The 72,089-nt window shown below is 42.0% G+C and overlaps 2 protein-coding genes across 2 annotated transcripts; both read left to right on the forward strand.

The window, feature by feature from the left end:
- Positions 1-1,764: 1,764 nt before the first annotated feature.
- MEDAG (mesenteric estrogen dependent adipogenesis) lies at positions 1,765-19,053 on the forward strand (the record flags this gene model as incomplete). The annotated part of the gene is made up of 5 exons (XM_055317229.1): positions 1,765-2,027; positions 12,099-12,208; positions 15,268-15,380; positions 15,778-16,063; positions 17,869-19,053. Coding segments are annotated over 5 exons (897 nt in total), but the record flags the coding sequence as incomplete, so codon positions are not given.
- Positions 19,054-27,527: 8,474 nt separating this feature from the next.
- Positions 27,528-59,837, forward strand: TEX26 (testis expressed 26). The gene is made up of 8 exons (XM_055317230.1): positions 27,528-27,920; positions 33,014-33,098; positions 34,023-34,104; positions 39,013-39,178; positions 45,284-45,440; positions 52,284-52,460; positions 54,377-54,538; positions 59,761-59,837. Exons 1-8 carry the CDS (start codon positions 27,528-27,530, stop codon positions 59,835-59,837), a joined length of 1,299 nt encoding a protein of 432 aa, XP_055173205.1.
- The last annotated feature ends 12,252 nt before the right edge of the window (positions 59,838-72,089 follow it).

A 72,089-nucleotide genomic window follows, 5' to 3' on the forward strand; every position in this document is an offset into this window, starting at 1 on the left:
TGTCCCCTCTTCTGAAAACCCTTCCTGGGGCCTTCCAACCACTCCCTTGACCCTGCTCTCGCAGTACTTAGTCGATATATCTATTACAGCACTCATCTTGATCTCTTTGGGGGCAAGGATGAATGCCTCACTGGAGTGTGATAGGTCTACACCTGGTGCCATATCTGTCCCTGTGAACACAACCCCAGCCTCTGAGTATTGCCTAGAGCCTCAGCCACTCCACACCTCTCCTCTGGGCAGTGCTCCTCAGATTTCACGTTGTGAGAGAACCCCCCCTGAGTGCTTATTTCATGGGCACATTCTCCCTTCCTTCCCGCAAAATATTGGTTCAGTAGTAGTCAATGCATCTTGGGTGATTGTTCAGAGACAGTCAGCAATGGGAATTGATCGTGGGGCAAATGAACCTGGGTCTGGAGAAGGGAGCGAATGGAGTTCATTTATATTCTGGGATTGCCAAAAGATATGACAGAAAGGCTCTTCATTCAACTTGATTAAACCTATGCGGGGGTCCATGCCAGGTGTGCATGAAGACGAATTAAAAATATTTTCTAAGTTCTAGTCAACTTTCAGGATCTAGTTCAGTGTCCTAAATTACAATACTTCAGGAAGCCACCCCAGCTTCCCAAAACTGGGCTGACTTGTACCCCCATAAGTTCAAGGTTGTCCTCAGCAGGGCTTTGTATTCAGTGCATGGCAACTGCCGAAATGTTGTGTACCATCTGTAACCACAGTGTAAGTTAGGTGGAGACAGGGCTTGTGCTTATTCACCCTAGCATGCTCAGAATTTACCTATTGTGGGGCTCCTAGTGGGTGTTTCGGAAACAGGTGTTTAATTGAGTGAAGCAGTCCTTTCGTACCTCGGGCGACCCAGCACATTGTCAGTATGTTCACAGAACGAGCACGTAGCCAGCACGCCAACATCTACAGACTGACTCAACCAACAGATTCCGGGCCTCTGCGGAGGCCGAGGTGGAGGCGGTGGAGGCGGCGGGAGTGCCCACGACTCTGCGCCCCGGGGCCTGTGGTCCACGTGCAGGGGAAGCTCGCCCAAGCAGAGAGACAAAACCCACGGTGGACTCAGGGAGGCTTTACGGAAAAGTGACGTGAAGATCAGTGGACTTGCCACACGAAAAGGGATCCAGGGGGAGGAAATCAGCGAGCGGAGCAAAAATGCAGGGTATGGTGTGGAGGAAAAAAGAAGAAGGTTAAGAACAAGCTGGGAGACAGTGGTGGGTAAGGGGCTCCTCCTCGCGCCGCCTGGGAGCGGAGGTCAGAGGTGGGCACCGCCCGCGCACCCCTGGGCGCCCTCGGGGGGAGCGCGGGGAGGGGCGCACGTCCCTGCCCTCGGTCCACGGGGGTGCGGGTCCTGCTCCCGTCTGCCCCGAGGCCGGCCCGGCTCCCCCGGCGGCCGTCCCCACCCCAGGCCCCGGTGGTGTCGGCCAGGCGGGGGCGGGCCGGCCCGGGGCGTGGAGCGGCGGGCCCGAGGGGGATGAGTAACCCTCGGCGGCGAGCAGGCGCGGCGCCCCGGAGCGTGCCAAGTTCCAGCCCGGGGCGCGCGGGGCCCGGAGCGTCCGGGGTCGCGCCCGAGGCCGGGGAGGGGCGGGCGGCCGCACCCGCGGCGGATAAAAGGGCGGCGCGGCGCGGGACCCGCTTTCTCCGCGCCGGGCCGGGCGTGCGGCGCTGCTCGCGGGCGGGCCTGACGCGGGAGCGGGCGGCGGGCGGGGCATGGCGGGGGCGGCGGCGGCGGCGGGGGCGGGGGGGGCGTGCGCGCCGGCCGCGCGGCCCAGCCTGACCTCCATCTCGTCGGGGGAGCTGCGCAGCCTGTGGACGTGCGACTGCGAGCTGGCCCTGCTGCCGCTGGCACAGCTGCTGCGCCTGCAGCCCGGCGCCTTCCAGCTGCGCGGCGACCAGCTCGTGGTGCCCGGCCCCGGGGGCCCCGCGGCGGCGCGCGGCGGCTTCAACGTCTTCGGCGACGGCCGCCTGCGCCTCGACGGGCAGCTCTACCGCCTCAGCAGCTACATCAAGAGGTGGGTGGCCTCGCCGGGTCCCCGCGGAGGCCTCCACCAGGCTGTCGTCCCCGGGGCCCGGGCTGGCCCGGCTTCCCGCCACCCCTCCCCTGGGGGACCCCCCTCTTTCGTGCCGCTTCTAGGTTCGCCTCATTGCAAAGGTCGCCTGAGTGTGCATGGCTCCTCCAGCCCTGGCCTTTTTCGCCCTCTGCGTGACATCTTGCAGCTGCCGCTTGAAGCCGCCGGGAGGGCATCAGGGCAGGCGCGTGGCGTAGGGCTGGGTGGTGAGCTTAACTGGGGGGTGATTTTCCCTTTCTGGCTCCTTAACTGGGTCAGATGAGCTCAAATCGGGACACACCCTTCAGGGGATGTTTGCAGAGGAGAGATTCATGCCCTGGCTTTGGATTTGTGGGGAGGGGAGAGGATGCTCAATTCTGGGTATTACTGGCCTGATCCAGTGAGGAGACTCAGTGGAAAAGCGTGCAAAGGTTCAAAGTTCCCCATCTTCGGCCTGCCTTTGTTTTAAAAAAAAATAGAGAAATAAAAACCATGCCTGAGAAACAAACAAAGCCCCGTGAAATCCAACCCGGGGCCATGTGGGCTGTGATGTGGGCAGGTGAGTTCTGGGAAATAGGTGCAATGAGTGTAGCTTCCAGGATTCTTGCACAGAGCTGGGCCCAAACCTCATTTGATGGCGAGTGCCCAGGATATGCTTAGCTGTTGTGGCCAAAGTGTCTGAGGCACTTCGTAGCAAACTTGCAGCCAGCAGGCTGTAGTCCATCTGAAGCAGGCTTTGATCATCACGGGATGAAGGAAGAGGAAGCTTCATGCTTGATTTTACACGGCCTCATGCCTTCCAGAGGTCACCTTGTACTTGTGTGTGGAGGGGGGTGTCTTATACTTGTGCTGCCGAACAGTGTCGGGAAATGGACAGCGCAGTCTAGAGTTTGAATCAGAGATGAGTAAGCTGGCCAGCTAGGAGGATATAAAGCCTTTGCTACTGGGAAGGACAGCAGCACTGTGGTATCCTGTAAGTGGGATGGAGCCAAGGAGGGCAAGCAAACAAAATGAGATATTTAAAATGCCTTCTTCAAAGCTGCTTTTCCACACACAGAGAGTGAGGGCTTCCAATGCCTGAAAAACCATTCTGCAGCAAGAATCTCTTCCTTTTTCAGTGGATTGAATATTCTAACCTGCATCAGGGGACGATGGGAGGAATGGAGTTAGAAATCATTATTTGTGAAGATTTTTTTTTTTTAAAGAAAAGGTAACCATTGTATTTGAGAACAGAGTATGAAAAATTCAAATGTCCAGGATTTTTTTTAAATTTTTATTTATTTATGATAGTCAGAGAGAGAGAGAGAGAGAGAGAGAGAGAGAGAGGGGCAGAGACATAGGCAGAGGGAGAAGCAGGCTCCATGCACTGGGAGCCCGATGTGGGACTTGATCCCAGATCTCCAAGATCACACCCTGGGCCAAAGGCAGGCACCAAACCGCTGCGCCACCCAGGGATCCCTAAATATCCAGGATTAATTGAAGCCATAGGTTAGGCTTTTGACAGAGCCAGCTTCCTCAATCTTAGCAACCAGTGCAGCAGAATTTAGAATGATGTTGAAGTCTGGTCATTAAACTCTTGCTTTGAACACCTCCTACACAAAAGACTATTAAATAGCAGTGGTCCCCTGGCAGTGAAGAGTCCAAAATAAACAATGACCAGGTGACACACAGCAAAATGCAGTGAGGATGCAACCACAAGGTTCTCATTGTCAAAGCAATTGAGTGAGGGCCTTTGGACCCTGGGACATAGCGAGGAACATCTGAGAATAATTGGGGTGGTAGAAGGAATGATTTGTCTTTCTCTCAGGGGACGTGCTGTGGCATGTGGGAAGTAGGCTTTTATAGGTGTGTGTGCAGTCCTGAAGGATGAACCTGATCTAGATGGAGAGAGCATTCTAGAAAAGAAGGGAAGACTGGGTTGTGGGCAACAGCGAGAGGTTTTGTCTTCATGTATCAGAAAGTGGGCACGTAGTCAGAATGCAGACATCAGAGTTGCCTCTCAGATCTGCTAAATTTACCCAGCTGTCTTTGGCTTTGGGGATAACATCCAGCTTTCTCTCTCAGAACATTACTCCAAAGCAGTGATTCATTCGCTTGGATCAATGAGAGCCAGGGTGCATATTTATTTTCTGCATCTATGCCCAATTCAACATTACTGCCACTGTCCTGCTGGACAGCAGTTTTGGCCAACAGGGCATAGTACTCTATTTCAGACTTACTCGAGATTGGGCAGTTGTTGAGGATGACCAGTTCTGCTTTGCCTTGTAAAACATCACCATCAGCTTGAACTCCAGCACGTACTTCCCACTTTTCATGTCCAGTTAGGACCTAGAGTTGAGGGACTCCAGCAACTTTTTCATCTTTTCTGCGGCCACCGCTTTCCTACTTTAGGTGTGGGATGGCCTCCTACCAAGAACAGCTGTCAAAGTAGCCAGGGCATGAGAAAGGCAAGTAATGATTCTTAATCATTTTAGACTACAGAGCTTCTCAGAATTTATGTAGGCCATCTCTCCCAGAGGCGTATATATGTGCTGACGTTGCTAACTGTCCAGGTAGTTTATGAGTGAGCTATTTGGATCCAGCTTGAGGATCCTTGTTCAATTAATTAATTTAGTTCTTTTTTTTTTTTCATTCAACAATTATTTCTTGGTGTGGGTAAGCTTACAGTGTAAACAGGATTTCCTTTTTGCAGCCTCAAAAATGTGTGCTGTGTCTTTCATGAGGTCCTTTCCTCAGGAAAAGGCTTAGGGCTGTTGCCTCTGACATTCATATGATTCACTCATTCAGACAATAAGAGGATGATGGGAGAATGGCTTAAGTTATGCTGATATGTCTTCTGATGCTTGAACATTTTGGAAATTCATCTCTATTAAATAAACCTAAGGGAACCTGGGGTGGCCGGGAGGTTTAGGGATGGCCACCAGGGCTATAGAGCTCCTGGGAGCCTTCTTGAAAAGTTTGTCCTAACTTGGGGAGAGTGAATGGCAAGATCTTTATTGTTCCTTTTTTCTTTCAAGCTCATAATTTCCATCTGTGTCACAAACAAAACCTACATGGAACACCCGTGTAAATAATTAATAACGCACACACATTTTTCCCTGTGATGCGATACAGCCGCTTAGTGAGATGTAGTGGCACATGCTTGGCAAACCGGTGCACCAGCCTTCTTTTCAGGGGTCCCCTGAGCACGACGGAGACTGTTGGGGTGATAAACACAAGCACACCATAATAGTGGTGCCAGCTCCTGTTTACTCGAGTACCAAGAATGGCACAAAGTATTCCACAGCTGTTACTTCACAAGAGCTCACAAAGTTGGCACTCGTGGTATTTCCCTTCTTTTTATAGGTGAGGAAATTAGGACTCAGAGAGATTAAATAACTTACCTAAGCAAGATGCTGGTGAGTAGTAGTGGTAGAACCAGGTCTTCTGTGTGGCCTTGGCTAACTGTAGGCCTATGCTTGCAGCCAGCTGCCTCGAGGCTGAAAGGATTCTGGCTTAGTATAGACAGCGGCAGCTTTCTCACACTTCTCCCAAATCAACACCTAAATACCTGGAATTACAGCAGACAGAAGGCATTTTACGTATTCAGGTGAAAGGGGAGGATAAATCCAGTGGCCTTGAGGAAGCCACCAAAAGCAGAGGTGTGAGCTGCTCCTTCCCATATCTGACCCAGCTGTTAGCTGGTGACAGGGACACCTGCCTGGAGCTCAGTCACCCAGGGCAGGGGGTGCAGGGGGCCATGGGGAGACACAGGGGGCAGGTGAGGAGGAGTCAGGGCTGGAGCCTGGGGAGGCTTTGCTCCCACCCACCAGGGGAAGTGTTGGGCTATGTCTGCTGGCCCCTAGCTCACCTTTCTGAGGTGACCCTGATTGCTGATGGGAGGCAGAGAAGCAATTGCAGCCCCATTTGCAATGTGTAGTACTGGGTGGCTCCCATCCAGTCCTTGTGACTGGTCCTCTGCCTTGATCCTGGTATCTGAGCCTCAGATCTGGTGACCTGCCTGGGACAGCAGCCCCTTACTGGGACATGTAACAATAACGGTGAAGTAATCATCATTTACGTGTGGAGCTATGGTGTGCATGAGATGCAGCCTAGAGTTAGTGCGGAGCAGCATGGGGGCCGGGACCAGACTGCCTTGGTTTGAATTCTAGTCCTACCGCTTACTAGCTGAGGGCTTCGGGAGATTTCTTAATCTCCGTGACTCAGTATCCTCCGTGTATAATGGAAATAATAGCACCAACAACCTTACAGGGTTCTTGTTCAGAATTCAAATTTATAAGGTCCTTAAAGCAGTTCCTGGCACGAATGAATCACTTGACAAATGTTAGCCTATAATATTATTAAGCAGCCCCGTAAGCCAAGTGGCTCACACACATGATTTAATCTGTTAGCCAGCCACCTGATGAGGTACCTTTTGTTAGCCAGATTTTACAGGTGTGGAGATTAATCTCAGCAAAGCCAAAAAAAGCTCGCTGAGGTCACAGAGATAGAAACGTAACCCAGATCTGATGATTCAAAAGCTACGTGCCATTACTGCCTTCTTTCTTCAGGAGCCTTGCTCTGGACTTCCAGCCATTTCTTACCCTCAGCTCACCTGGTCCTTGCCAAATGCCCGCCTGCAGGCCCCAATGCAGCCACTTGACAGTCCCCAAGGCTTGGCTAACCCATGACGTGACTTCTGCTGGGGACGCCTCCCTCTGGCTTTGGCCCACTCAGTGATGGGACATTTGGCCCAACAGAACAATTCCTCTTGTCTGTCTCAGCTCAGTAAATGGTTCTAACTCCAGACCCCTCCTGTCTTGCTCTTTCTTATTTAAATAACTGGAGCTGGAACACACGAAGGCAGAGAGCTATGCATTTCTCTGGAATTTGCATGTTTGAATCATTAACTAGTTTGTAAGCCTCTTAATGGCAGGGAAGGACCATGTCTTAGATCAGTGCTTCTCAAACTTGAAATAAGCATGCAGGTCCCCTGGGGATCTTATTAAAACACAGTTTTTAAGTTGAATAAAACTGAGGAAAGCCCAGGACTCAGCAGTTTTACCAGTTCCTAGTTGATACCAATTCGGATAGTCCAGTGACCATGCTTTAAGCAACAAGGTTTTTGCCTATCATTTCATATCGAAGTGGTGCATTTTCTAGTGTCTTTCTAATAGAGTAGATGCTTCTTGAAAGCAAGACTATTTCTTTTTGCTTTTTTTATGTCCCTGGAGCTCAGCGCCTATGCTTAGTGCTTAAGAGTAAATGTATGCTTGAACGCATCGTTTCTGCCCCACGACCCAGGGTGGCAGTGGGGGTGGGGGCATGTACCCCCCCATCAATAATGAATGAGTGAATGAATGAGTAGATAAACATGTGTGTCCTTGATTCCAGTCACCAGACAGTAGAGTGAGAAATCAGAAAATTTTGTTTAATTTCCCTCAAGTAAGGGCAGAGGGAAGAGAGGAAGTGAAAGAAAAGGAACCATCTGACAGCTCAGGCTGAGGCCTCACATAAAGCTGTCAAGTTAACACTGGAAACACAGCAGGGCCATCCTGCTTGCTCCCAAGGGCAGAATACTTTTGCTTACTGTCACAGCAAAGGATTATGAGCTATAAGCAATTTCTGGACCTTCTATGCAAGGACAGTGTTCTATGTGTTCCTCTTTTTTTCTGTGCTCCACGCTCTGTATTTTTTTAAATCAACACACACACACAGAGACATGTATGCACACACACACCCTCAGATGGAAGCTATAGGTTTACATTCTTATTTGCCTCTGAGCATTAAATCACCAGAGCCAAGGGAAATTTGGGACAACTTTTCAAGAATTGTGCCAGAAATGATGTGAAACCTAAAGGAACCTCCAGAGAAAGGTAGGCATGTCAGAGGGGAATGATCTCTCAGCCACTCTAGATTTGCTAGAAGCAAAAATATAGTGTTCTTTCTTGGTCTCCTCTTCCAGGTATCACCTTCATTAAGCTTTGCTTTAGCCTTCCACACTGAAAAATGGAGGAAAGAAATTGGAGCAAGGACGGAGAAACTCTTGCTCGTGTATTTTTCAGATGCTCATGTTGTCTTTTTTCCTGGTCACTCACATGAACACAGTCCTGATTGTGTTTTGCAAGTTTATAGAACTTCACCGTATGGCCAGCAGAGTTGGCCAGGTTTGAATATACGAACCATGTTTGTTGAACATCTACTATGGGCTCAAGAACATATGTCTCTATTACTTGCACTGCATTGAGTCCTCTCACAGGAGATACTGTTATTATCCCTTCTACAGATGAGGGCACAGGTTCAGATGGGTTAAGTAACTCACTCAAGGTCACAGTGAGCTGTGGCTCTGCAGCTGAGTTCATACAGCCAGTCAATTAGGGAATGAATTATATCTTCTTATTTCGAATCACTATGCATTGTGTCACACTGTATCTACCTTTCAATCTTTGGTTTGAAGCCAAAGTTTCAGCCTAGAAGCATCTTGAGGCCAGGGTAAAAGCAATGAAGAAATGAGAGTTTAAAAGAGTTCTCTTAAACCCTTTGCTTTTCATCCTTAATAACTTCGGCAAATATAATAAACATCCAGCACACAAGAAGCAGTACTTGCATTAGTAATTCAGAAATATGCATGATTAAAGATGAAATAGTCTCTAATGTCATCTAGTAAGGTTCATCTTAAAACAAAGCCAGTGATTCAATGTCAGATATTTAAATACTTGTGAGACTTCACAACAGGTCCTCAGTCTTTTTGTATTTTAGTGACTTACATATACAAATTTTTTAACAGTGAATTCCAAAGAATGCTCATGTTTATTAATTTCACTGGAATTTCCAGGTGTTAAACAATTGTACTGGGAGGCTGGGAATGATGAATTAAGAAGGTATTTCTTATTTGTGACCTGGTTTAAATAGAGAGTTCATTAAGTAGGGATCTTGCCACAATCTCTTGTCTGTAAATTCTGTTACGGAGATCTTGTATAAATAGCATTTTCACATATCTGTGGCATCCTGATAACTGACATGCTCTGTGTCGATGTTTACAGCCCCGTTAAGATCCTAAAAGTGCCTCTAAATCATCAAAGAAAGATTAAATTATGTCGAGCATAGTTTTAATATTCAGGGCATCTTATTAAATTCAGACTCCGAAAAGGATGACTCATGTGTAGGCTATATATTAAACTAATTGTGTGACTATCTGGAAGCCCCTCGCCACCCCTGGCCTGATACCCCTACTCTGATCATGAGAAACAACAGCTCTTGGAGCCTCAAAGCATTCCACAAAACCTGCCACAGAATTCTGGGGAAAACTGATTATTTTCCCAACCAGTGGTCATTGTTAAATTGAGATTTTCATCTTTTCCTATAAGCTGTGGATTCATCAGAATCAAATCGATGGTCCCTCTGATTGGATGTTGATTGGGCTCACAGGCAGAGGCAAGTACTGCGCTGTCATTTGCAACATCAGAATAGTAATTGGAATGGCAGATTTTCCAGACAGGCTGTACACCAATGCTGTGTGTGCACCCTAGAGAATGACACTCAGACCATGGATATTGAGAGAGCAGAGGAGTCAGCCTGAGGAAAATGTGAAATGTTTAAGTGACTATAAATTAACTCCATGGTGAACAAGGCAGGAGAATATGAAAATCTGCCTTGGATGGGACACAGGTGGTACCTGACTCTGCCCCAGCATCATGCATCTATCTTGTTGGTGTTTACTGCATTCTGACTCATCCTTTTCTTCTTCCGTGGCCATAAGACTTTTCTTCCTTTTTTCTTCCTCTGTGCCTCTCCCCGTACTCCCTGCTACCACAGACCTCACTGGTTCTATGTGGCCTCTCCCGGGCCACTCTTGTCTGCCCGTGTGAGGTCCTGGACAGTTGAAGAGATGTGATGGCAGAGGGACTGTGGGGGACACAGGGAACCCCTGTGCTGCCACCTTCTACCCCAGCCCCATTTCACAGGCCCTGAGCCCCTCCACTGTGATAAAGCATGTTTGGTGCCTACCTGGTGCCCAGCCCATAATCAGGACCCAGCGAATGCTGTTGAATGAATGAATGGGAGCAAATAAACTCCAAACATGATGATCCTCTTTCTCCGCCCTTCTCTTTTGCTTCCTTTCTTCAGCGCCTTTTGGCAGGTGGCCAGTTAGGACAAAAAGGAACAGGAACGTTCTCTCCCTGCTGATGTGGAACATGAGGGCTAGTCCCCTTCAGGTGTCCCACCTCTCCCCATTCTCACTGGGCCCTGTGTTTAGGTGAGGATGAGGGCAGGAGCGGACGTCGGAAGAACCATACAGAATCCCTGGTCTGCATTGTCTTCCACAGTCCGTTTCCTTGTTATGTCTGCTGGTCCCCCCCAACCCTTCTTCCCAACACCTGCCCTCCTCACCTCACCCCTGAACATGAACAACCGCATCCCCTGCCCTCCTCTGGAGTACACGAGCCCTGTATCCCCTTCCCCACCCCAGGACGAGCCTCCTGACCACCCCCAGTGCCCCTGGCGTGGGAGGCAGAGGCTATATTAAAAGCCTGGTGAAAGACAAGGCAGGAAGTGTTTTTGAGGCCCCACCAGGGGTCAGGTTTTAAAAGCTCTCGAAATCAGGTCTGACAGTCCCCGAGAAAAGATAATGATACAGATTACTAAGAAACCAAGCTGGGAGACAGACAAGCCGAAGCTGTGGTTTTCTGCCTTGGAGGGGTACATAGTCTCCCACGTGCTCCCGCCCCACGCCGGGTCGGGTCTTGTTTGCTGGGCCCTCTGAGCGGGTTGTGGGAAGTGGGACGGGGCGGGTGAGAGGCCCGTGTGGTCACAGCTCCGTGCAGCAGGGCTCCCTCCAAGGCTGTGATTTTCATGTCAGGCACGGGGCAGATAACAAACCAGAAAGCGACTCTTGAGCTGTCTCTGCCCGTGACTAGATGTAAGAAGCAAACACACCACAGCACAGCAAAACAGCCCGTGCTGTCAGCCAGGGCAGCCATGCACTCTATACAGATGTGCACAGCTGTGCCTGTCCGTGGGGAACCAGTCCTGTGTTGAAGAGGGACGGTGGCGGACACATTCTCCAGCTTGCTGGGTGCCATTCAGCCTGCCTGCGTCCGTGTGGTGTCTGAGCTTGGGTGTGGATCAGAAATAAGCCATCTTCTCCAGGGAAGCCGGTTTGTACTCAGATCTCTCTTTTTATCAACAATGCAGGTAGAAAGACTACTTGGAATATTCATAAACTAGGAGGAGATAGCTGACATGCTGAATGACAGAGTCAAAATGCAAAAAAAAAAAGAACTTCCCAGGGTGGAATAATGAATGAAAACCAAAGAGGTGAAATTGAATAGGATCATGGGCAAAAGTCCAAAATTAGTCTCGTATTTTTCTTTTCTTTTCTTTTCTTTTCTTTTCTTTTCTTTTCTTTTCTTTTCTTTTCTTTTCTTTTCTTCTTTTCTTTTCTTTCGTTTCTTTTCTTTTTTTCTTTTCTTTCCTTTCCCTTCTTTTCTTTTCTTTCCTTTTCTTCTCTCTTTTCTTTTTTCTTCATCGCACAAATCTCAGGATCAGGGAGATATGAATTAGTTCATATGAATATTGGTTGATTGTGTAATTTATAGAGGGGCAGGGGTCTTATCTCAGGATTAGAGGACGGAAGAGGGGAGGAGAAAAAAAGGGAAATTTTCTTCGGAGAAGACCTAACTTATGCCACTTGTAGAGCGTAATTTATTCTCAATCTGGAGAGACACAGAGCTCTTATTGCTTCAAATAAACTCTTATAGCCCAAAAGATAGATGTACTGGCCATCATCTAATGAGGGCTGCCCCTGACAGCCAAGCATTGGTGCCAGGCTACCCTAAAGACCATGGCCACCTTCGGCTTGTATCCTGATCTCTGATCTGACCAGGGAGGGGATTTATTTATATGGTACAAAATATGACTGCCTCCATGGGACACATTTTAGGGAGCCTCCCTTGTGAGATCTGTGGATATGGCAGGCCCCTGTCCAGTACATCCCCTTCCTGACCTAGATGGGAGGGTGTATTACGTTTACAGTTATCTCTGCTTTTTTCATAGATATGTGGAACTGACCAACTACTGCGATTATAAAGACTACAGGGAAACTATACTGAGCAAACCAATGCTCTTCTTTGTTAACGTACAGACCAAAAAAGACACCTCGAGAGGTAGGTATATAAATATTTTTGGCTTGATTCTGCCTCTTGGGGCTGTGGACTATGGCATGCTAATGAGGTAGAAGTTGTGCATGGAGTGAGCAGGGTGGATGTCAGCTGTGAATAGGCTGGGAGCGAGAAGCCTGGAGCGTTAGACCATCTGAAGCACAGCACTAGCTTGCAGAACCTTTAAATGATTTGAGGGCAAAAGCCATCTGTCTCTGGGTTTTGTCTTATACTCCCCGTCTAGGCAGGAAGTGCTATCATGTTCCGAGTCTGCAGGGGTTGCCAAAATGACTGGAATGATGGTGATATATAATACTTTGCACCACGTAACAAACACTTTTGTTTGTGAGGTGTACTCTCATGTCGTTAATTGACACAGCAGCCCTGCAGGGCTTTCATCCAAGGGGGAACATTCTCGAGCATGAAACTACTTTCATTATTATCACATGATTTCATTATTATTATTTTTGTATATAATAGCTTCATTAATTATTACTATTAATAATTATGCTGGGACTGAGGTATAAAATGCCACTGGCCCAAGGGAACTATGATGCATAGTCATCCTACCTATGAGGTGCTTATACCCATTTTATAGATAAGGAAACTAAGGTAAAGAAATAAATAGGAGTTGTAGATGCTTTTATGTTTCATGCTGTGGTCTTCAAATTCTAATTTTAGGGGTACCTCTTCATTGTTTCTTCCAAGAAATCAGAATAACTGCTAACAACTCTAACTCCAGTTCCAATATGGAAATGCCTCCATTTTTCCTTCTTCCTGCTTAGTGTTATGTGGGGGAAGTCATGGGCATATTGCTCTGTGATAGAGACAGAATTTCATAATTCTACTTCTAAATAGCATTCTTAAAATGAGTCCAAGGTAATAAGAAACCATCTACAAATTCCAAATAGACTTTCTCAAACATTCATTCTCATTCAGATTCGGTGGAGTTGATTCTCTGTTCATTTCATTCAGAATCATTCAGATTCTCTGCTCACTTGGTAATTCAGTCACAATGCTCTCTCGGCAGGAGGGGCTGGGAACAGAACACAAGGTAACAAGCGCTGCTTGTTAGAGCATCTGAGCCCCTGATGTTATTTGGCTGATGATGACCAGAAAGCCAGAGAGTTCTCCAGCAATGTAATGCACAGACATATCAAGTACACCTCCTGCATGGATCTCTCAGGAGGAATCTTAGGAAAGAATAAGAGCCTCTCCATTTTAGCATTTTAATGAAAGTGCAGGGAATGGTATAGGAGGTATTTGTGGATTTGTGGGTGGCCTACAAAAGGTACACAGTTGTATGACAACTATCATGGAGGGAGGTACAGAGCCCTTGTGCTGTGCAATTGTGAACAAAGCCGTGAAACAAGAGCTTCTATGACACAGAAGCTTAAAATGGTCAAATTTAGATTATGAGAATTATAAGTGAGGTAACACATCCAACCTTGCTGCTAAACTGCCCTTTTGTGCAAATTAGAAAAAGCCACCAGTAACTTAACACAATCTACTAATCCTTCGCAGAGGTCTGTCATAGTAACTATGCAAATAGTTAAACTATGCATAGACAATGTCTATGAATGTCAGTGGTACCTCTAGAGTTGTGCAGTGCACAACCTGCCCAACCAGCGCAGTGTGGAGGGTGGTAGTCCTTGGTATCTAATGAACCTAAAGATCTTAGTTTGGTTTGTGTGAAAGTCAACTCAAGATACCATATAGCTTGCTTGCTTTGTTTATCTCTTATCTCAAAGAGGATATAAGAAATTTATATTTAAAATACCCCCTAGAAATGGTAATTTGAGAGAAGGGAAGCAAGGGTAGAAAAAATAAGATGAATAAGGCTAGTGGAAAAGTTAGCTCAAAATATAATCTTCAGGGATGTAAGATTCATTATTGGTGGACCACAGGTTTGGCTCTCAAAGCCAAAGCAAAATGTTCAGTTCTCAAAATCACATTATGGCAAGTCTGTAGCCTTTAAACAGAGAGTGCCCATCTATGTTATGTGTCTGTCTAGAAAAAAACACTTGACTAGTTAAGTCCATGGAGCTTGATTCTGGGGACTGGAAAAGGTAAGAAATTGTTGGCTTATAGTATTTCGAATTTCCTAATGAGCAAAGAATCTCCTCTTTGCCTAGATTGTATAGAATTAGATAGAATTGGACATAAGGAACTAAAAAAAAAAAGAGGGCAGCCCTGGTGGCTCAGCGGTTTGGTGCCTGCCTTCGGCCCGGGGTGTGATCCTGGAGACCCTGATAGAGTCCCACATCGGGCTCCCTGCATGGAGCCTGCTTCTCCCTCTGCCTGTGTTTCTGCCTCTCTCTCTATGTCTGTCTCAAATAAATAAATAAATAAATAAATAAATAAAATCTTAAAAAAAAAAGAAAAAGAAAGAAACCCCAAATCAAACCACCACCACCAACAAAATAACTGTTTGCTAGGGCAGAGGCAGTATTATTTAAACAATGCGAAGGACTGCTCCTCCGCTGGGGATTGTATTGGGGTGGGGTGTAAAGGAGACTCAGTCTCAAATTGCCTTGATCTTTAAAACACTAGACTAGCCTTTTGCAGAGTGCATGCCAGGTCTTTGGGGGAGGAAGGATGGGGGGAGATGGGTGATAGGAGGAGAAGGCATGGGGTAGCCTCCTTCCCTGGACTTGGCTGATTTTCTGCTTTGCAAATGAGGAAATGCTGGTGAGAACCAAGTTGCTGTTTAAATACCCAGTAAGACTGTTTTGGCTTTAGCCCCCGCCACCCCATACTGGGTGCATGCCATGGTACTCTGTGGTCATCTGTGACAATTAGAGTGACAGAGTGCACTTGGGGGAGCTGACTTTCTAACTGGCTGTTACAGTATCTCAGAGCTTCCTTCACATCTACAAAGTTCTCAGGAATATATCTAGAAATCTGGTTCAGCTGTGCAGTGAGAGTCTGAGGGGCCCATGAGGGAAGTTGTAAATGAATCAAATCTCTGAATAAGGTAGGAATCACTGCTTTATCAAATGCTGAGAAGTATATTTATGTCACACATGTACCCTTCTATCTGAATTCTGCTTCCTAATTTTTAGAAAGAACATATGCATTTCTTGTGAACACAAGGCACCCCAAAATAAGAAGACAGATAGAGCAAGGGATGGACATGATCATCTCCTCCGTGATTGGGGAAAGCTACCGGCTTCAGGTAAGCTTCCATCAATCTGAATCCAGGGATGGTTAACCACACAGAAAGGGGTCTGCGCATCTTGTGCAAGGCTGAGTCCCTAGAGCTTAATTGTTTTATTATTTCAAGAAAATGAACTTGGTTTCTAGCAACTAATCTAGAAACAATAAATGTCAATTTAACCAAGCAGTTCAAGGGCTTCAAATGGCTAGGATGCAAAAGCAAAGGTCTGTTTTAAGAAATGAGAGCCAACTGTTCAAAAATACCTGTCTGAATGAAAAAGAAATAAAGTGTGTGATATTTTGGATACTTGGGCCGTTGTTAATTCAATGATATAATTCTACAGTAATATATAATTCTGTAATATACCATTATAGTTATTTCCATGGCATTAATTAAATGCTTCTCTCTCTTTCAGTTTGATTTTCAAGAGGCAGTAAAAAACTTTTTCCCGCCAGGAAATGAGATGGTTAATGGAGAAAATTTGAGCTTTGCGTATGAATTCAAAGCTGATGCATTATTTGATTTCTTCTATTGGTTTGGGCTCAGCAATTCTACTGTAAAGGTGAAAGGAAAAGTTCTGAATTTGTCAAGTACAAGTCCAGAAAAGAAGGAGACAATTAAATTATTCCTGGAAAAAATGAGTGAGCCTTTAATCCGAAGGAGCAGTTTCTCTGACCGAAAATTCAGTGTAACTTCTAGAGGTATGTTAAAAATTCTCAAGTACTCGAGGAGGGCAGTTAAATGAAAGGGTAGAATAATATCACAGGAGTGGAGAGTCAATTAAATGAAAAAAAAAAAAAAAGGTCTCTTGATAAAGGGGGAATATAACATCACATAATTCAGAACGTAAGAAGCAAGAAGTGTATGCTACCAAGAAATACAGTGACTTTTCTTGTGAGGTTCCTTAAAGTTTTGTGACGGAGCACTTACAGCATGCAGCATACCCAGAATATAATTTCAAAATATATTATTAGTTCAAATACATATCACTACTCATTTAAATATTATGAAAGAATGATCCTTTCCTGATGTGCATATTCAAGGCAACAGAATGTTAACGGACAGCGTCAGCTGGGGGAGGGTTGTACATGGTCAAGGTATCTATCTTTAAGAATATTTGAAAGGGTTCTCCAGAGTTCGTAAGACCACAAAATAATAACTCTTGAGAATGCTTTACCTAACAGATTTTAATCTAGATGCTAATATTCAGGGCCTCCTCCCCAGCAGTGCGTGAGACTTTCCAGTCTGCTTTGTGGCCAAGGCAGATGACATCAATTAAGTCTTGTCTGGGTTTGTCTTCTGCTGAGCCCATTCTTCTGTCCCATGCTAGTCTCTGCCGAAAGCCACTTCCTTGAACCAGGACTCTTGAGGTTAATCACAAGAAGAAAAGAAACAAACAAAAACACACCAAACTCTATGAACCTGCAGTATAAAAAATGCTCAGATGTAAAAAAACAGAGTCTTCATTAGTTATATTTAATGAGAGTTGCTTCCTTCCAATATTTATAGCAAAAATGCTTACTCCTAAGAATTTCTTTTCCTGGAAGTAGCCCCTACTCCTGTGCATGCGCACATGCACTCCCTCACCCTCCTACTCCTTTTTCTTTCCCCTTTTCTCCCTGACTCCTCAGTCTCTTTCTCCCTCCTCCCTTGCTCCTCCACCTGCCACCCTTTCTGTCTTTCCCTCTTGTTCTCCCCCTTTCTAACACCCTCTCTCTTTCTCCCCCTTCCTGTCGCTTTAGCTTTCTCTGTCTGGGGTTGTTTCTTACAAAGATACTTTGTGCTTTGCTCCATTGGAGCGTGCGGGGGATTATACACTGATCCTTTTGGGGAAAGATTAACTTGCTGGGTTGCCTGGTCCCTCCAGCCCCACCCACTGGACTTGGCAGCCTGTGTGGGTGTGGGGTGGGGGTGGTGTGTGTGGGGGGTACAGTTGTACATCCGTCCTCCTCCCTGCTCAGTGTGTGGCTGCTTGAGATGTCCACTGCCATCCAGGGGAAACCAAGAAGGATGTGAAGTTGGGCAGTGCTTGCTTGCAAGTTTACTAGGAGCCATGCCCGGGGCCACTTGCACTCCACAACAAGACCTCCTGAGCCTTCATTATGCACCACAAGTGGAACAGCCAAGATGCATGAGCTGCCCTGGCAGGCAGGCCAGGCCTGGCCTCTACTGGCTCTGTCCTGGTGAATCATCTCAGCTCTATCTACTTTGCCTAAATTTACCTTTGTCCTAGGCCTCTGCTCCTCAACTGTGGGCCTTTTGCCACAAGTGAGAAAACTGTCTGCACGTCTGCTCTGGCCCATGGAAAAGCACCTGGTCCACGTCCTGCTAGTAGACAGACACACAAAAAACTGTTTAGCGTTTTGAGTTTTTCTGAGGAAGTCAGGATTCTCTACTAATTATTGAAATGGTTACATTGTATGTTGTGTGAGTTTAAGTCATTGTTGTTTTGTTTTTGTTTTTGTTTTTCCAGTGACGATAATAATGTGCCTGTTACTTTTCTCAGGTTCAATAGATGAAGTTTTCAACTGCAGTCTGTCACCCAGATCATCTCTGACGGAGGCTCTTTTGGCAGAATTGCCAGTTGCAAGTGTCCTGGAATCTGAAGAGACACCTAACCAATTTATGTGATGGGCTTGAACATTCTGTGGTCACTGCTACCTGCCAGGCATGTGAGGACAGGAGGCTGAGGGGACGTGAGACGCGGTGGGAGGCAGGCACTTCAACCTGTCGGTCAACCCCTCTACTCCCACAGAAGGTTCCTGTCTTCCATTTCCTGGGTGATGCCCCGGCAGGCCTGATGCAGCTGGCTTCAGGAAGGGAGGGCTTTGCTCCGATGGCCTGGAGGGGTAGCCTTTCTTTTTAACATTCCTCCAAAGAGGCAGAGGGAACAGCAGAGTCCTGCCTCCCTGAATGCTTTGCTTAGTATCCTGGCATCCAGGAAAGCTCCCTTTGAGGGACCAGTCTGACTTGGGTGTTGACTCTCAGTACCATGTCAATCACTGGCCCTCTGCTTGGGACCTCCTTGTCTGAACCCAAACCCGTAAAGCAGGTGGTTAGCAGTGCTATTTTCTTGTGAACATGGCTGGACAAAAAATCCTAGAACATCTTTCACTGAAAGATATGTTTCATTCTTAGGAGAAACATTCTAGGTAAGGAGAGTGGAGGATTGGCCAGGTTGAGAGGACAGTAACCTTGCCACCCACTGCCTGAAATTTGAGCTCTCTTGCTGTCTTTCTCTCATCAGAGTGGCCTGCAGAGTAAAAGGCCAGATGATGTGGTACCAGTGACAGAGGAAGGATAATGTACATGGCAGTGTCCTCTACTGGAAGCGCATTATGTCAGTTGGGTATTTTAAATAAGCTTTTAGCAATCTTAACACTAAAAGCAAAATATAAGAAAGCTATAACATTACCACAATACATTGTTACATCAATACATTTTTCATCTCATAGGTACAATGGAGTTCTTCAAAAAGGAAAAAAATCCTGTTTACATATAAAAACTTGCATGAACAAATCACTACATATCCTTATAATGAGGAAGATTTATGGGTCCGAGTATAATTTTCCTATCTTTTCTAAACAACTTCCTGTATTATACATTTTGATAGCACTACTGATTGTCCCTTCATTTATATTGATATGTTGGGTATTGTATTTGTGCAATTAAAACTTTTCTTAGCATTCAACATGGAATCAATTAAATTTGTGTATGTGTGATCTTTCCATTGTGCTTTGCAGGTGGTATATTTGCCTTATAACTTACTAAATTATAATAAGAATTGGGTTTTCACAGCTACTTTCTCCAGAAGAGCTTTTTGAAGAATGGGTCTAAGAAGCATTTGGAGAAAAGAAAAATAATTCAAAAAGATCATGATCTTTCACAAAAGGAAAAAAGTTCCTTAATAAAGAAGAGGCTAAGCATTTGTTATTCAACTTAGTGCAAAATGAAATAAGTTTTATAACAGTGCAAACAAACCTTAGGTGGATATCAAATATTAAATGCTTCCCCAAGGGGGGGAGGGGCAAGATGGCGGAAGAGCAGGGTCCCCAAATCACCTGTCCCCACCAAATTACCTAGATAACCTTCAAACCATCCTGAAAATTTACGAATTCGGCCTGAGATGTAAAGAGAGACCAGCTGGAACGCTACAGTGAGAAAAGTTCGCGCTTCTATCCAGGTAGGAAGACGGGGAAAAAGAAATAAAGGAACAAAAGGCCTCCGAGGGGGAGGGGCCCCGCGAGGAGCCGGGCTGAGGCCGGGGCGAGTGTCCCCAGGACAGGAGAGCCCCGTCCCGGAGGAGCAGGAGCTGCACCAACCTTCCCGGGCGGGCGGAAAGGGGCTCGCAGGGAGTTGGAGCAGGACCCAGGAGGGCGGGGATGCCCTCGGGCTCCCGGGGACACTAACAGACACCTGCGCCCCGGGAGAGTGCGCCGAGCTCCCTAAGGGCTGCAGCGCGCACGGCGGGGCGCGGAGGGGCTCGGGCGGCGGCTCCGCGGAGGGGGCTGCGGGGCGGGAGCGCGAATCCCACAGCGCAGGCCCCGGAGCACAGGGCGCCGGGACACAGGCCAGGATCCGGCCTCCCCCGGGACAGGCAGAGGCCGGGAGGGCCCGAGACAGCGAGGACGCTCCTGCCTCGAGCTGAGCAGATCAGTGGCCCCGCCCCGGAGCCTCCAAGCCCTGCGGACGGAGAGCCGAGAGCCCCGAGCCCGCCCAAGCCCCGTAGTTCCTGCGGAGGCTGAATCCAGGCTTCCAGAGTTGCCATAGCAACTGCGACTGTTCCTCCTGGGGCCCCACGGGGTAAACAACCCCCGCTGAGCCCGGCAGCAGGCAGGGGCAGAGCAGCTCCCCCAAGTGCTAACACCTGAGAATCAGCGCAACAGGCCCCTCCCCCAGAAGACCAGCTAGAGGGACCAGTGATACTCCCCCGTGTTCCAATACAACTTGTTTTTGGCCACTCTGCACTGAGCAAAATGACTAGAAGGAAAACCTCACTTCAAAAGAAAGAATCAGAAACAGCCCTCTCTCCCACAGAGTTACAAAATCTGGATTACACTTCAATGTCAGAAAGCCAATTCAGAAGCACTATTCTACAGCTACTGGTGGCTCTAGAAAAAAGCATTAAGGCCTCACGAGACTTCATGACTGCAGAATTTAGATCCAATCAGGCAGAAATTAAAAATCAATTGAATGAGATGCAATCCAAACTAGAAGTCCTAACGACGAGGGTTAACGAGGTGGAAGAACGAGTGAGTGACATAGAAGACAAGTTAATGGCAAAGAGGGAAACTGAGGAAAAAAGAGATAAACAATTAAAGAACCATGAAGACAGATTAAGGCAAATAAATGACACTCTAAGGAAGAAAAACCTACGTTTAATTGGGGTTCCCGAGGGCGCCGAAAGGGACAGAGGGCCAGAATATGTATTTGAACAAATCCTAGCTGAAAACTTTCCCAATCTGGGAAGGGAAACAGGCATTCAGATCCAGGAAATAGAGAGATCCCCCCCTAAAATCAATAAAAACCGTTCAACACCTCGACATCTAATAGTGAAGCTTGCAAATTCCAAAGATAAAGAGAAGATCCTTAAAGCAGCAAGAGACAAGAAGTCCCTGACTTTCATGGGGAGGAATATTAGGGTAACAGCAGACCTCTCCACAGAGACCTGGCAGGCCAGAAAGGGCTGGCAGGATATATTCAGGGTCCTAAATGAGAAGAACATGCAACCAAGAATACTTTATCCAGCAAGGCTCTCATTCAAAATGGAAGGAGAGATAAAGAGCTTCCAAGACAGGCAGGAACTGAAAGAATATGTGACCTCCAAACCAGCTCTGCAAGAAATTTTAAGGGGGACTCTTAAAACTCCCCTTTAAGAAGAAGTTCAGTGGAACAATCCACAAAAACAAGGACTAAATAGATATCATGATGACACTAAACTCATATCTGTCAATAGTAACTCTGAACGTGAATGGGCTTAATGACCCCATCAAAAGGCGCAGGGTTTCAGACTGGATAAAAAAGCAGGACCCATCTATTTGCTGTCTACAAGAGACTCATTTTAGACAGAAGGACACCTACAACCTGAAAATAAAAGGTTGGAGAACCATTTACCATTCAAATGGTTCTCAAAATATACCCTAAAAACTACAGAACACTTCTGAAAGAAATTGAGGAAGACACAAAGAGATGGAAAAATATTCCATGCTCATGGATTGGCAGAATTAATATTGTGAAAATGTCAATGTTACCCAGGGCAATTTACACGTATAATGCAATCCCTATCAAAATACCATGGACTTTCTTCAGAGACTTAGAACAAATTATTTTAAGATTTGTGTGGAATCAGAAAAGACCCCAAACAGCCAGGGGAATTTTAAAAAAAGAAAACCATATCTGGGGGCATCACAATGCCAGATTTCAGGTTGTACTACAAAGCTGTGTTCATCAAGACAGTGTGGTACTGGCACAAAAACAGACATATAGATCAATGGAACAGAACAGAGAACCCAGAAGTGGACCCTGAACTTTATGCTCAACTAATATACGATAAAGGAGGAAAGACGATCCACTAGAAGAAAGACAGTCTCTTCAATAAATGGTGCTGGGAAAATTGGACATCCACATGCAGAAGAATGAAACTGGACCACTCTCTTGCACCATACACAAAGATAAACTCAAAATAGATGAAAGATCTAAATGTGAGACAAGATTCCATCAAAATCCCAGAGAAGAACTCAGGCAACACCCTTTTTTAACTTGGCCACAGTAACCGGAGAAGGACAAACAGTGTATGTTCTCATTCATTTGGGGAATATGAATAATAGCGAAAGGGAATATAAGGGAAGGGAGAAGAAATGTGTGAGAAATATCAGAAAGGGAGACAGAACATAAAGACTCCTAACTCTGGAAAATGAACTAGGGGTGGTGGAGGGGGAGGAGGGTGGGGGGTGGGGGTGAATGGGTGACGGGCACTGAGGGGTACACTTGACGGGATGAGCACTGGGTGTTATTCTGTATGTTGGTAAATTGAACACCAATAAAAATTAGTTTATAAAAAAAAAATAAAACAGCATAATTTTATATGCATATTTAAAAAAAAAATAAAAAAAAAAAATAAATGCTTCCCCAAGGAAATAGAGACTCCGATCACAAAGAAGATTTTTTTGAAAGTAGTTGAACTGAGGAAAAACTGTCAGTAATCACTCCGGAATGGACTAAAGATCTGGAAGGTTACTTTCATAATTAAAAACTTTTTTTCATTGAATTAAAAGCAATTTTCACTGAATACATTCACTCATTCAGTATTCACTCAGCAGTTTTATAAACTGCTCCTAAGGGAATATACACTGTGCTGATGTATTTGTTAACATGTGTCACAAGGAAGTGATACTGAGCAATCTTAAAATTGGTGAAAAGTATATGGGGACAGATCTTTCTGGGTAAAGGAGGCTTCAATCTGGATATAATTGCAGCCCAATTCAGATATTTTGAAGATTTAAGATCCATGCAAATCTATGGGACAACAATGATCTAAGCAATTCATTCATTTTTCAGTTCATCCATTCATTCAACTCATTCAGCAGAATGATTGAGTGCCTGCTCTGTGCAGTGCACTCAGGTGGGTCTGGGACAGAAAGATATTTAAAGTACGGCCCCTGCTTTCAAGGAGCATCCAGTCTTAGAAGATAGGTGTGCAAGCTAAGAATAATTATAAAATGAGTGCTAGGAGAGAAGTTCCAAAAAGAGAACATCTAAAACACTTAGGATACAGTTTTGGATGTAAAATTAATAACAAACTATAAAACTTAGTTTTAAAACCAATATATGAGGATTGATTTATTCAAGTGATTGATTTATTGAAGCCCTCAGTACAAGAGTCACCTTGGAGGCTATTAATTTATTCCAACAAGAATGCAAATCCAGACATCTGTAGAATGAGGGAGATTTTTTTTTTCTCATTACCTCATGGTTATAGTTTGATTTTTGGCTAAAGGATAACATTGCCCAACTTGATTGCCTACCTTAATTATCAGCTCGAATGTGAATGTCATTTTACTGTTTCAAATTCCCAATCTATCTTCAAAGAGCCAAGTTATGCCCCTATTTAAGAAATTCAAAAGAATATGCATCTAGTTCTGAAGGGAGTTTCTAAAGAATTTCGAAAATGCTTTAAGCAATGGCAGTGTCATTAGAATAAATTATTACTTTGAAGAAGAGAGCATTCATTTGGATGGGTAAATGCTGGTATAACAGATTTAAAAGGAGTGTTCACACTTGATATTCACTACTTGAATACACTTGAAAGAACAGACAGTGTAAAGCATTAGTAATTACCCAATGGCTGGCCTGGCCCACTTAACCTCTCAAGAGTTCAGAGAAGAGGAACACAGAAGAACCAGGGAGGGCAGAGCTGGCTCAGAAGTAAGGTGACATTTGTACTGGATTGACAAGGTTTTGATGGAATCAGCAGTCTGAACTTGCTGCTATGGCTTTGTTTGGATAAAATGCAAGTAAATTTAGTGAGAGGCATATTAGAAGCAGTACTTAGAATCTGCCCCATTAGATTGGACTGTCCTAATACAATAGAGAACATTGTAGAATTTTCTTTTCTTGAGCTTTCAATAAAAGGATGGCAATCATTCTTGACTACTTAACAACAACCCCTCTGAGTGGCAGATATGAATTAGTTGACTTCAAAAAGATCTGGGTCCGTCATGACTAATTTTATGTGCTAATGTGTCTGGGCCATGGTGTCCAAACATTATTCTTGGTATTTCTAGGAGAGTATTTTTGGATGAGTCCAATATTTAAATTGGTGGGCAAGGGAAGGTGGGCAAGGGAAGAACTGTCCTCTACAATGTCAGAGGGCCTCTTAGATCAATTGAAGGCCTGAACAGAACAAGACTGACCTCCTCTGAGCAAGAGAGGATTCTGTACAGGTGGCCTTCAAACATGAACTGCAATGTCCATCCTGCCCTGGCCTCCTACATACTAGCTTCCTTTGCAGATTTTGGACTTGTCAGGCTGCACAACTGTGCGAGCCAACTCCTTAAAATGAAATAAGTTTCTCCTCTCACTCTCCCTTTACATACACATACACAGACTCTATTGTGTGTCTCCCTAGAGAACCCCAAACAATACAGATTCCATCACAGAAATTGAGAAAATGTTTAATGAATTAATCAATCAGCTAAAACAAAGGAGAAGAAGCAACATGCTTTTTTTGGTTCCTTTTTTTTTTTTAACATGAAGATATTTGAATAAAATCACTGCATACACTTAGTAATAGAAAAACTTTTGCCCAAATGCAGTAAGCTGGAGAAACTTCATTCAGTACACCCATATCCAAAGTACACAGGAGATCACCTGTGGCCTCTTGTGGGCTTTTTTTTTTTCTTTAAAGATTTTATTTATTCATGAGAGATGCACAGAAAGAGGCAGAGACATAGGCAGGGGGAGAAGCAGGCTCCCTGTGGGGAACCTGGTACGGGACTGGATCTCAGGACCCCAGGCTCACGACCTGAGCCAAAGGCAGATGCTCAACCACTGAGCCACTCAGGAGCCCTCTCCAGGGCTCTTGGAAGCAGTCTCCTGCTGCCGAATCTTTCACATATCCTTTGTTGGCTTGCTCTTTGAATTCTCCCATCAACTAATTTTTTATATTCCTTCTCATTTAGGAGACACCTTGGCCTATGGTAGTTCCTGGAGCAGAGCTTTGCTAACTGGATTATGTCTAGGACCCTCTTGGAGGTCTTGCTAAAGCTGCAGACTCTGAGTCATCAGGTCTGTGTTCTAACTATCTGGGTGATGCAGATTCTGCTCGTCCTAGGACAAGGCTCTGGATCTGTCCATCTCAAACTTTATGAATCTCCTAGGCATCTTGTTAGAAAAGGAGAATCTCAGGCCCTTCCAGACCAGTTGAGTCAGAATCTGTGCTCTCGAGATGCCCAGGTGTGGTGGGCATGCCCAGTTTGAGGAGAAGCATGTCTGTCTTCTCCAAGTCTAGGTCCCATCAGCTTTTTCCACAGCGGCAAGCCCCATCTCTCTCCCTGCTTCATCCCCATGGCCTGTGAACTTGGTTACTTCTCTCTTGTTTGGGTATTAACCTGACCCACTCCCTTTCCTGACCCATTCTCTCTCCTCCAGCTGGAGACTCCCTTCTCCTTCACAGCCAAAAGCTGGGTAGTTCTATCCTTGCCGTCCCCTCCGTCTCCCACCCACCTGTCGCTACTCCTTCACATCACATTCCTGCAGCATGCATGTGTTTGTGCGTGTATGTACACAGAAAGAAATTTATTATAATACTTTAAATTGGAGACGACCATTTAACATTTAGCCCATTCACTATGACTACTTTCAATTGTTTGATGATCAATTCAAGACTCTGTAAGAGGCATATATTAGTAACCTGGACGTCTTAATTTCTGAATGATTAACCTTCACTGGTAGGTGGTATGGATAACTGTGCTTCTCTTTTCCCTGGAAAAAGAGGCTGGGATCTGTATAAACTTCTGATCTGATCCCTTCACTCTGTTGCTTTAACCGACTCCACTGCTCAGGGGAGGCCCAACTTCCTAGCACAGCCTGCAGGGCCTTTTGCTGCAGTTTCCTAGCCCCTGCCTTCACTCTTTCCAGTGTGGCAATCCCATGTTTCCTGCCTCCTGGGCCTTTGCTCCACCTGGTGGCAGCTCTCCCTCTCTTGGTTTCCTCCTAGGCATCCTTGAGAACTCAGCACAGGCACTAGGAGGAGCTAGGACCAGCTCCCCAAGCTCCCATCAATATCCAGGGCATTGCCCTCAATGTCATCATGCAGCTCATTTTCAGTGCAGTGTTTGTTGGGAGGAAGAAGAAAGGAAAAAAATCAACTTAATCATTGAAAGGGGTTGCCTCAAGCAACCCAAATTCAGAGGCAGGAATAGTGCTATACTGCTCACAATAAAATTGACTTGTACCAAAAATCCATTGTGAAACAGAAAGGAAAGGCTATAAAAAGAATAAATAAGACAATAGAGCAATATCTGAGGTTTATGTGGCTTTATAATTTATAAATTATTGTTAGAATTATTCATCTTTACAGCCCAGTGAGGTGGGCACTGGTATACTCGTTTTATAGATAAATTGGGGCTCAGAGAAGTATCTGCTTGATCCCAAGGGCCCCCAGGTAGAAAGTACAAAGAGATCTCCCAACTCCCGATTGGGTGCGTGGGGCCACAATTTTTCAGCTTGCCTAAGAAGAGACAAATAGAAGATATTAATAAGAATTCACTTTCAACATTCTAAAGACTCACTGTTTCATTAAAAAAAAATCTTTTTTCTTAACTCATGCTATCCTAATGAGCTCTGCCATTTTCAGACCATAATCTGTTATTGGGTGTTATTTCCCCCATTTAGATGCCACTACTAAATCCTCGTTTAAACTCATTCCTTTTAATAACATTGACAGAACTCTAAACCTTCTAAGTGTTCCACTATCATTTATAACTATAAAATTAGAGAGTCCAAAAAATGCATTATATGTGTTCCACTATATGGATAGGACTCCTCTCAGAAAATTCTACTTTAGTTCTTAATTTTTAAGCAATGCCTTGCATACACACGTGGGATGCTTACTTTGATATGTATTCTGTGACCTTTGATAAACTCCTTTTTTAAAATGTCACACCTTCACCTTAGGTCCTACTTTCGAATAACCCCTTTGCAGAGAAGGAATGGTTGTAAATTGCTTTCTAAATATATTGCCAACGTCTCTAATGAGTACTTCCTCTCTTTTCTTCGCACCCAGGTAAGTGGCTAATAGCTATGTCCTAGCCTAGAGGCATTCAATTTTACTAAGCACCTACTATGTGTCAAACTACCAAGATTCTTGTCAAGAATACGAAGATAGAAACCCTCCACATTCTGGAAAAACTATGACACACTCAGAGGCGGAGGGGGAGGGGCGGTGAGAGACAGTTCAGTCTGTGGGAATTGAACAATTAAATTGACAATCACAAAACACAACAGTTTGTGCCAGAAACCTCCCCTGGTGAGGGGAAAGGTGTCACACACAACCCTGCCCACTCTTGTTTCCTACTTAATGCAAAGATCTAGACAACTCTGCCCACAGTCACTTAAGTAGAAAGTTAGGAACAGATGAAAATTTGCAATTGCAAATCTGACAATATGACTTTCTCTTCAACACTTGTCTTTATGCTCTTCTCCCCAGATATACAAGACAATGCACAGGAAAGCTCGTTGCAAGAACTACAGGAATACACGGAAGGAAGGAAGTATCCATATTCCTGGAAGCACAACTCTGCTTTCCGCACCCGGTCTCCAGCCTGCCTGGTGGAGCGCGCCGGCGCCTCCCGCCCCTGTCGGCCCCCCGCTGAGCTGCGGAGAGTGACCCGCGTCTCCATAGCGACGCGTCACAAAGCAGCCCCGAGCTGCCTGCTGCCCAGAGCGTCCAGTCCAGCAGGGGCAGAGGGCACCGCTAGGGCTTCTTTTGAGCAAGAATGGCATTGCCTGGGCCCGAGGCCGCGAGCGCCTCTCAAGACCGCTTCAAGATGCAGCCAAGTAAGGCTGTGGACCCTGCGGGCTGCGAGGGGCGGGGGAGCGGCGGGGGAGGGGTGGGGGGGCCGGCGGGCTTTTTCCTGGGAAGGGGGTGCACTAGAGCAAAGGCTGCTTTGGTCTGCAAGGCTCTTTGCCTCCCTCTTATGGGCGGGACTCAATTCATGGAGAGTCTGGGAGTCAGAGAGCATGAGATGTTCATGACTGGTCCTTTACAGCCCTTCGCTGCATTTCTGCAGAACCTCTCCCTGAACCCCTCAGGTGTTTTTAAACACCCCGCAACGTGCCTAGGAAGGGATAGGAGAAAGGAAGGAATAGTGCATTTCCAGGAGAACAAGGTCAAAGACAAACAAGGTACAGAGGTCAGATGCTCTGAAGACAGCAGATCCAGCAGAGATCTGATCCCCATCCAGGATTTAGAGAACAGCCCAGAAAACTGGAGATGCAGAATGCAGGGACTCCTAAGTGGATCTGCGGAAGTAGCATCTCCCCCACGTAGCTGTAGCAGAGGCTGGAAACTAGGCATTCAGCTGCCACTTCTATCCAACCTTTGCTGATTTTTTCAAAGTGATTTTGTATTTAACTGAGGTAGAGTTTTTAATGCTAATTTTGCATGCAAATGCAGCAGGTTTACAAAGTCAGCTTTTTGTGTTAGTGGAGGGAAAGCCATTCTAACTGTGATGCTAGTGGCATGATTACTGTGTAGTCAGCTCCATCCTGGCCTTTCTCATGGCAGTAATAACCCACTGCAGCCCTCCAGCTGGGTAATTGTGGTTCTGTGGTGGCTACAGAGCAGTGGGAACCGTTCAACTGCAAAGTCTCTAGAATTGCAGACCCACCAGAATGAAATGCATATTTTCATTCTGTTGATCTCTTTGTAAATTAAAGATGGAAAATTAAAATACTTAATTCGTACAAAAAATATTGAAAACACTGTTTCTGTATGACAACAAGGCAAAGAAGAGAGATAGGGAGAACCTCCTCCCCAGGGTTTCCCCACTGCATTCTGTTTTGAATCTCCTCCTCTCTTTCCAGTCTTGGTACCTTTCACTGTCTCCTCTCCGCCTTGTCTGGGGAATGTGAGTCCTCCAAGATCTATCCTTTTTTATTTACATCTTCTGTGCAGTGGCCATGTCCTACCAAGGGCTTCGAGTCTACTGAAACGTGCCAATGGCTTCCTAATCTTATGTCACACTCTCTCTTCTTCATTTTCATACCGAAGTATCCAACTGCCTACCAGATAGTTCATTTGGATGTCACAGAGGGCTAATATATACAAAGTTCCACCCCTTGTTCTCCTAGACTTTGCAGCATCAGTTAGGAAGATGCCAGCTGCTCAAGGTAAAAAGGAGAGCAGCTTCACTGATGCCCCACTTTGGTTAGTAAGACTCATTGATTTTGCCCCCAAAGTTCCTCTTCTAGTGGGGAAGTTTGACTCTCCATGCCTAGTCTTGGGGCTCTAATAGAGTGCCACTCTCTCTTCCACTGCTAGAAATGTCATGCTCCAAAAGGTGGGACTGATGTGTCACTGCCCAGCTTTGGTCCAAAAATAAGGTGAGGTTGACAATGACTATCCTGGGCTACTTGCTATATAGTAATCGAACTATTATTGTATATGGGCTTATAATTGCCGTGTCAGTTTGAAGGACCATCATAAATAACCGTGAACTGGTGGCTTGAAACAAAGGACATTTATTGTCTCACATTCTGGGACCAAAAGGTCAAAATCAAGGTGCTGGCGTGGCTGCACTCTCAGCGGTAGTTCTGGGACAGGATCCTTCCTTGCCTCTTGCAACTTCTGGGAGCTGTCAGCGTTCCTGACCTGGGGCCCATCACCTCAGCCTGAGTCTCTGTGGTCACAACACCTGCTCTTCTGTGTGAAATCTCCCTCTGCTTCTCCTAAGGGGGGTGAAATTGCATTTGGGCCCCACTGATAATCCAGCATGATCTCCTCATCTCAAGATCCTTAACTGTATCTGCAACGGCCCCTTATTTGGTACCATTCACAGGCTCTGGGGTTTGGATGTAGATTTATCTTTTGGGTCCCCTTTCAACCTACTAAAAATGCTTGAATTTACCATCCCCTTTAGTCCTCCCAAATACAAGGCAAACTTAGAACTATCAGGTACTGTTTATACCTGCCCATCTATTGGGCTGTTGTGAAGCTAAAATGAAATTCCATACATGGAAACACTTTGTAAAGTGTAATGTAATATGCACGTGCTAGCTACTGTTTTATAATATTTTCAAAACCTCATAATAAATTTTCATAATTGTGAATACCTCCAGGGGTGATAAAGCACGAGGGTATAGCAGGGCTAACCAGGCATCACTGACCTGTCATTGGCCACTTCCTCTGCCTTTCTCACCTGGACCATTTGTTGTGTCTCAGACTTTTATATGTCATGGCACTTTGTCTGAAAAATGTTCCACTCTGTGTCCTCCTGTGGTTACTGTCAAACTCCCACTTTTTTTTTTTATATTACCAAGTTTTATTTTAATTTTTATTTATTTATGATAGTCACAGAGAGAGAGAGAGAGAGAGAGGCAGAGACATAGGCAGAGGGAGAAGCAGGCTCCATGCACCGGGAGCCCAACGTGGGATTCGATCCCGGGTCTCCAGGATCGCTCCCTGGGCCAAAGGCAGGCGCCAAACCACTGCACCACCCAGGGATCCCCACTTTATTTTTTTTTTTAAAGATTTTATTTCTTTCTTTATTCATGAGAGACACAGGCAGAGGGAGAAGCAGGCTCCCTGCAGGAAACCCAATGCAGGACTCAGTCTCAGGATCCCAGGATGATGACCTGAGGCAACGGCAGACGCTCAACCGCTGAGCCACCCAAGCATCCCTCACACTCCCACTTTAAGTCCTGGCTCAGATGCCACCTATTCTATGAAGTACCTCCTGGACCCACCCTCAGTGTCCTTTCTCTCATCCAACCAGAAAGAATTACACCCTCCTTAGAAATCTCCTATGGCACACAGCACAGCAGTACATCTATAAGCTTGTGCTCATTGGATATTTGTCATCTCCTCTACTCACCTGTGAGTTCCCTAAGTCCAGAACAGGGTCTGTATGCCCTAAGGCCTAGCAGAGGGGTTCATCCATGGGAGTGATTTAGGACTTGACTATAGAATGGACAGAAAATGAGAGAAGGTAGAAATAGGAAGACAGAATCCTAGGAGAGGTGGACACAGAGTTATAGGGAGAAACACTGAGATACTTACTAGGAATGAATACAAAAAGCAGGGGACACGCTGGAAATAGATGTTTAAAATATTATGATAATAGATTTTTAAGTTATTATTTCTGTTAATGAAGAGGATTTGTTCTACTTTTTAAAAAGACTTTATTTATTTATTTATTTGAGAGAGAGTACAAATGTGGGGAGGGGCAGAGGAAGAGGGACAAGTAGACTCGCCGTTGAGCAGGGAGCCCCACGCAGGGTTGATCCTAAGACCGTGGCATCATAACCTGAGCTGAAGGCAGGTGCTTAACAGACTGAGCCACCCAGGCATCTGAAAGAGGATTAATTCGAATAACATTTTATTTTCAGAAGCTTTGTCAATGGAAATATGAAGCATAGACACTGACCTGACATCTAGTAAGAAAAGTCATTAAACAAAAAATTGTAGAAAGAGCTACTGGAAATTGCACATGTCATCATTTTAGTCATCCAAGTGGGTTAGAGTTAGGGAGAAGGAGGTACACTTGGTCTCAGATCCTAGAAGCAGCTGGGCATAGCCCCTCCTGCACCTGATGCCTTCTGGAATAGGATCTCAGCAAAAGGAGGCTGCCAGCTGCCAGCCCCCAGACTGTCCTCAGCCCCTTTCTGTCTTCAGAAAGGGGAAAGGCCGTAGGCAGGGACATCCAGAGGAGGGACACCCAAGCCATAGTCTGGCTTGCCCATGTGATGGATTGGGAGATGTTACCTGGAAGCTGTGTTGCCAGGGTTTTTTAGGCATATTTGGGCCTAACAGGACATTGATCTGGACGGGGTTAGTATCCTTTGTTTTAGGAAGAAGAGGCTGAAATGATGTGTGGTGTCTATGCAGAGGATCCTTCCTGATCCTTGCAAGAGACATATTCTGAGGTTCAAATCAGGTTAAGTGAAGGTTTCTTTTAAGAGCAGCAGTACTGCCTCCCAATTTCTTCCCACTTACTTGTCCATACTTGGAATTCTCTGAACAAAGAACATTTAATTCTGCCATTGGAACAAAATGCTTGAAAGCATGAAGTGACTCCCACTAAAAGCAGTGGCATCAGAGCATGATGTCATTTCTCACAGAATGGGATCAGGGCGTGGGCCCTCGAAGTGTGTGTAAGCAGAGGCCCCGAGTGTAGCATTCAGGGGCTAGACTATTGTTAGACTGGGGAAGCTAGTGGAGGTGAATCTCAACCAGTGAAAAGGCCGTGGGGAGACAGTCATAGATGAGCAGGTCCAGCTGCCAGGCTGCACCCAAGGGCCTGTTAAATCAGAAACAAGACCTGGTTGGGAGATGTGGAGATGAAATAGGAAGAAGTGCGTAGACAGCAAAAATTCAATGTTTGGTCGGGGCCCTATAGGCTGGGCAGTGCAAATAGAGGTTAAGACTATTTGGAAATTGTAGACATATTTGAGGAAAGAATTTTCCAGCACTTGTATTTGATGCACAAGCAGGAATGTCACAGGCAATGAGGTGGCTACAGGTGTCTAGCAGTGAGGTGCTTTCCCCCAACCAGCAGTGTTTGAACGTGAAAGGGGACCGTTTTAACCCAGGTTGTAGTGAAATGTAAACAGGTTAATGGTCCAGAAAAGAATAATGAGAGAATGACTCAGTTACATTTAAAATCTTTACTCGCAAGAACTTTGGTGGTACTCTGTGGACAATGGGAGGTTGGGGCAGATAAATGCTGCTGTTGTGAGTGTGTGCCTGATGGTTACTTCTCTGTCTTCATCCTCCTGGATCTGGCTAGCATTGCCATAGGCCATCCCTCCCACTTGCTTCCTGGAAACCCCTCCTTCCTGTGGCCTTCCAGTCACACATGCCCCTGGTGTTTCCCTGCCCTTGCTGACTGCTCTTCTTGGTCTCCTCCCCGGACTCCCCTTTCCCCCAGGCTCTTGACATTGGCATGCCAGAGGCTTTGACCTTTGGACTGGTCTCCTCTAGCTATACTCCTCTTATGGATCCCACTCGCTCTCGTAATGTAAATCTCACCTAAGCTACAGAATCATGAGCAATTGTGACGAAAAACACATTAGAGCTGCCCCAGATGAGTTGGAAGGCTTTCCTAGAGGACCCTGTTCAGTGACAGAAGAAAAGACACTTCGTGAATTATGAGCCCATTTTTATAAAACAAGATGGTGAAAACTAAAACCCAGCGTCAACATACTTGTATACATAAGTCTCTAGATTATTGTATCTGCACTTGTTAAAGCATGGAAAGAAACCAGCACAGTTATTAACATGGGGGGGGGGTTGGGGAGGGGAGTAATGATGAGCTGAGGGAGGAAGGAGAGAAAAGGTGCTTGGGATAAAATGGAATATGTAAACTTTAAAGTTGTTTCATGTGTGTATAGGTTTATCTACTATGATACATGAGAGGTTGGTCACTAAAGTCATAGTGGACATCTTAAGGTGATAGCACCTCAGACTTTCTGTTTCATATTTTTATGTGTTGTGTGAACTCTTTAAAATAGCCTGTATGGATTCTCAGGAAAAACAATGGACCTATTTTTGTTTAGATAATTCACTTGAGCTTTCCTCTTTTCTACAAGAGGCTGCAAATTGGTCTTTATTTCTTTAGACTTTAAATTATTATCAAAAAATATTTTTCTCTAAAAAGTTATTTTAATTATTATTATTATTTTTTAAAGATTTTATTTATTTATGAGAGACACAGAGAGATAGAGAGGCAGACACACTGGCAGAGGAAGAAGCAGGCTCCTTGAGGGAGCCCGATTTGGGACTCGATCCCGGGACTCCAGGATCACGCCCTGGGCAGAAGGCAGACGCTAAACCGCTGAGCCACCCAGGCATTCCAAATTATTTTAACTATTAAAGCAACATATGATGGAAATTTTCTGTCTGACACATTTCAAACTGTTTTGTCGTACTTTTGACAGGTGATGCCACCTGGGATTCCTATGCCACCACCATGAGGACTGCATTCACGCCCAAGACAGGAGCGGTGCCTGCTCTAATTCGGTAGACCTTGATTTATGTCAGGTTGATGTGCACACCTTAAACTGTTCACCTGTATTCTATTATTCAGAGTCTAAAACCAAGACAAAGAGTAATCAGAGAAGGCTTATGAAAATGCACCCAGGTACTCCTCCACACACAGTGCTCCTCCAAGCACCAGACAGGCTTCCCCTCTTAAGACAGTATCCAGACCTCTTACAGGAGAACTAAGGAAGGGAACACATGGATCCTTCATAAAGTTGATGCAGGTCATGCTTTATGATAGAGCCAGTATATAGGTTAACTGAATTGTGCTACCTGAACATGGAGTAGGAATCAAATCCATTGTCTGGTATAGAGTAGGCAGGCAATGACAATTGAATAAATGGCTGAATGAAGAATTGTTAGCACTTCCATCACCAACATTGGTCTTGGCAGCTGGAGGGCCACCAGTACTTACCCTTACCTTCACTACTCCACTTACTGTTTCTTAAAATGGCTTGCAACAGCTCCATTTCCACCTGAATTGTGAGTGTTGAGAATTTTTATCCATCAGCCGCCTCTTTAAACTCATTGGTGGGTGAGGAAGAGTGAGATCAGGATAGCCCTGTCATTGTTCATTGTATCCGTGGTGGGTGGGAAACCAGCATGGAGAGCCTTCTGCCTGCCTGTGTTTCCTCTGTGAAGTGTTTCCCACAAAGAGGATCTTTTCACCTTAAAAGTTCAAGTTGCTGGGATGCTTGGATGGCTCAGTGGTTGAGCATCTGCCTTCCGCTCCGGGCTGACCCCAGAGTGCCGGGATCGAGTCCTGCATAGGGCTCCCTGCTTCTCTCTTGCCTATGTCTCTTCCGTCTGTCTCTCTGTGCATTTTCTCATGAATACATAAATAAAAAAATCTTAAATAAAAGTCCAAATTATTGAGAAGCCAAATGGCGTAAGGGCGAGAGCACGGCTAAAGAGTCCGGCAGAAGTCGATTTTACCCTCTGCTCCCCTGCTCTACCTGCTATGATCGCTGCTACCTTCAGCAGGTTACAAGCCATCCGTGGCTCAGTTTTATGGTTGGCGAAGTGGGAATGATGATCCCTGCCTTAGGGGGTTGTTCTAAGGATGGAATGAAAGCACTAGTACAGTGACTAGCACCAAGAAATTACTCCAAATTTTTCATTATTTTTTTTCTCAGTATATATCTGATAGACTTTCAAAAACGACAAGCCCGCAAGACTCTTGATATCTGAGTTACTGTCTATCCCACTGAGTTACATTATGTCCCCTAACTGGGAGATTTATCATCTGACGGGAATGATCATGCCAGCTTCCCAGTCAGTAACAGTTGTCTCAAGAAGAAACATTTGGGAAAAATTCCAAAAACAAATGGGTCCTAATGGAGTCTAGGTCAGTGGTCTTCAAATTCGCATATTTTTTTAAGTTCACAGAAAAGTTTTCATTGTAAAATAATTGTGAGAGAGAAAATGCATAGCCCATCCTAAAAGATTGACATTTTAAAATGAAACTATGAAGTCAGCAGAAACAAAATATAGCCAATGGGTAATCCAAACACTTTAACAAATTGATAGTTGGTATGATCTTTTTGAAAAATACGCACCTTCTATTAAAGAAGGCTGAAGGCCATTTATTTCATTCCCTTTGCTTCTTGAACTCTCTTATTCCACTCCACTTCCTCCAAAGAATTTTAATCTGCTGTAATATATTTTGTTTGAAAGCAATTTATTGATCACTCCATTATACTTTGTTGAAATTCTTTTAGTATATTAATTGAAATTAATTTTTAAACATGTTACGTGACCCTAAGTATTGAGTTATCACAATTATTTTTAGTACACAATTGCTCAAAGCAATAAATACATTACAAATGTTAATAATTACTAAACACAGAAAGTAAATTTTTTGGAATTGTATCTTAATGAGATAAATGTGACTGTTCTGCTTGAAATTAATTTATGTATCCAGTTTTAAGCGTTATTATTTTTGGAATGAGACTGCATTCAGCATCAATTTTTTTTCTGCTTCTGGTGTTTATTTTTCAATTTATAGATGCTACTGTTGAACAATCTTGTTCACATGAGTAACTGTGAATGAAAGGAGTTAAGTGTGGGATTGTCATTCAAGACTTTGAACTCTTTCTGAGTTATATGCCAAAAATTACAAGGTGATTTTTATGATTGAGCAGCTGACAACTTGCTTGGGTACTCTTTCGATTTTATTGAAAGCAAATAATTAGATGATATGTCATCCAGTTACTGAGTTATTTGCTAACTCATTTTCTGAGAAGTATACTGAAAAGCTACGTCTTAACAAATGACTATTAAATTACATCAGTTACTCTTTCACTTGGAAGAAACTTGTTTAATATTTTTTCCCAGTTTTATTAAGGAATAATTAACATGCATCACTACATATAAGTTTAAGGCATATGGTATGATGTTTAGTTTACATACATTGTGAAATGATTGCCACAATAGATTCAGGTAACATCCATCTTCCCTTATAGATACAAATCAAACATTTATTATGCACGTAATGAAAGAGAAAGTTCTACATGCTGAAAATGGATTGGTCTGGCAAGCCAGCATATTACTTCCATGTATTGTTACATATTTTACAATATAAAATAAAATGAGGACTGGCTGTATTAGAGTAAATATTTCATAATATGTTTGGGTTAAAAAAATGAGACTTAAGTACCTTATTGAATGATGAATACAAAATCTGAAGAAAAAAATAACATTTTTATGTACCAGTTTTATCCAGTGAGTCTTTATGAATCTGGTAGTCTTTCTGGTCCCAGAAAAGATTCTGGTTGTGTTCAAAAGAATCAGCATTACCACCCTGTACTGCTTTACCTATTCAGAGATGCTTTTCTTTCTAGTGAATGACATGTCCTAGGGATTTTTTTTAAGCTGGAAAAATGTTTAATTTTAAATATGTGGGGGAAAGGGCCATTTTGAAGCACTCTATATTCCCTGTTCTCTTCTCAGATGCTTCTCCCTAAAGGGAGCTGAACATTCTGTAATTGTTAGGAAATGAAAAACTAGACATTGCTCTTAGCTATAGCACTCTACAGCATACCTAAATTCAGGACATCCCACATAGACCACATGCCCTGGTTAGAATATGGCATCCCCCTCCCTCTTACCCACCCTCCTCACCCTCTCAGACCTCCAAAGGCAAGCTGGAGATAGGGGTATGGAATTCGGATTACAAGGTTCCCTCCTTGGAACCACTAACAAAGTTTCTCTTCATGAGGCAACCTTCTTGACTTCAGAGGCTTATACCCAGAGGTATCTTGCACTGATGTAAGATCCTATCACGATGTGCGGAAGGGTGAAAGGTGTGGGATAGAAAACACCTGTGGAGATCTGGAGGTTTGTTCTCAGAGGCGCATTAAGAAAGAGTACATTGAGGGGTGGAGATCTGAAAATCAATTCCCTTAAAGCAATTTTATTTGTACTGTGTTGCCTTTGGAAAATCTTCATGTGCCTTTGATTACTTTAGCTGAACCTACACATCTGAATGACAAGTAAAATAGTCCATCATCCAGATGTATCCCACTTTCCAGATGTTTGGTTTCTTATAGACAGTACCTGAGTTCAACTCAGGCTTCTTTAAAAAAAAAGCCAATATGAAACATTTTAGGCATACACAAAAGAATATGCAATGAATCCCTAGCTATTATCCAGCTGCAATAATCAACACATGGACACTTTTTATATATATCTTCCACCCAGCCTTCCCGCTGGGTAATGTTGAAGCAAATTCCAGGCATCATATCATTTTAATTCTAAATATTATTTTTATGTGTCTCTAAAAGAAAAGTACTCTTTAAAAATATGCAACAATACACGGTCTCAGCTAAAAAAGGAATAGTTTCTTTTTTTTATTTATTTTTATTTATTTATGATAGTCACAGAGAGAGAGAGAGAGGCAGAGACACAAGCAGAGGGAGAAGCAGGCTCCATGCACCGGGAGCCCGACGTGGGATTCGATCCCGGGTCTCCAGGATCGCTCCCTGGGCCAAAGGCAGGCGCCAAACCGCTGCGCCACCCAGGGATCCCAGAATAGTTTCTTAATATCAAATGGTCAGTCAGCAATCAAATTTCCCACTAAAGTCTCATAATTAAAAAGAAATAATTAGTCAGTTAGAAATTAAATCCAAATAAATTCTACACATTGCACTTGGTCATTATATTTTCTAACCTCATTTAATCTATAGGTTCTCCATTTTTTTTTCCCCTAAGAATTTGTTTCTTGAAACAGATAATTGTTCTGGATTTTTCTGATTTCATTCCCATATATATTTCATTCCCATATATATTTTAAATAATATTTCTCTTTTCCTGTATTTCCTGTAATCTAATATTCCAAATTCATGTGATTCAAGTTGGGCATTTTGACAAAAATATTTAATAGGTTTTGTGTATGTCCATCCAGGGCACATAGTAGCTGGTGGACTCTCTTCTTGGACTGTGAGTAGGAACTGGTGATCATTGCCTGGATGCATGGTTTTATTAGGGCCTTGCAAACTAGTGGTATCTCAGTTCTTATGTATCTTCCTTTTATTAACTGGAATACTTCTATAGAGAGAAACATTTCTTCACCAAGTATTTGATTACATTGAAATACTGTTTATACAGGAGAGTACAAGCTCTTTAAAAAATTAAGTGAATTAATGAACTTCAGATGCTTGTTCTTTTAAATTCCATTTTAGGTCTCCCATATTTTTGTTAAGAGCCATCCTAAGACACAAAATTGTTTCTTTTCAAGGGAATCTGGAAGTTAAGTGATTTCTGGCATAAAGTCTTAAACTAACCAATCTTAAAAAAAATGTAACAAGCTAAATTATTTGACATGTGTACTGCTGTAAGATTTGGTATTTAACCCCTCATTCTGATTTTCACTGTCTTGTCTTGTAGCCAAAAAAGTATCAGAAGACTAGGATATACATATTCCCTTAGTGATCCTATTCCCAATCAGACACAGTACAATGATGAGTATGTTTGGAAATCACCTTCTAAAGAAGATTTGATCAAAACAGGGACTTCAAGAAGAACCAGGAGCCACAAATTTCACCCCAGTCAAGTAAGATAATATCTACATATCCACTGAATTTAATACAGTATAAAAAAAGAATTTAATACGGTACCAGTAATCCATACAGAATGAGAATTTGAATATGTCCCCAAATATTTCATCTATACTTATGGTCCTTCTTATACTACTTTTGCCCACCGTCTCACATTTATTTGTAACCACTTCTCCCTTATCCTCCAAAATTTTAAAAAGACTTTTAAAAATTGAAATTAAATTCATGGGGCATAACATTAGCCATTTTAACATAAAGAATTCATTGACAATTAGTACATTCATAATGTTCTGGAATGACCACCTTTATCTCATCCCAAAACATTTTCATCATCCCAAAAGGAAACTCCACACCCATTAAGAAATTACATCCTGCTTTCCTCTTCCTTAGCCTCTGATAATTACCAATCTGCTTTCTAGCTCTATGGATTACCTATTCTGGATATTTTTTTTTTAAGATTTTATTTATTTATTCATGAGAGACACAGAGAGAGAGGCAGAGACACAGGCAGAGGGAGAAGCAGGCTCCATGCAGGGAGCCCCATGTGGGACTCGATCCTGGGACCCAGGATCCAGGATCAGGCCCTGAGCCCAAGGCAGGCGCCAAACCGCTGAGCCACCCAGGCCGCCCTATTCTGGATATTTTTTTATGAGGAATCATACAATACGTGACCTTTCGTGTCTGGCTTCTTCACTTAGTATAATCCTTTCAATGTTCATTCACATTGTAGTGTCTATCAGTACTTCATTTCTTTTTATGGCTCCCTTTTATGGTTAAAGAATATTCTATTGTATGTGTATACCACATTTTGTTCTTTCATTTATCTATTGGTGGACATTTGGGCAGTTTCCAGCTTTTGGCTATATTGTCAATAATGCTGGCACTCACAAATATTTGTGTTTGGTATTATGTGTTCTCCAGCTACCAGATCTTTTGTCATTTTGTTTACTCTGTCTGGAATCCCTTCTCCTGTCCACCAAGGAAATTTAGACATTCCTCAAGGTGCAGCTATCTCTAATTCCCTTCTCCTCCAGATGGAAGCAACTAATATTCCCTCTGACTTCCATATACCCTTCTCCCACCATAGAAAGCAATATTCAGTTATAGTAAAGGGTTTCATTTACTTGGCTACCCCCTTGGTATGGTGCCATGTGTGATGGAGCCACCTGGATGTATTCAGTAGACACTAAAGTGGTAGAATGGGCAGGATTTGGTGACTGAAAAGATATAAAAGACAAGGAAGAGGAAAGAATGAAGGATGGAGTTTCTGTTTTTGACTTGGATGGCTGGGTGTATGCTGCAGCTGTTTGCTGAGCTGGAACATGGGTTAGGACCAGGTTTGGTGTGAAAGGGCATGGGGGAAATGTGAGTTCAGTTAAAGACATGTTGGTTGAAAATATGTCCAACAGGCAGTTGAGTATGTAGGTCTGGAGTTTGTGTGGAAGAGGAGAGCTATAGATGTAGACTTGGGAGTAATTAGAACATAAACACATACCCGATTTAATTTGGTTCCTCATGCTACCATTTATTTTAATGAGTTTACCTCTTAAATATTTGTCTTAAGATTTTAAAATTATGTAAAGCAGTCAGTTACAATATTATACTATGTATGCGTTATATCCACACATACACACAAAGCATTTATTTTCCATTTAGGTGTTTTGAAGGCTCTCAGCCAAAGAGAGCTCGAGTGGTAGGGCGTCCTGTGCATTCTCAGCCAATGAGTGGTAGCGGGGCAGACTGCCTTGTGCACTTTCAACCACTGAGGGTTACACACCAGGTGGCGGCAGCTCCAGCACCTAAATGCCCTTCCCCTCGACCTGGGTTGAGCGTGTGCTGCCTTGTTTACTCTGCTGCACCCTCTCTACCTGCTACTTATTTGTTTTTGTTGAATGGTTTTGGCTGTGGCTCAGGGCCTGACCTTGGATGAGGCTAGCAAGGTGCACCTTCTTTGCTAAGAGAGAGGATCTGCCTCTAAAGAACAGTTGCCCTGGGAGTTAAAGTGTAGACTAGTGGTTTGGAGCTCCTTCGAGGAAAGGGTGGTGGGAAACAACCGCCGGCTGATATATATGGGTGGCAATTGTGATGCATCCCAGTGTGGACAGTCAGGTGGAAAATGGGCTGGAGGTGGGTCAGTGTTTAATCAGTGACCACAGGACTCTGCAGCTGATTCTGTTCACTGGCACCTTTTGCTTGCAGGGCTTACATATATCGGAGGGCCCTCAGAAGACTAGCACTACCAGGGAGAGCCTGTAGAGGATAAAGATGGGTGTGCCTGATGAAGTCCTGGGGAATCCGTAGGTTTGAGGTGTAGGGTAAAGAAGGAAGCAGTAAATGGAGACAAAGGAGCATTCCTAAAGGAAAGCCTGAAGGATGTGGTATCTGAAATGCCTGGGAAAGAGATACAGAGCCATCTATCATCATGTAAATTATCTCTGCTATCCATGGAGTATCCCACCAGAGGTCACTGGTGACTGCAATTCCTGTTCAGGATACTGGAAAAAAAAAACAATTTTACCTGGGCCTAGCAGTGTTCTGGGAGGGCAAAGCCTTCAGGCAGTGGCTGGTTATCTGTACTACCTTTTAATTTACTTCTTTAAGCAGCCAATATTTATTGAGTGCCCAGCTTGTGCCAGGCCTTCTTCTGAGCCTGGGGATGTAGCAGTGAACAAAACAGGAAAAAACCCTTATCTTTGTGGAGCTTACATGTTTGTAGGGGGAGACAGACAACTGATAATAAATATAACACACAGGCAAACTTTAATGTGCCATAAAAGGTTAGAAAGTGTTAGTTTTATGGGGAAAAAAATGATCAGGGAAAGGGGGATCCAGAGTGGAGTGGATGGGGTAAGGGTCTGCAATTTTATGTGGGATAATTTAGGGAGGAGTCATTTAGATGGTGACCTTCAAACTAAGATTTGAAGGAGGTGAGGGAGAAAGCCATGCTGATATTTCTGGTGAGAACTCATCCTTTCAAAGGCAAAGCCTTTAGGCAGAAGTGTGTCTGATGTTTAAGGAATTGCAAGGAAGTTCTGGTAGCTGGAGTTCAGTGAGAAGGAGGAGGACGTGAGAACAGAAAACAAAGAGGAGGGATCCCTGGGTGGCGCAGCGGTTTGGTGCCTGCCTTTGGCCCAGGGCGCGATCCTGGAGACCCGGGATCGAATCCCATGTCGGGCTCCCGGTGCATGGAGCCTGTTCTCCCTCTGCCTATGTCTCTGCCTCTCTCTCTCTCTGTGTGTGTGACTATCATAAATAAATAAAAAATTAAAAAAAAAAAACAAAGAGGAGGAGGGTTGGGAGGGGTGAGGGATAGATGTGTGTTGAAGTGGGGGGAATAAATCATGTAGAGCACTATAGGCCATTGTATGGACTGTGACTATTATTTTGAAAGATATGAGGAGCCACTGCAGGATTTTGAGAAGAGGGGTCACATGATTATGCTTTAACAGGATCCCTCTGGTCAGGAGTAGAGTATAAGAGAGTAGAGGTGGAAGGCGAGATACTGGTTAGGAAGCTATTACAATAGTACAGGAGATAAACACTGATGGCTCAGACTAGGGTGGTAGGTATGGTTGGGAGAAATGGTCGGATTCTAAATATATTTTATAGGAAAATAAGATTTTCTGATGTAAAAAATGTGAGATGGGGAGCAGAGAGATGGGCCAAGAATGACTCCAGGGATTTAGGTCTAAACAGTGGTAAGGATAGAGTGGTCATTAACGAAATGTAGAATATTTAAGACTGAAGAGGACACTCAGGAGTTCAGGTGTGGGAATGTGAAGTTGGAGGTGTCTTGGAAAAATTCCAACAGGAGATCTACAGGAGGACATTGGATATAGGGATCTGAGTTGAGGGAGATGTCTAAGCCGAAGATGTATAGGAGTTATTCATGTATTCGAAATAAAATGAGACTGGATGAGGTCATCAAGCTAGAAAACAGAGGAGGTTCAAGGAATGAACCTTGGGGCACTTAACTATTAAGAGGCCAGTGGAAGAAGTAGCAAAATGGACTGAGAAGGGGCAGTCAGTTGTAAAGGAGAAAATCTAACTGAGTGTGTTGTACTGGAAGCTAAGTGAAGAAAATGAAGAGAAAGGACTGACCATTGTGTGAAATGCTGCTAGCAGGTTTAAGAAGATGAGGATAGATTGGCCATTGGCTTTAGCAGAATGGAGGTCATTGGTTGCCTTGGAAAGAGCTGTTGTGGTGGAAGAATGCTTGATTAGTGTGAGATGGAGAGCTTCTTGGAGAACTGGCTAAATTCCAGATCTGGGGTGGGAAATGTGCAAAATGAGTCTGGAACATCTTGTCATGCCACAGAGCAAAATATCCATAAAAAAACTACTAGAGTTATAATGAAATTTTGCTCACAGGCCAAAAAGAATTTGAGGTTTTTTTTTTAAAGATTTTATTTATTTATTCATGAGAGACAGGGGGAGAGAGAGAGAGAGAGAGAGAGAGAGAGAGAGAGAGAGAGGCAGAGACACAGGCAGAGGGAGAAGCAGGCTCCATTCAGGGAGCCCGACGTGGGACTCGATCCCAGGTCTTCAGGATCATGCCCTGGGCTAAAGGTGGTGCTAAACTGCTGAGTCACCCGCGCTGCCCAGAATTTGAGCTTCTATAAGGATAATATATGCAATAGATTAAAATACATCAAACATGCTTAAATCTGTGAGTTCTGTTAAAAATTTGGGGACACTTTCAGAGGATAAGAAACCAATTCATTATCTTAAAAACTGACAATTGGGAAAAGATCAAGCTTTTATCCCTTGCCTTATATGAACTATGCCACTGGTAAACTAAATGATAGATGAGGGAAAATGTGTCTTTATAAACATATTCTAGCAAATAAACGAAAAAAAAAGTTGGAATATCACCCCTTTGCGTCTATTAATCTAGGCATTAAGCATTAACAGCTGGTAACAGCACACAAAGAGAAACAGCTGTATGTTATAATCCTCCTTGCCAAATAGTCTTGCCAGACGGATGTATTCTGAGTGTAAGTCAGTCTCCGGATCTAGTTGTCAATTGCAGGAAATACAGGGAATAGAGAAACTTGCTAAACTACACAATGAGTATGCATTCCACAAAATCCAGAGTGTGGGAACCTCTACACATTGAATGTCTTGGTTTCTTCAATAGAGGGATTTAAAGGGAAAGAAGAGGATGGAGAGGGACCCTGAAGATTAAAGACACTTAAAAGACACATTTTGGGGACAAGGAATATATGTTACTATTTTGGGGAATTTCAATATAAAGGCAAATTGAGACATATCTTAATAATTAGAGGGGAAAGTAGGGTGAAGAGGGAGTTTTCTTTTTAAGAGAAGTGAAGGCAAGCTTGGATATTGACGGCCATGATCCCAAAGAGAGGGAGAAATTGAAGTTGTAAGAGAGAAGTGAAAATTGTAGGGGTCATGTGCCAGAGTAGACTAAATGTGTGGCCTGTGGCACACCAGGGCCCATGGGCCCTGCTAGGAGCACCTGCTGCTCCACTCCCATCACAGCATAAGGGAGTGTGGGTATGGTAGCTGGGTGGTGGCATGGTGGGTTGTCTCATCAGATGGCTTCAATTTTCTCAGGGAAATAGGAAATAAGGTCATGAGAGAGTGAAAAGATGGAGAGAGATGATGGAGGTTTCAAGCGTCATAACCATAAAATTTCTTTGCAGGAGAGAGGACCTGCCCTCCTGCCTCCTATAGGCTGATTCTGAGGCCTTTCCATGGGAGGTAGGGTATCTCTTGAAGCCTGGGGCTCTGAGGGGAAGCAGTGGCTGTCTGCTTCTTGGGCACTTACAGCTAGAGCTAGCACTCACATGGGTCTTCTCTGGTTTCAGCTGGAGATTTCTGGTTGCAGGTATAACTCTTTGGACTTTGCAATCACTTTTTCTTGTCTCCATAAGAAAAATCAAAGAAATTATGAAGTACCTGTGTTACAGCTGGGTAAACTGATGGCTCCTGTTGGAATAGGCTCCTGTATACACTGCAGTGTGATATCTGGATGTAAAGGATACAGAAGAATATGTACACACAAGCACACATAGTCTTCATTGCATTAGGTGAACCCATATGGATTTTCCTGAAAATTGTGTCTGTATTGATAGGACCTCTTTCTCTGGACACTACCTCAAGGTCAATCAGCAGCATCAATAAAGAGCTACCTCCCTTGGAAAATCGCTGCTACAGAAGAAGAGGTTAAGAAGGCAATATCAAATCAGTTTATTTCCAATACTAGAAGAGACTTTGTGGACAGAGCAAAAGGTAAATGTGTTCATATTTCTCCTTTCTCTGGTTATATGTTGTGCACTGGAGTTGTAGTGGTGAACAGCACAGATTCAGTCTCTTCCCTCAGGGAACTCACAGTATAGACTCAGAAAAAGGCAATTTAGCAAACAAAAATAGTCAAGTATAAAAAGGTGCAGCGTGTGGGTAATGCTGTGGGTGCGCACAGAAGAACATGTAACCTAAAGCGAGGGGAAGGACCAGGAAAGGCTTCCTGGGCATGAAGAATGAATATAAAAGAACCTGACAAAGATGAAGAGGTAAAGTTAAACATGCTGTTTCCAATTATTGCTATTTTTAAAAATTAAAACTTTCATTAAACGAATGCATGCATACACAGAAATCAAATAAAGGCTTATTTCAAAATAACAGCAGTTCTTTAACCCGACTCCCCACTAGCAGTCAATTCAATCCTTTCATCTGTTTCTTAAGTAATCCTCCACATTTTAAAATAATATGCATATAACTACTACTTTTGATTCATCAATTTTAGGTATTATTATTGATTTCCTATTATGGTGGTTGAGGATTTGGCTCTCCTGAAACTCTTTCTTATACCCCTTCCATCCATTCACTCAATAATTATATTATAATTTCTGTTTAATTCAGTTGCTAATGTTTATATTGTGATGATATGATTATGTAAATATTCACTGCTGAGCCGGGTGGTACTCTATGATTGTTTCCTTTCCTTTTTCTTTTCTTTTCTTTTTTTGTACTTATCAGAGTTAATAATTGACTTTGTTTCACATCCTTAGTTTTTGATGTACCTGTCACTAATCTTTTCCAAATACTTTGTCACATACTTACCAAGATTTTTTTCAAAACACAGTTTCAAACACTCTACCACTTCTAGTATTTTTCCCAGAGATGTTTCTGACACCCTCCATCATTATCCTCTAATCTAGACTAGTTATTCTGTGGGTTTGCAGCCCAACCGTGCCCTGGGACTTCCTTTCTCATCATTCTGGGAATTGCTTTGGCCTCTGCCTGCATTGGATCTTGTTTCCTCTTCCTCAGTTTTGCTGAAGCCCATCTCCAGCAGTTTCCCAAGCAAGAGTGCACAGGAAGAACTTTTCTGAGTGTATTCTTCCCAATTTGGAAATGTCCTTTTTAATTCCTTACACTTGTCTGATAGTTTGGCTGGATATAAAATTCTAGGATGATAATCACTTCCCCTCAGAATGCATTCCTCCCAATGTCTTCTAGCATCCAGGATTTCTTTGTAGAAAACTGATGCCATTTTGATTCCTGACCCTTTTGTATTTTATTCTTCTAGAAGCTCTTAAGATCCTTTCTTTATTCCTGACATTCCAAATTTCACAATTGTATACATTAGTAATAATCTTTTGTCTTTGATTATGCTGGATAATCAGGGGCTATAGAGGCTAGAGTCATGTCCTTCAATTCTTGGCATTGTTTCCTGCATAGTCCCTCCTTACTTTTCTCCCATTTCTTTTCTCTATTCTCTTCTAGGACTCCTAGATTAGTTGGATTGACCCTCCAATTTTCTTACCTTTTCTCTGCTAGTATCTTTCTCTTTATATTTTTGTTCTGCTAACTTGAAAAATTCTTTACCTTTTAATGTAGATCTTCTATTGAATTTTAATTTCCAAGCTCTTGTTCCTCCTCTTGCTGATTTTTTGTTTGCAGAATAAAATTAATAAGTTCTACTTACTGCAATATATAGACTCCTGCCTTCAACATGATTATTTTTTAAAAGTCTTCCGTTCTTGTTTTATACATGTAGTAATTCTCTTACAAAATATAGTATATTTATGATAGACCTAATCTTCAACATTTTCATCTATTGTGTTGTCTCCATTTTCTTTGAGAGTTTTAATGGTCTAATGAAAATTTGATCTTCTGTTCATATTTACAAGATAGTAGAGGCAGATTTACTATGATGCTAATAAAATTGTCTCATTCCGTGGACTCTTCTTTTTCTTGAAGTGAGTGTATGCAAAATATTAATCTCTAAGTTTCACAAACTTACAAGGGAGATACTAAAATACGATTGGAAACTACATACAGAGATGGGGCTTGTTAGCTGGTGCTTGATTTAGGTGGTTAGGTCATAAGCTCTCTTTTTGTTAGGAAACCCCTAAATGCTTCTATTTATAGGTCAGTTTCTCTAGGGAGATAAACATTTGGCTATTGGCATTTTGAGAGCAGGATAAGGGAGGAAACTGGGATCTTCCTGCTTGCTGTGCAAATTCTCACTGAACCCCTCTCTTTTTTCTGTTCAGCATCACACTATGCCCACATTTCACTCTGCCTAATGTGCTGGCATCCAGAGCCTCTTTGGTTCAGTTTTGTACCTAATAAACTTCTGGTTAGGAAAGGACAATCAAATAACTGCATGAGCTTAAGAAGATGGTGCAGAAACTCTATCCACTCTGTATATAAGCTTTCACCCAAGCCTCTTGTTTTCAGTCTGAGCTACAGTACTTGCCTTTTCCAGTACCTGTTACAGAAACCTATTGGGGTTCTATTGTGTATAATAGCTCACGGTTTTGTTATCCCTTTTGACAGTCATTTCGTTTTAGCTTCCTCTATTTTGCTAATTCAGTTGGCACATCTGTATTTGATTTCCATCTTCTAAAAATGTGTTAACTTCTAATCTACTATCATTTTAGTGGAGTTTGGGGAAGGAGTAGTCAAATATGATATAGATGATCTTTTATGAATCTAAACTGGATCATATTATTCTATTGCTTTATTTCACTGGGTTTGCATTGCAGTTTGAATCCAAGTTTCAGTTTTTCAGTTCTTTCTCTTTGTTCATCACATCCTGCAAGGCTGGCCTGGACTTTGCTTCCCTCCTAACTGTTCCTTCTCCCTCTCATTCATCAGGTTCCAGCCACATGGCCTTTTAAAAATTCCTATAAGATGCTAATTTTCCCCCACCTTCAGCCAGGGCTGTCCCCTTTGCCTGCATTGCTCTTCTTCAAGCTTCTTCTGTGATTTTACTGTGTCATCTATAGACTCCAGCTTAAATGTCACCTTGCCTGTGAGAGCTTTTCTTACTATTTTGTCTAAAGAGCTGTGCCACCACCTCATTCTAGCACCTTGCATTTTCCAGTCATTTGTTTACTGATTCTTGTTTTTTGTTGTTTTTGTTTTGCTCCTCCTCCACCCTTCAGCGGGTTCCCCAAATGCCTTTGTTCACTCAGAATCTAGCTCAGTATATAGAGTCTAATCTTGGTGTATAGGAGATGCTCTGTAAATATTTGCTGAATGATGGAAAAAAATATATGGGAAGTGCACTTTCTGAAGTTAGATGAGTATAGAATCAAAAGACCTCCATACTTCAGATAAACATTAAGGGTGATGGGAAGACATTTGAAATGTCAGCATTCTTAAAAGATGTCTTCAAGCTTCTAATCAAAGTCCTTTCAATGTGCACAAATTACCATTTCCCCATGTGTAGATAAATACCCAAGACCTGCCAAGAGTCTCTCCTAAATCTTTTAGCTCCATCTGCTTCTCTTCCTCCCCAAAGCCACTGCTATCATGTCTCCTCCTTAGATGACCTCTAATCCAGCTCCTTTTTCCACTTTTGTTGCCTCCAACCCACAGCCCATACTATAGTCATTGCAAGTTTCCAGATGTGCAAAATGATGTCACCTACCAGATGAAAACCCTTCAGTGACTCCCTATTGTCCACAGGATAGAAGCTAAATGCCGCAATGTGAGCCTGTACAATCTGGTCCCTTCCCACTGTACCAGCATTCTCCCTCACCACTCTCCACGCTCTCTGTGACACCGACTGCCTTCCTTCCTCAGACTCACCATGCCCCCAGCAGCCTTGTGCCTTTTGCACACATTGCTTCCTTCCTGTGGAACACCTGTCCCTCCCTTCTTCTAGCCTGTGTCTATCCATTAACTTCATTTCTCTCCTGGGAGTCTTCTCTGATCCCCCAGTTTGGATTGGTGGCCCTTTCATATGTTTTTATAGATCTTATTCTTATCTCTTTTGCAGTGTTTATCACCTAATATTGTAATTATCATTTTTTGTATCTGTTTCTCTAAAGCTTTAAGCTTCTGAAACGCAGAGGCCATATCTTATCTTTGTATCTTCATTATTGTATTAAGGCAAATGAGTGAAAAGCACTAAAAGGTGTTTGTTTTCACATTCAGGCTTGGAGAATTTGGCTCTGATGAATTGGAACAGCAGACAAAGACAGCAGAACTAGTTCTCAGTAGTCCCAGTGGTTTTGAATAGTCCTTGCTGCAGATATACTTTTGAATTAGGTCTTTCTGCAAATGCCATACTAATCTTCAATGGGCCAGTTTCTCTCTTTGGGCTATAGCTACATTAGTGTAGTATCACTGTTCAAGAGGAAAAGAAACAGTGGGAGCTGAGCTCCTGAGGAACAGGGATGGCTCCCTGGGAAGAGTCCAGGGCCTGGAGGTGTGATTAGTATTGGGTCTGGTTAGCTCTGAGTCATGGTTATACGCCTGTCCAAACTTCGATACCACTATGGGGACTTCAGGGGTTGTTGGGTCCCTTTGTATAAAGAATTTCTCTTCTTAATAATGCTGAAGAAACTCATTAACATGAAATTTTATAAAGGCAATATATGCATTAGTTGAGAAGAACTACAGATTACTGTAAGCATATATCACGTAGTCACTAGCATGTGGTTCAGATTGTTTCTGATTTTTTCTTTCATTCCCTCATTAATTTAATAAACATTTAATGAAGTCTGTTACTGTGATAAGTGCTAAGGTATCAATGAAGAGTAAGGCTTAATCTTTATCTTCAAAGGAACTCAGTAGGTCTAGGCCCCGATTTTTGCCTTTTCTGGGTCTTCATCCCCAATTGCTCCACTGTACTGATTCATTATGGTCTATGTGAACTAGCCCCTCAGGACCCTTTGCCAACTGGTTCCTCACCTCTTCTGCTTTACCCTCAGCTATTTCTCCCTGCCCTGCATAACTTATACTTCTGCCAGCCAGACCATACTTCACAAACACACTGTGTACCTTTTGCTTTAGTGTTGACCCATCATCAAAGCATATCCTTTTAATTCTTGTCTTTCCTTCCCTTCCCCTAACTGAGCTCATTGTACACTTTCTGGGCTTCTATAGCACCTATCAAAGCCTCTGAGGGAGTGATTCTTAAGCACATAGGAAGTTTGTTCACAGTTTAAGTGCCTCAGCCCTACTTCTAGAGATTCTCAATGTCTGGGATGAGGTTCAGCAAATATGGTTTGGAAAAACCTTCCCAGGTAAGTCTGATGTATTATCTCCACATGAGAACCATGGTTCCAAGTATAAGACATCACATTCCATGTCTGTTTCTTCTGTGTATATCTTTCTAATCACACTAGTTTGAGGTTGTCTCAAGGTAGAACAGTGACTACATTATTTTTAATTTTGGCACAGAGCACAATTAGGAACTGAAGACATTTGCTAATGAGTGGTAGCTCTAGGGAAGAAGGATAAGCATATGTAGCACGTACTTCAACAGGAATTTGTTTTCTTCCTATAAAGCTATTAGTAATTTACAAAAAGCCAAGTTATAGATGGTGCTTACCAGGAACAATACCAGATGATTTTCCAAAATATCTTTTTTTTTTAAAATCTTAAGAAATGTCCTAATTTCAAGCCACAGAGTTGCCTCTTCTCTATAACCTTGTCTTCTCCTTGGGCAGTTTATGAGGTCATTATAAGGCCCTTTGAGTACCCACTTCCTCTTTTCCTGAGTCATCCAAATAAAGAGGCAGCATATAGTGAAACTTTCTCTCACTGTGTTGGTCTAGACAGAGATCATCTTTTAAAAATCAATATTAAAATGCTCTTGGATGCCAGTAGATGATGTCACATATTGTTTGATACATATCTGAATTTATTTTGAAAAGACCTATTGAAAAATGAATTCAGAACAAGATTTGAGTTTAGTTTTAATAGTAATTGGCACTATTTGCATACTGTGCATGATATCCATGGTCTTAACATTTTTGTTCTGAATAAAGTTGGTGTTACATAATGTGCCTCTGAACCAACACTTAGTAGCAAGAATTAAGGATGAAGTCATTCTAAGGGAGATGGCATGTGACTCCTCTATAATCTGGTAGTGCTTGTGGAACCTGACATTTAGTGCTTCATAGCTATTTAATGATTTTTTGTTTAATTAATATTTGTTAGCAGAGTGATTTCAAAGAAATGATAATGCTATTGTCCACCAATGAGGACAATGTTACTTACCCCTTCATCGGTAAGGGATAAGCTTCAAGTGGTTCTTTTCCAGGTAATAGGAATGATATGTACTGCCCATCTGGGGCTACCAGATTTAACAAACATAAAACATAGGATGATCTGTTAAATTTGACTAAAGATATAGAGTAGATAAACAATGAGCACTTATATACACTTAAACTAAGAAATTATTCATTATTTATCTGAAATTCAAATTTAACTGGTATCTTATGTTTTATATGTCAACCCTGGCCTTACCTAAAAATCTCTCACTCTGCTCCCCACCTCTGTCCTAGGTAGTAGGCAGGCCTACTGGAATGAGGAATGCCTCTGTGTCTACCCAGCAGAGCAAAACAGTACTCCAAACTGACATACAATATCTTCATTAGAAGCTGCTTCTAATCATTAGAGCATATATTTCCTGTGCCTGATAAAGCAGAAAATTATTTCTTGGTTGAAATATCCATAAAAACTACATTGATTGTACCTCTTAACACAAGAAGAGCAGGTTTAGTGTGATAAATTGGATTCTACTGCCAGAAGCAAAATGGAATGAAAGTACGATGCTATTTTAAATAGCTTACAAGAACTTCTGCATTTGTACCCCCACCCCAGCTCAGAAGATTAAGGAAAGTTCTCAGGTGCCTCTGGAACGGAAAAAGTTACTTCCTCGACCTGCAGACACTGAATTTCGAAGGAATTACCAAGTTCCAGCTAAAATTCCTGAGCTACGGGATTTTAGTTTCAAATACGGATGCTACTCAAGCCTACCAGTTGCTTCTCAGGGTCTAGGTAAGTACACCTGTAGCTTTTAAAGTGATACCATAGATTCTGTCCTTGTTCTAAGATTCTTTGGCACACAGGGCCCTTGCAGGTAATCTTGGTAACAATCATGAAGAATGCCAGTGATCCCTGCATCCCTGCAAGGAATCAAAACTATGCCTAGCTTCAAACCCAGGGAATGAGTAAGTCTTTGAAAAGAACTGATTGTTTATCCCTATGAAATGAATACCTGCTCTTTCTGAGGGTGGGGTCAGGGAGGAGCAGTTGTTGGGATTAGAAGATGCTTCCCCCTTATAAAACAAAAAGGAAGGATTTAGTTGCTATAAATTGACAAAAAAAAAAGAGACTGGGTAGGACTCAAATTAGAGTTGTCAATTATCCACTGGAACTTAACCGCATGGTAAGCATCTTCAGATTTGACAACCATTCTATTCAAGTGTTCTTTTATGATCCTGATTCCTGTTGCTTTCACAGAAAGGTTTTTAAAAGTTTTGTGACCAAGCCACCTTGAAGCTACTGGTCAAGAATATAATTTAGTATCAGTCTGGGATTAGTGATAGATTCCTGGCAAGGAGTTGGAATCGAGTAATGCTGTAGTGAAAAAAACAAACCACAGGATAGAAGCTTAGCATCTAGAGGTTAGAAGACAGTCTAGAAGTTACCTCATCTAGATCCTCATACCATGTGGGAATCCCCTCTATCCCATTCCCTTTGCTAAGGGATGATGTCATCACTCTTTGGGGCAGTGCATCACCCCAAGGCAGCTTTTTCATTCTTAGATACTGTTTGAAAGTTCCCAACAGCTAGAACCTTCCTTGCTAAACTTTGGCTTTGGTTCTACTTCTTCCTACAGAGGTTAACTAATATAAATTATTCTTACTATATACAAAAATTTTACTATATACTTTCCATATTCTCTGCTTAATGCATTTCCAGACCTTATAATAACACTATTCTCAGGTGTAGCATCAAAATCCCCTCGTCAGGGATCCCTGGGTGGCGCAGTGGTTTGGCGCCTGCCTTTGGCCCAGGGCGCGATCCTGGAGACCCGGGATCGAATCCCACGTCGGGCTCCCGGTGCATGGAGCCTGCTTCTCCCTCTGCCTGTGTCTCTGCCTCTCTCTCTCTCTCTCTCTCTCTCTCTCTCTCTGTGTGACTATCATAAAAAAAAAAAATCCCCTCCTCAGCCTTCTTCTTCCCACTGGCCAGTGGTCCCTGTAAAGGAGACACCTGGGGCTGAAAGTAGTATTTAAGATGTCCTTAAGATTTACAAAGTTTGGGCATGTTTTTGAAATTAGGTTCTCACATCATATTTTCATTGCTTTTTTTTTTGTCATGATAATTCCATCACTATCAGAACCCACATTAAATGAACAATACTCAGAATCAGACATAAATGATTTTGGTTTTGCTTGCACCTGATAATTCTATTAGCCTGAATATGTAATAAATGCTGGCTGGACATATCATCACTGCTCATCGGAACACATCTGGATCCCTAAGGGACTGCTCTTAGTGTGTGAGCCCACGTCTGCACAGGAGATTGCACAAAAGGGAAAGAAGCTTCTATGAAGGCATTTGTTTACTAAGGAGATAGTGACTGCTACCATCCCAACATGCTGACCTGTAGAAGAGTCAATTTCAGGGAGAACTTTTCTGAAAATGATAGTCAAACCTGAGTTTCTGGTCATCAACCCCAACCACCCCCACTGCTAGCAACTACAGTCCTGAGTCCCAGCAGCTCTGCATAGCCCGAATCATAGGAGGAGTCACTCCTACAGTGTCTCACTTTCTAATACCTTCAGGATCCTGACTAAGCTCCAAGTTGGGCTCAGGGCTGTTGGGGGCTTGTTTGACAAAGAAGGGCAGGAATTCTTTGCTCAGCAAGAGCCTCCATGTCTTTCCTTCTCTTCTGTCCCTCCTAGTCCCTTCCGTGCTGTTCAGCCACATGAGGAATCAAGAGCGTACAAAGAAGCAGACTATCTACCAAAGTGATTACGGGAAAGCCTACCTGGATTTCTTAATGATTTTAAACTCATTTACGCCTTCTCAAGTCACAGAGTACCTTCAGAATGTTTCCTACAAAGGTAAGAGGAGGCTTTGAGACACTATTGAATGAATTTACAGATCATAACACATTGCTTTATGCCAAATAGAAAATGTTCCAACTTTTAGCCACTGGAGTTAAATGTTCACAAAAGGCCAGCCCAGCTGGCTCAGCGGTTTAGCGCCATCTTCAGCCCAGGGCCTGATCCTGGAGACCCAGGATCAAGTCCCACATCAGGCTCCCTGCATGGAGCCTGCTTCTCCCTCTGTTTGTGTCTCTGCCTCTCTCTCTCTGTCTCTCATGAATAAATAAGCCAAATCTTAAAAAAAAATAAATGTTCACAAAAAAAGATAAACATTGCCTCAAAGAAATGCCATAGTTTTGGGCAAACCTCAACCCCAATGAAAATAAATTTTTCCTAAAAGAGGCCGCACTAGTGACTGTATCCCCACCTCAACCCCAATGAAAATAAATTTTTCCTAAAAGAGGCCGCACTAGTGACTGTATCCCCACTTATTAAAAAAGAAACATCTAGCTTTTCACTCATTCAGACCATGGTTGAATTGCTCTGGGATGACTTCAATATTTATTGCCGTTAAGTGACTTCTTCACAGTTTTATCTTACATAATCTTTATTTCCTGTTTGATGATACTTTTTGTGACAGGCTTTTTAGGTACATGAGAATCTCTGTGTATAATATCCTCCATTCTCAGGACAGTGTTAGTTCAGTCTGTTTAACAAAGACTTATCCCAGCGCTGGGCTCAGGGACTGTTATCTGCTTGGGAGCATCTCAGGGGCAACTGGTCAGTCTGTATATGTGTAAAATGTCAACTCAGAGAATAGAAGTTGGAAGAGAGGGTACTAAATTCTTCCAATGGCTGCCCTCAGCATCCATTGCTAGTCATCACACTCCATTGCTCTGCATTTTTTAGCACATGCCTCAATGCAGACATATTTATTTCTATAAAGTATATTCATACTCCACTAAGCTAATGTATTATGTAAGTTATAAAACATACTAAATGCCAAATAAACTAAAAAGTGATACAATATAATCCTATATAACATAAATATGCACACAATGGATCATCTTCTACATGCCACTTGGGGCTGTGGGCTATGTGGTGATCACTGCCTTGTTTTGTGCCCTGTGGTCAGGCTTAATTTAGAACTTCCACCAGCTGCTTGGTAACCCTCCAACTGATGCCTGCCTCCTCCCTGCGTTTGGTCCCCCATCTCTTTCCTTTATCTGTCCCCAGCTACAATGAGAAGAGCTTGACCCTCTGAAATCCTCACTGAAACTCTTTTATGCTAGGATCTGTGCCCCACACAAAACTGAAACCCTACTGTGGGCGAGACTGGAAAGGGGGTGTGCATGTTGTGTGTATGTGTGTGCAAGGAAGGAAAGAGGATACTTTCCATTATTACAGACTGAAGGTTAATGGCCCAAAGGCCCTTAAAAGAGCTTGAATGTTGGGTTTCACAAAGTACCAGAAGCAGGTGTGTTACCTCGATCTAAAGAACAAGCAGAAGCCGTATTTGCCATTGGGAGAGTACCTCATTCCTCTTGACAGATGCTTCTGGGCCAGTTTGATACTTCCGAAGAAAACCAAGAGGCTCCTTGAGGTTGGCAGCTCAGATCTTTCAGGGAGGCAGAGCAGAAGCTACCCATCAAGCTGCAGCCTGCATTCAATTCTTTTTCCCAGCTTGGGTTCATATATATAAAACCATAGTCTGCATTTTTACCTTTAGAGCCACATCTGTTTGACTCTACAGAGTGCTCCCAAAGCAGGTGCTCCCATCTGCCCAGGGACTGGAAATATAGGCAGAGTTGCTGCTTCTCTGCCTGCCTGGAAAAACCATGGTGGCTGCTGGCACCTCTTTTCTGTATTGTGTGTGTGTGTGTGTGTGTGTGTGTGTGTGTGTGTGTGATTTGTAATTGAGCCTTAGTGGTTTCTTTCAAGGGTGAACTAAGGACTCTGCAGGTGCTTTGACAGCCTCTGCTCGACTCAGATCTACCTTCTCCAAGATTCCTAGCATAAACTGATTCAATTGGGTTTTTCCAACTGGGTTTTATCCTCAAACAAGTGAGACTTGATCTGTTACCAACAAGGTATCTTTAAAGCCAATCTAGGACTTGGTTGCTTTTCAGGTATCCTGCTTTTCTGGTGAACTCAGGATGGCACTGGGGGCAGGTACCTGGATGCTCAGGCTCCAGAGCTTTGCCATTTTGCACTGACTTGGGTGTTTGTAGGATCTGCTTATTATGGGTTTTAGTTTCTTTTTCCTAGTTTTGCTTTAGAATGACCTAAGCATCAGCCAGCTATGCTAGAGTCTGACAAGCAAGTAGGAGATACCCTTTGAATTCTTATGTCCAAAAACTCTTGTCATTTTCTTGTCATTTAATTGTCATTAGTGTTTGGGATGACACTAATACTTTTCAGACGGCGAGTGCTTCAGCAGAGCTCATTTGTGGTAGGGCTGAGACAGTATGCAAGAGAATAAAAAACTTGGCAGATATACTAGGCTGAATGAATTATGACCATCTTGCTTAAAGTATTTTACTAGGTTATCCATCTTAGACAGTCCTGGGGACCAGAACAGGTACATTTTGAAAGAGAGAGAGGAAGGGGAAAGACGAACATCATGGCCTGAGCCAGACGGCTAGGGAGATGGTGGAGTGATGTGGGATAGAGAAGACTCCGGGAAGACAAAATGAAGCTGGGGAAGTAAGAAAGGAGGAGCAACTGAAGACAAACCTTTTGTTTCTAATAATTCTGCGTATCACTATTTGGTATTGAGTTCCTCTATTATAACGTGAGGGATTTGAACTAAATGTTTTTGGTGGCCATTCTGTTTTTGTAACTGTTTTAATCTCTGAGTGATTCAGTCCAACCAACAGCTTACTCTTTGTGCCTCTGTTATCTATTGCTATAGACTGTCATCTCCCTACTTATTCCTCCCTTAAAAGACAAAATTACCTGAAACCTGGTTTTCAGAATCTTTCAGCTATTACTCCCTCCCCAATTCTTCCAGTCAAAACTCCCATGGATATGACTATCCAAGGGTATTTCTTCCTAGGGTATGATTCAGTGTTGTTAAGGATATATATGTTCACTGGCTCAAGAAACTTCATTGATTGAATACCTGTAATGCTCACTTGATACAAAGATAAATAAAACACAAATCCTTCTTTTCAAAGAACTCATTGTCAGGTGTGGGAGAGACACATAGGTATAATGTCATAGGCTCCATAATCCAAGTATTCTTTGGGTATATTAGAAGCCTGCAAGGGGTACTCCCAGTCCTGTGGATTGACAGGACATTAAGGAAGACTGCTTAGAGGTTTCTTTTAGGGGTTGAGGATGATTCAGCATGACAGGAGAAGCAGGGCCATTTAGAGGGAGCAAAGGGAACAGCATAAACAAAATCACTGGGACGTGAATCTGCATCTACACATAATAAATACAAGGAGCATTTGAATGGCAACTGGTAGCCTTTTTGAACAGTTATTTCAGTTGATATTAAATTTGATACAATCTCATCTTTTTTATTCATTTGTGGGGAACTTGATTCATCTTGTATGCTTATCTTTGGCATAAGAAGGATTTTTTAAATTTGTTTACTTGCTTATTTAAAATTAACTCTTTGTTGTAAGATTTAAATGTTGAGAATATGAAACAATATGTTGCTGGTAGGCGTATCAAATAGTAGTAGTATCACTGTAACATTTCTGGCAGTTTCCCATAAAGTTAAACCTATACCTATTCCATGACCCAGAAATTCTATTTCTGGGTATTTACCCAGGAGAAAAGAAAACCTGTGTCCACTGAAGGACTTATACAAAAATGTCCACAGCCATTGTTTTCTTAGGAGTCCCAAACTGGATACTACCTGACTTTCGACCACCAGCAGAATATAAACAACCTGGTTTATTCACAAAATGAAATACTACTAGGTAATAAAAAAGAACCAGCTATTGTTGCATTCAACAACATGAACTTCAAAAACATGCTAAGTGTAAGAAGCCAGACATAAAATCTTACATTTTGTGTGGTTGCATTTATTCAAAGGGCTACAACAAGCAACACATCTCTGTGATGAAGGGAATCAGAACACTGACTTTCTTGAGGTAGGAGATGTTGACTGGGAAGGAGCAGGATAGGTTTTTCTGGAGTGGTGGCAGTGATCTTATTATATGGGTATGGGTTACACGCATGCAAGTGTAACTCATTGAACTGCACATGAAAGATCAGTGTGTTTCACTTCATGAAAAATATACCTCAATTTTTAAAAATGCGGAGGTTAAAAAAGATATAGAGTAGGGTGGGGATGTTAGGTCACAAAAACAAAGAACCACGAAGGACTGGAGAGTAAACCAAGACCACACACACACACACACACACACACTCCTGATCTTTAGACCTCAGCTGACATTTGTAACACTGAGTATGGTAACACAGACATTGAACATGATAACAAGGTACCACTTGCATTCTTCTTCTCTTTTGGTTTTTGCTGCACAGATGACAATTCTAGGAGTGAGAAAAATTCTACAGCTTTACTCTGTAATGTTAGTACATATATGTCATGAGAATCAGGGACCTGTAGATATTCAGAACCAGACAAGATTCCTTTACTTTCCAGATGAGGAAATGGAGGCCAGGGAGTTGAAGGGCCCTCTTATGGTCAGTTATCAGTCAAAGATAGCAAAGCACACCAACATTGGTGAGCAGCAAAACAGCGCCAGCTCGATGAAGCCCTGGGAAAGATAGCCTGTGTTGTTTTTTTGTCATCACTATGACTGTGTTCTCAATAATAAAGGGTAATGCTGTCCTATTTATTGTCTCTTATGGACCAGGTCCTATCTAGGTGCTTAACACATAGCATTCCTAATCCAGTCCAGTAGGTGTGCAAGGTAAGTCCTCTTGAATATATTCAAAGAAGAGGAAATGAAGAAATGGAGAGGTCACATGACTTGCTAAAGCTTGCCAGTGCAGAATGGAAAAGCTAAGTCAGTTTCATTCAAAATGCTCTGCTCTTTCCAAGAAGCCCTGCCGATCCTTTGAATACTAAGTTTACTCTTTTAAATCAATAATTACACAATTGTGCATTTTATGTGTTAGACATATGCCCATTGATTATTTTTGTCTCATCAAATTTGTATATAGAGTACTATTATCTGATACTTGCCTCCTTTCTAGAATTTCTCTATTTAGTACTTAGATAGTTAAATGGAAAATTTCATCCTGTTTTTCAGACAGACAAATTCTTGATCGCTTTATCCGCTCTCACTGTGACTTTGGTTTGGAGCAGAAAATTAAAGGAAACTGTTGAAATGAAGAAAATTGAAAATCGGTGAAAGCACTGGATCATTTTCTCAATAATGAAAAAAAAAAGATCTAAATTGTTCCAAATAATCTATTCCTGGGTTTGTTTAATCTTGTTTTGCTTTATTGTGTTTTTAAACAATAAAATCATTTAAGGCCATAAATCCTTCCCCCCACACCCCCAATGTATCCAATAGGCTTTGCTATAATGTTTTTTCCTATTCTCTGGATACTTGATTTATAGTTTCAATATTGATTTCTTCTTTGACCCAGAAATTATGTGGAAGAGACTTCTTAATTTTCCAATAATTAGAAGATTTTTAAAGAACTTTTTATTATTGAGCTTCTGTTCAAAAGTTTTAAAACAAATCTTTGTTTTGGGATATTTAGCAAAGTTTTCTTTTATGCAAGTGTGTGATTAATTTGTATATTACATGAATACAAGAAGCGAAAAAAATATATAGTTTATGGTATTTCTCAAATCTCTTATATGATACTTCACTTTAATTGTATACTTGAACTGTCAAATTCTGAAAGTATAATATTAAAAACATCCCACAGTAAAAATGTTTTCACCATTTTTTTCTGTATTTTGAGGATTTCATATGTATTTATACAATATATATTATGTATATATTTATATCCATATATGTAAATATATATATAATATATATAGCTGCTATGTTTATCAATGTTTATGATTCGCATAGAGCTTTTTCACTGATTAATTTTTCCTCATTACATGCTATTTCTCTCTGGCTTCATTAATAATTTTGACCAAGAATTACGTTTTAACTGATTTTAAGGTTGCCATTCATACTGAGTTTTTTTCTTTACCTTTTCTTTATTAAAAATATTTTATTTATTTATTCATAAATAAATAAGAGACACAGAGAGAGGCAGAGACATAGGCAGAGGGAGAAGCAGGATCCCTATGGCGAGCCTAATGTGGAACTTGATCCTAGGTCCCCAGGATGATGATCTGAGCAAAAGGCAGATGCTCAACCACTGAGCCACCTAGGTGCTCCTCCTTACCTTTCCTTGGTATATATTTGCCTTCCCTTAATTTCCAATCTTTTTTTGTAACTTTCTTTCATTGTGCTTCCAGAAATACATTATTTTTGGGTTTTATATTATAACTGATATGAGAATTTAGCCTGTACTCAATAATTACAGTGCTTGGCATACTTGTTTTTATGATTTACATTTTTTGGTTATTCTTTGTTGTTCTTTTTACTCTTTCCTAATTTTCCTTATTTTTTCTTACACTGTTAAATTATTTTTGAGAGAGAGAGAGACAGCAAGCACAAGGATGTGAGTGGGGGGAGGGACAGAGGGAGAGAATCTCAAACAAACTCCCTGCTGAGTGTAGAGCCCAACTTGGGGCTCAATTACATGACCCTGAGATCATGACCTGAGCCAAAATCAAGAGTTAGATGCATAGCTGACTAAGCCACTGAGATGGCCCTTACACTGTCAATTTTTAAATTATTCTATTTCTATACTAGCAATTTTTAAAAAATCACACATGACCATTGCTAAATTTGGATTTTTCTATTAATATATAAAGATTACACAATTCCTATGCTTCCAGTATATTTACCTTCATAGTCCCTCCCTTCTTTGCTGAGAGGAGATCTTTAATTTTCCATCCCATATTGTACATCCTACTCCATCCCTGCACACTCATGGACACATAACATTCATACTCACTTCATGGCTCAGATAGTTTGGAAATTTTTGCTTCAAGCTTTTCTTAGGGATTTCCTTACAATTTCTTGTCCTATTTAAAGAAGACTTAAGATATAAACTTTGGGTCACATATTTATGTTAGTATCATCCACTTATACTTAACTATCACTTGTTCATGCATTTCTTGTTTTCCCAAATGATCAGATCCATGATCTGACTTTTATTTGGATAGAATAGTTTCTATGTATTTCCTCACATGGGTTGCAAGGGTGGCAACACATTGAATCCTTACTTGTCCCCAAATGTCATTCTTTTGCATTAAATGATATCTTGTGTGTGTGTAGAATTCTTGGAACTTTGATTTTCTCAATAGTCCACAGTCATTCCATTGTCTTTTGGTTGAGAGTATAATTTGTAAGTCAGATATTAGTCTGGTTCAATTACTGCCATAAGTGATCTGAGTTTTTGGTTTTGCTTTTCTGGAAGCTTATAAGATTGTTTCTTTACCTTTGGAATATTTCAGTAACTTTTCGAGGCTATGCTGTTTCATTTTCTTTAACGTCAGGTAATTTCTTTTATTTCATATTTTTTATTATGGCCTTTCTTCACTATGTTACTCTCTATGAGACTTTTTCTCCTTCTGAATATAATATTTGCAGCAGAGGCCTCCTGGATCTGTTCTTGGAGTCTCTTTTACTTTTTGTATATAGTTTCCATTTTAAAAAATGTTTTGACTCAAAAAAAAAATGTTTTGACTCTGTTGTATATTTCTTCCTTTTGTCCACTCAGAATATCAGTTTGGTTCTTAGCAATAAATGGTCTGTTTATCCTATTTTAATATCGAGGCATCAAATTTTATTTTATCATAAATCTTAGAAAGTCCTTTTTTCCCTCTATGATTGAATTTCCTTGAGAATTTACTTCTGTTTTGTTAAAATTATCCTCCCCTTCTCCATTGACTCTGTATTCACTGGAACAACCTTTTCTAATCATTGGGTCTGGTCTTCTCCCTTAACATATGGATATCATGGGTTGTCTGTACCCTCAGGTTAGGTCAGTCCACTGAGGCCTCTTAGCCAAGAAAAATGAGCTGGTCAATGGGAAGGCTGGTCAATGTATGATTCCTGCATGAGCTGTGAAGGGGCTAACAGAGATGGGGTTCACTTGCTGCTGACGTGCACACAAGTGTCCCCTGCTCCCTCTGGGCTCCTCCAAGAAGGGGATAGACAGCTCTTTCTCACCTGCACAGGCTGGGAAAAATTTATCCCACTGCTGCAAACCCTTCCAGGTTTTATATGTTATCAGGCTTGGGCAGCTTGTCTAAGAACCATAAGCAGCAAGGGGACAGGTATGGCCATTCTAGAAGGCATAATCCCATATCTATCCATCTAGGGCCTATCTGAGAAACTTGAAGTCTCAGATCCTAGCCATTGGCTCCATGGTGCTTCTCCCATGGCTCTGTGCCTACTGCTCTATCATGGCATAGGGTTCAAGGAAAATAAAGATATATACCTACCCCAAATCTCTGAAGAATTTGGGGCTTCATACATAGGGATAGCCTAGGCCCCTCTCAGTAGTGTGCAGTTTGGTTGTAGTGAGGCATTAGAGTGTGTCTGAAGCTCTTTAGAGGTTCTCACTTAGTTTAGGGTGTGCAATGTGGGACTTCCCTACTATCCTCATGACACTCAGTCCAAGGCATGGCCCACACTCCATTGGGATCTTGAGTCAAATACTAAACAACGGGTGGCCACTTCAGTTAATATTTTTTGAACATCTATTATATGCCAAGCAGTGCTTTAGGTAATAGGAATACATTAGTGATGAAAAGAAAGATATGGCGCATACATTATAGAGGGAGGGACAGATCATAAACAAGTAAAAATGAACATTATAATTCTGGAATATAAATGCTACACACAATATAAATTGTGCTGTGATAGAGAAGAGTGAGAGGCTTCGATGAGGAAGGATCATTTATGCTGAGCCTTTAAGAGGAGAAAAAGTGAGGCACCTGGTTGCCTCAGTTGATGAAGTGTCAGACTCTTGATTTCCGCTCAGGTTAGGATCTCAGGAATGTGAGATCAAGCCCCACACTGGGCTCTGTGCTCGTTGCAGAGTCTGCCTGAGATTCTCTCTTTGTCCCTCTGCTCCTGCCCCAATCTCTATCTCTCTAAAATAATAAATCTTTAAAAAGAGGAGAAATAGCAAGCAAGGTGAAGAGATGAGGCAATAGCTTTCCAGGCTTGGGAAACAGCAAGGCAAGGAGATGAAGATAGGAAAAACCTTGAAGTGTCCTAGAAACTGGCAGAATGCAGAGTGACTAAAGTATGGGGAGTTGGTTGGGCACAGGGTGCAGAGGGACAGTCATAGAAAAGGAGGCTGAGGGGGCAGGGCTCAGGTCATGCATGGCCTGAGTGCCACTGATTCCTCATAGCATAGACTCTTCTTTTTGTTTCTGTGCTCCAGATTACTTAATACATTTCTGTTGATTCAAGGTGTGGATCACCCATGACCATGGCTTGGCTGAATGCTGATCCTCCTCTTCAAACTGTGCTGATAAAGCTTTGTCAAGGACTAGATTTCTCAGCCACCGCACACCACATTGTAGATACATCTTAAGCTTAACACCTGTCTCCAAAAGGAGCAGGCTCCACACTCTGGGAGTCCCAAATGGGATCCCTGACTTCCCTCTTAAATGATTTTTTAATGTTTAGAAAATTTACTCTTGGTTCTGTTAAGTTTTATGAACTTCAACAAAAGCATAGTGTCATTACAGTATCATACAGAATAGTTTCACCACCCGAAAACATCACCTAGGCTTCACCTATTCAACCCTTCCTTGCCCTTCCCAAACCTCTCATTACTTGTTTTGGAAATGATTTTGGTGTTCCAAGGGCAGGAGGGCCAAGAAAAGCCAACCCCAAATCTATTGCCTTGTGGGAGATAACCTACAGATGCGAATTACCCGTGAGACTGGACACTTGGCTACATACAGAGTTGTAGAACAGGTAAGTGGTTGCCACTCTACAGTCAGAAATTCTGCCTGTAAATATAGTCTTGAAATGTGCCATTTAACTGACTTTTTCTTTAGTCATTGTGGCAACTGTGGTATTTATTGTCTCTAATTCTTTCTTTCTGTATGTATGTATCCACACCCTTACCTGTGCAGCTTTGTAGTCTCTCCTACCAAGGATGGAATGTATTTCTCAGCCTTTGATGGTGAGCTTGGCCATATGACTTGCTTCAGCCACTAGGATGGTAGCAGACATAAGCCTGAACTGCCCACTGGTCCCAGGAGGAGGGTGAGAGACATGGGGAAGAGATCTACTGCTATAGTCTGAATGTTTGTGTGTCCCCAGATTCATATACTGAGATTCTAATCCTTGAAGTGATTATTAGCAGGTGCGGCATTTGGAAAGCAAAGCCCTCATGATTACGATTAGTGCTCTCATAAAACAGGACCCACAGAGCCCCCAAGCCCCTTCTGCCTTTGAGGACACAAAGACAGCCATCTGAACCAGGAAGCTGTTACCAGATACCTAATCTGTTGGTGCCATGATCTTGGAATTATCTCCTCCAGAACTTTGAGAAATAAATAATTCTTGCTTATGCACTACCTAGTTGATGATATTTTGTTATAGCAGCCCAAATGGACTCATACAGCTACCTCAGCTGACCTACCCTAGTGAGAAATAAATGGTTTTTGTTGCAAGCCACTGAGATTAATGTAGCCATAGCTAAATGATTTAGGCACAGTATTTATTTAGATGAGACCTCTTGGGAAATCTCAAAATGAAATGAAAGGCTTGGTAGAATCAGTACACCCTCTTAAAAATATTAAGTCTGATCACCACTAAAAATGGGTAGTGTTTAAAAAGTGAGTGTCTTTTAACATAGGAGAGTGTGGTTGTGGTTCCTTTGTATTTTAAAGCCTGCCAAATGGTGAAGGCATTTTAAACATTGAAAACTTCAAAGGTTCTCATGAAGCCAGTAGCCACTGCTTATTTTAACGTGCCAAAGGATATGAATGATTGCTTTAATATGGTTCCTTCTCAGAGCGGATTGTCAAGACCAGATCAATCAATGCATCCGACATGAGATAATTATGTAGTACTAGTACCTCTATTATTATATTTCAAAGAGAATAGTGTTTCAACACAGATAATGATTCTGAAATTGTTTCTCTTGTGGAGTACCCTGATGGCTTTTTTGATTCCCTTTCTACTCTCTTGGAAATCTCACCCCTGCACACACACCTAATAAAAAAAAAGTACATATAACAGGTTTCTATGCTTTCCAGAAACATCTGTTCTTTGTTTTTAACCTCCTGAGGAAACTATGATATAAATACATTTAAATTTTTTCTGTTTTGTTTAAAAAGTGCTGTCACGAACGAAGAGTAGAAAAATAACATCACTTGAAATTAAAGGCTGCAGTAATTTATTAAAATATGAAAGAAATAGAAAAAAGAAAAATCACAGTGGGGCATTTATGGTTGAGTTTTCATTACGTGCTAAAAATCTCTCTGGCTCAGAGGTGAAGCCTCTGAGCCAGAGCAATGCTCAACCTTGGTTGCACAACAGAACGACCTGGAGAGATTTTTAAAATCTTGATGTCCAAGCCACTACCTGGACTAATTATATCAGAAATTCTGGGGGTGAGAGCAGCACTTGGTTCTAAATTTCCCCAGGGGATTCTAATGTTGAACAAAGATGAAGAGCCACTTACCTCAAGAAGTGACCTAGCTGGCAAGTTGCACCTATTAAGGTTAAGTTGCTAATTCAGTCAAGGTCTGGGTAGGAAAGAGAATACACCCCATTTGTTTCGAATGATAAAGCTTAAATGGAGTGCTACTTAAATGGATTAGCATTGGAAGGAAGCTATTACCATCTCTAGGCTTGATGGACAATGTGACCAGAGCCCAGTGAGACTCAGATGCTTGAAGAAGCCCCTGGGCCATGGGGATTGTAGTCAGGGAAGGATAGAGCCACTGCCAGAGACATGCAACAGGGAAAGATGGGGCAAGAAATACTCTGCTCTCTTTTTCTCCTGCCCTCTAATGGAATCTGACCCTCTGTCAATGGATCCCATTGACAAGTCCAATGGACTCCCACCAGAAAGGTATTGAGGGAGATACAGTCCAAAGGGTCAGCCTCCAGTGGCACAGAGCAGGCTAAGAGAAGGGCATTAAAGGGGCTTTGGGGACCAAACAGAATACAACCAATGCAACCAGCCAGGCTTTCTGAACCAAAACCAAAAGCAGATTGTGTGGCCAAGTATGAAATATGATTTCTTTTTTAAAAATATTTTATTTATTTATTCATGAGAGACAGAGAGGCAGAGACATAGGCAGAGGGAGAAGCAGGGTCCTTGCGGGGAGCCCAACGCAGGACTTGATCCCAAGACCCCGGGATCACGACCTGAGCCAAAAGCAGACACTCAACCACTGAGCCACCCAGGTGCCCCTGAATGTGATTTCTAAATGTAATGTTATAAAATGCTTTAAAAAACAAAGTGAAGTTATCATTTAAAGAATCATCTTAAAAAATAATCACATTTCGTGAATTGGGGTTGTTCCAGAAAATCTAAGGTATATGATTACTACAGTTTAAACTTCAGAAAACTGTTTTAAGAGTCTTTTGTGCCAGACACCTTGCCATGCTAGATACAGAAATCAGACACTGGAAACCATGTGTATGTACTTCTGGGTGGCATATTCTATAAATGTCAATTATGTCCTTTTTGTAGTTCAAATCTTCTATATCTTAACTTATTTTCTATTTGAGAGAGGAATGTTCAAGTTTCCAACTGTAACTGTGGATCTATTTATTTATCATTTTGGTCCCATCAATCCATTCCCGTCCTGTATTTTGAAGCTGTATTGTTAGGTGCAAATATATTTTTATGTCTCCTGAAGAACTGACCCTTTTTTCATTATATATTTATTGGCCCTCCTTAATTCTGATAATATTCCATATTCCAAAGTCTTGTCTAACATTAATGTAGCTATTTTGGATTTCTTTTGGTTAGTTTCTATGTGGTATGTATTTTCCCATCCTTTTACTTTTGTCTTTTCATTCAAAGTGGGTTACTTTGTGTATATATATATATATATATATATATATATATATATATATATATATACCACGTCTTCTTTATCCATTTGTCAGTCAGTGGGCGCTTGGGCTGTTTCCATAGTTTGGCTGTTGTAGATAGTGCTGCTGTAAACAACAGGTAGCATGTGTCCCTTTGAATTAGTATTTTGTGGGTGGGGAGGATGGGGAAATAAGGGATGGGTATTAAGGAGTGTACTTGCTGTGTTGAGCACTGGGTGTTACATGAAATATTGAATCCTTGTATTGTACACTGTATGTTAACTAACTGGAATTTAAATTAAAAAATTTTAAAAATTAAGAAAATAAAATGGGTTTCTTGTAGATAGCAAATAGTTGAACTTGCTTTTTGTCCAATCTGCTAGTCTCTTTCTCAATTGGTGTGCTCCTGTCATTCACAATGTGATTTCCTATATGATACAATTAAAACTTACCATTCTGATATGTTTTCCATTTTATTTCGTATATTCTTTTTCCCCTCTTTTCCTCTTTTTTCATCTTCTCTTGCCGATTAATTCGGCATATTTTTATTATGACATCTTTGTCCTCACTATTCTTATTTATGCTGCTTTTCCAAATATTTTGTAGTGCTTGCTTGCCTTAGTTTCTCCGATATACATCTTTAATTAACATACATCCACCATCAAATATTTTACTATGTCCTATGTAGTTTAAAGATCTTATAATTGAAAAAACAAAAACAAAAAGACCTTATAATTGTATATGCCTAACTCCTGCCTTCTTTCTTTTGTGCTATTATTATTATACATTTTATTTTTACCTACACTATACATATACAATACATTGCTATTATTTTTCAGGTAGTTTTCTTTTAGAAAAATCAAATTTTATGTTAACTTTACTTATTGTATTCCCAGAACTCCTCATTTCTTTGTGCAGGTCTGAGTTTCTGTCTGATGCTATATTCCTTTAATATTTCCAAAGCTTTTCCTTCTGGTAGACTTTAGTGTAAGGGTTAATGTTAATCTTGTCATTAGATGGGCTGGCTTTGGGGTTCGTTGTTGGTAGGGTTATTCTCAGTACAATAAAACCTTTGAATTCTCAGTTTTTGTTGGAGAATGCTTATTTCTCTTTCATTTATCAAGATATTTTTGCTAGGTACAGAATTTTTGTTTGTTAGATTTTTTTTGTTTTCAACATTTTAAAGGTGTTACTCCATTGCCTTACTGCTTGCATTGTTTCTAACAAGGAATGCTGTAATTTTTATTCTTATTCCTCTGCAGTATGTCTTTTTTTTTTCCTGTGGCTGCCTTCAAAATTTTCTTTTTCTTTTCTTTTTTTTTTTTTTTTTGCCCAGGAGTTTGAGTATAATCCTGAGGTTTTTATGTGTTCTTTTGTTTGATTTTGGTATTTATCCTGCCCAATGTTCTCTGAGCTTCTTAAATCTACAGTTTGATGTCTAGCATCAACTTTGGGAAATTCTTAGCCATTATTTCTTCAATATTTCTTCTGCCCTGTTCTCTCCTCTTCTGTTTCTGTGATTCCAGGTACACATTTCTTATTGGACATTGTCAGACAGCTCTTGGATATTCTGTTTTCTTCATTTTTTTTCTGCTCTATTTTTTCTTTGTGTTTTAGTTTAAATGGCTAATTTCTATCGGCCTGTCATCAAGTTCATTGATTCTTTTCTTGATTGTGTCAAGTCTACTGATGCATCCATCAAAGGGGGGTCTTCATCTCTATTTCTACATTTCTCATTTCTAGCATTTCCATTTGATTCTTTCTTGTGGTTTCCATCTCTGTGCTGACATTATCTATTTGATGTTACATATTATCTGTATTCCCATTAGACTTTAATATATTAATCATAGTTTAAAATTTCCCATCATATAGTTCCAACATCTGTGCCATACCTGAGTCTTTTTCTGTTGATTGCTTTGTCTCTTGGCAGCGTACTAATTTTTAAAAATTGTCCCTATATATGCTTCATAACTTTTTGTTGAATGCTGAACATCTTGTGTACAATAGTAGAAACTGGAGGAAATAGTTTTTGTGACTGGGAGTTGGTGTGTTTTTTCTTCTAGCAGACCTTTTGTATGGGAGTTAGTGTTAAGACCGTCCAGAGTGGGCCTGGGGTTGAGGTTTGTTGTTGCTATGGTTGCCCTCAGTACACCACAGGCTTCAGATTCCTCTTACAATACCTTGTAGTGTAACAGTACCTTGTAGGGTAGCAGCCGGTTTTCCAGAGGGTGTTTTGAATTCCTGTTCCATCCTCAACTTTAGGTCTTTCCTGTGTAATGCACCTCCTAAGAATGCACTTGTGATTCTCCCAGCAGTATTCTACTGTTACTCATTACTTAGAGCTTATTAACCTTATGGTGGGAGGTGTTCTTTGCTGTTCTGGTTAAGCCTTATTCTTAGGCAGATACTGTGTTCCTGGGTGTTGGGGTGCGGCCTTTTTGGGACTCCTGCTCCCTCTCCCCTCCTGACCCCAGCTATAGTTCTGAGCCCAGTCTTTGTTCCTGTGCCTCTTCTGTGAGCAGAGGATAGTTTCATTTCCCTTCCCCCAGCAGCAATGGGTTTTCACCTGTACCCTAAGGGCAGTGTTATTTTCTTTCCTCCTACAGATTAAAGCTTTTATTCCATTGGGGAGAAAGGAGTCTGGGTAGGGTTTCATGCTCCTCCTGTGGTAGTTGCTCTCTGTAAGGAAGGCCTGCACTATGTTTTCTCTGTAGAGTCACTAGTCCCTTCTGTGAAACTCTTGGTGGGGTTCACGGAGAAGTCTGCAAGGGGGTGGGAACTCCCCCTGTATCTACTGCCTCACAAGCTCCACAGTCTCTTGCCAGCCAGTATTCAGTCTCCATCAAATCACTAACTGTTCTTGCTGAATTCTTTCTGGTATCCAGCTGCTTCTATCCCAGGTAAGCAAATACTAGTACCCATCTCACTTGTAGATGACCATGTCTTCTTAGACTTGGGGCTAGTAGGTTGCCCTGTGACCTCAACACAAAAAAATTTGCAAACTTGCAGTCTGTCCAGCTTTCTGTTGCTGCTGTTCTTATAAGGGTGGAAATTCTACCCCTTTTAGGTCTCCAGATCTTGAGAAGAAACTGAAAGTCAGAAATAAGGTTTTTATTTATCTTTTAACAGTTTCCAACTTTCAGTTATAAGATAAATAAGTCCTGGGGATGCAATGTACAGCATGATAACTATAATTTGCAATGCTGTATTGTATATTTGAAAGTTGCTAAGACAATAGATCTTAAATGTTCTCATCACAAGAAAAAATATGTAACTATATGAGGTGATGGATGTTAACCAAACTTATTATGGTGAATATTTCACAATATCAACATGTATCAAATCATTTTATCATATACCTTAAACTTATATGATGGTATATACCAATTATATCTCAATAAAACTAAAAAAAAAGAATAAGGGGTGAATTTTTTGACATATTAATTATATCAAAAAACCATAAAGTGTTTTAAAAAATCTTATTGATGAGCTTTTTATAATTAATTGGTGGGTATAATTAATCAGTAGTCAGTTATTAACTAATTTTATTATTTCTTTAGCTTCATTTTATTTAATTTATTTTATTTTATTTTTTTAAAAGATTTTATTTATTTATTTATGAGAGACACACAGAGAGAGAGACATGCAGAGACACAGGCAGAGGGATAAGCAGGCCCATGTAGGGCGCCTGATGTGGGACTAGATCCCGGGTCTCCAGGATCACACCTTGGGCTGCAGGCGGCACTAAACTGCTGCGCCACAGGGGCTGCCCAATTTATCTTATTTTTATAGTAACTATAAACTCCCATAAAATACTTTGGGTAATATTTAATTAAAAATGCACAGGACCCACATGAAGAAAACTTATAAATTCTCTAAGGAACATGAAATAAGTTTTCAATAAATAAAGAGGCAATGCAGTTTCATACAGAAGATCCAATACTGTAAAAATGCAACTTTTTCCTAAATTGACTTATAAATTTAATACTAATAGAATTTCTGACTATATTTTCATGAGTATGTGTAGGTGTGTTTGTAACTTGACAAAAGTATTCTAAACTTCATTTGGAAAGAATAAATGTCAAGAATAACCATGAAAATTTTAATCCAGAAGACAATTGGAGAAAATAATTAGGTGAAAAAGTCCCTTACAAATATTAAAATGTGTCATAAAGTTACCATACTACACTTTGTCACAGGTGCAGGGGGAAATAAGATTAATGGAACAAAAATAGGCTAGGAAAAGACTAAAGTATAATGGGAATTTGGTATATAATAAAGGTGCCAGTACAAAACTGTGGGAAGGAAATGGCTTATCAAATAAATGTCATTGAAAACCAACCATTGGGGCAAAAAAGGTATTTGTACATCACTCTATTAATAAATTGCAGATGGATAAAACAAATAAATGTAAAATGTAAAAAATGAAATCATCCAGACACTAGAATTTTTTTTTCCTAGCTAGGGTAAAA

The sequence above is a fragment of the Nyctereutes procyonoides genome, unplaced genomic scaffold (genome assembly GCF_905146905.1).
Source record: "Nyctereutes procyonoides isolate TBG_1078 unplaced genomic scaffold, NYPRO_anot_genome, whole genome shotgun sequence".
Taxonomy (NCBI): Eukaryota; Metazoa; Chordata; class Mammalia; order Carnivora; family Canidae; genus Nyctereutes; species Nyctereutes procyonoides.

What these genes read in the sequence shown, in the direction of transcription:
- TEX26 (XM_055317230.1), top strand. Translation starts at nt 27,528, where the DNA reads ATGACTTTCTCTTCAACACTTGTCTTTATGCTCTTCTCCCCAGATATA. An exon ending in GCGGTGCCTGCTCTAATTCG is followed by an intron (nt 34,105 to 39,012) that starts GTAGACCTTGAT and finishes CTTGTCTTGTAG; the next exon opens with CCAAAAAAGTATCAGAAGAC. An exon ending in AGTTGCTTCTCAGGGTCTAG is followed by an intron (nt 52,461 to 54,376) that starts GTAAGTACACCT and finishes TGTCCCTCCTAG; the next exon opens with TCCCTTCCGTGCTGTTCAGC.